Below are 71,917 nucleotides of genomic sequence, written 5' to 3'. Positions count from 1 at the left end.
CTCTCATATAAGGAGTCAAGTGATGGAGAGAGAGAGAGAGAGAGAGAGAGAGAGAGAGAGAGAGAGAGAGAGAGAGAGAGGGAGAGAGAGAGCTAGCGAGCTAAGAGAGGTAAAAGGCCCAGAAGGTCAGAGAAGCCAAGATCTTCCAAAAGGGGTCAAGTGCTTACATCAGGACCAAGAGGGCTCCCACAATGACTCAGGTCCATCATATGAATCAGACAGCCCATCAGAACGAGCCTGGTCATCAGGCTCAGGTGAGTACAGGAGTGACCTGATTGGCTCGTCCCTCAAGAGGCTGACTCAGGCAGGGCCAGCCCCTAGGGAAAAGCTGAGGCAGAAGCAGGAAGCTGTTGATGCTTATGACCGACTTGGATGAGACTGGATCAGACACAGGTTCTAGGCAAGGTGACATCCATGTTTCAGCGGGCCAGTCCCTAGCTAACTGCATACCAGAAAAAGAAAAAAAAAAAAAAAAAGAGAAAGAAATAGAAAAAAAGCAAAGATATCTTACTCCTAATCTGTACCATTAGCATCAGACTCCATAGGTGGAGTGCTCAGTGCCCACCCCACCCCCCCGACACTACCCGTCACTTCAGATGCCCATTGCAAGCGCAGGTCGTGGGGCCTGGGCTTCTGAAGGATGAATTATGAATCGGATTTCCATAGTCACCTGCCCGGCTTTGATTGTTTGCTGATGGCGCTTACATCTTTCAGGAACTCACGTTCACTGGCTGCTATGAAGACTGGGGTAAAGGATACCCAGAGACGTCAGACAGAGAGACAGACGGGGCAGGCAGAGGGACAGGGGCTCGGAGCATCTGCATGCGTCTCCCCCCAAGAAGCCTGAGTGGCCTCGGCTGTCTGGAAGCTCTCCAAGCCCCGTTCTTTTGGTTTTGATGGAGACTTCATTACGGAGCGTGATTGATGACACTGTTGGCCACTGATGATCAACTTTAGCGTCAATCTCTTTCTCTTCCCTGGAGGTTGGGGGGTGGAGACTGTGTGGCACTTTGAATGTAAGGTGTTGTGTCCTCCCCCCACCCCACAGCCTCATGTGTTTGTGATTAAGTCACATACTTGATTCCTAGCTGGTGACAATTTGAGAGGTGGAGCCTTGCTGGAGGAGGTGTGTCACTGGGGGAAGACCTTGAGGTTTATTAACCCAGCTCCAAGCCCAGTGCTTAGATTGATTCCTCTCTGTCTTAAAAAAAAAAAAATTAAAAATATATTGTATTTATTTATTTGAGAGAGAGAAATGGGTGCACCAGGGCCTCCAGCCTCCGCAAATGAACTCTAGATGTGTGCACCCCCTTGTGCATCTGGCTTACATGGTTCTTGGAGAGTCGAACCAGGATCCTTTGGTTTTGCAGCCTTAACCACTAAGCCATCTCTTCATCCCCTCCCTGTCTTTTAACATTCACTGAGGCTCACTCTGTTGTCAAGCACTTGGTAGGTCTGAAGGAAGGACAAGGCTCCTGGCTTCCTAGTTAGTAAGAAAGACGTGCCTCAAAGGGAAAGCCAGTCCTCTTCCATTCCGTTAGAAATCATCATGCTCGGCATTAGGACAGACACACTGGGTATTAAGCAGAGAGGGATTAATTAACAAAGGACTGTTAGAAGGCTCACAGATGGGTAGGCAGAATGAGCCTGGCTGGGAGCTGTCGCTGCCCTCAGAAGCCTGTGCCTGGCCGCATCTTGGCATCAGGGGGAGCCACGCTTCTGCTCGGGGCCCACTCCTTCCTAAACACCAGTGGTTCAGTGCAAGTGGAGAGAGTCTGAGTCACGTGTCTGTACTTCAGGGACAAAGGAGGCCAGGATAGCCCTGGAGGTGTTTGATATTTGCATTTGATTTAGGCAAGAGGGCTTCCCAACAGAGGGAATAATGAAATGCGAGAGAGCGCTCACCCGTTGGTGATTGAAAACTGCCGGCCAGGAAGGTAAGTGGCACAATAATCATAGCAAGAATAAATCCTGGAAGTCTTAACCCAGAAATGTGCAAAACAAACCGTTTAGCTTTATTTTTCCCCTAATAGCATGTTCCTTTTGTCTCATGAGACTACTGGCTTGAAGAAGGATGAATGGGATTTTTAATCCCTGACATTCTTTCAGTCACATTCTATTCAAGTTCAGGGTAAATATTCAAATAACCTTGAGAACCACCCTGGCAGGTACAGTTCTAATCTCCAGGTCAGCACTTCCTCCCAAAATGCACTGGGTTTTCACCCTCCCTTCCAGCTTTTTTTTTTTTTTAACACAAAAGAAAACAAAGGGTCATATAGAATTAAACAACAAAAAGATTTGCAAAGCCAAACCCAGTCAGTGTTTATGTTTAAACATTTTCTGCAAGCATTAATATTACCACAACTGATAATGTGCAATTCAATCCAAAAACTGAGAAAGTCATTTCAGATTAGCTGGAGACATTTAACCGTGTTGATAAGATATGGAGTAAACACTTTCAAATTAGCATGTCTACATAGAACAGAGCTTCACCAAACATCAACATCAAATAATGCGTGTGCAGGAAGAGCTTTACTGCTGAGCCATCTCCCCAGCCCTTAAATCATGTGACTTAAAAAATGTTTTATTAGCCGGGCATGGTGGCACACGCCTTTAATTCCAGCACTTGGGAGGCAGAGGTAAGAGGATCACCATGAGTTTGAGCCCAGCCTGAGACTACATAGTGAATTTCAGGTTAGCCTGGACTAGAGTGAAACCTTACCTCTAAAAACAAAAAACAAAAAACAAAGAACAAAAAACAAAAAACAAAAACCAAAAAAACGTTTTATTTATTTGAGAGAGAGACAGACAGACAGACAGAAAGAAAGAAAGAGAGAATGGCCACGCTAGGGCCTCCTGCCAGTGCAAACGAATTCCAGACACATGTGGCATTGTGCATCTAGTTTTATGTGGGCACTGGGGAATCAAACCTGGGCTGTCAGGCTTTGCAAGCATAAGCCTTTAACTGTTGAGCCATCTCTCCAGCCCTTATGTGACTTTTAAAGTAAATATTTATTAGCAATTGCTTACAACTATGTGCTAGATGCATGTAAAGATAGGCATTGTCTCACTTATATTTTCTCCATCTTTGTACTAATGGTCATTCTCATTTTCTCTTTCAGATGGGGAAGCTCAGGTGCAAACGAATAAGTAACAGCTTCCCAGAGATCTCTTAGGATCTGCAATGCAGCCAGAACCGGGATCTCAGGGTTCTGGGGTGCAGAAAGGAGAGTCTTCTTAGCCAAGGACCTGAGCCTTGATGCTTACATATTTGTGCTGTCCTTTTATCTTGGGGTCAAAAAAGGTTCTTGGCTTTGTAAACCATGATGCGCTGAACCTGACCACAGTGTCTGAGCAGTGGTTCAGAGTTCCCTGTTTTTGACAAGAAACAGGTAATGCTTTTTTATACTCTGCTTGTTTCTGTGGCCAACCCACTTGGTAGTTCTAAGTGTTCAAAATATAAGTTAGGATCTTCTAAGACCCAAGCTGGAACCTTGCTGGTGTGAAGACATGAAATTCCCATCACGCCCTCAGCCTTGCGCCTTGGAATGATTAACGATACTAACTGGTGAAGGGATTTCTCAGGAGACAGCTCAGAACCAGAACAAATGAGAGCTGTCTTAACTGCTAAGCATTTCTGACTGCTAGGTCCTCAGCGCCCAAAGCCAGGATTCAATAAGGCCAACTCCATTAGATGGCTGTTAAGTTGGGGAGGGGGAGAGTTTGTATAGATGGCATGATGGGTCTGCTGTTGCTCAGTGAAGCCAACCTATCTTCACGACACCCATTACCGTGAGGCACAAGCAAGGAATAACAAGGGTTCTAGAGTATCTTGGTGATGTAGGGCTTCATTGGAGTTTAGAAATTGTGCCCACTCTCTCCTGCCACATTGTAGGAAGTCAAAGTGGGTGTGACAGGTGGGCCAGGGGTTTTATAGTCCAAAATTGACCTCATTGTGAGAGATAGGGCTGCACCAAGGGAATGCCCCCAAGTACATCACTATTCTGATTTCAGTTTTACGTCCCATAAAAATGACACACAGTACATGCCTTCCCCTGTGTCTGAGAGATTCCTAAACTCAGAAGCTGTGACAGGCCTGGAATAGTTCAGTATTTGGGCACTTGCCTAGTATGGGTGAAACATTGGGTTTAATCTTCAGTAACACACACACACAAAGTTGTGACCACTGAGAATAGCGCATATTAAAAATAATTAGCTGAGCAATGGTTGATAAGTTATACTTCTGCACTTTGTAGGTTTTTAAAGAAGCATTTAAGCCAGGTGTGGTGGTGCATGCCTTTAATCCCAGCACTTGGGAGGCAGAGGTAGGAGGATCACCATGAGTTTGAGGCCACCCTGAGATTAACTGATGAATTCCAGGTCAGCCTGGGCTAGAGTGAGATCCTACCTCAAAGAACAAAAACAAACAAACAAAAAGAAGCATTAATTTTTTTTTTTTTTAAAGATTGCCACTGTTCCTTCTTTGGAGACTCCAGTTTTACTTATTTATTTTTCTTTCTTTCTTTGTCTCATACATATGAAAAGTTTGTGCTGATTGTGACTGATGAATAAAATGGCCCTGCCAGCAGGTGGCGCCCTGTTCACTGGCTGTGCCTAGACCCTAATATTTGCTCAAAAGAGCGCTTATGGGCTGGATAGATGGCTTAGAGGTTAAGGTGCTTGCTTGTGAAGCCTAAGGACTCAGATTAGACTCCCCAGAACCCTCGTAAGTAGATGCACAAGGTCACACATGCACACAAGGTGGCACATGTGTCTGGAGTTTGATTGCAGTGGCAAGAGGCCCTGGCACACCAATTCTCTCTCTCTCTCTCTCTCTCTCTGTCTCTCTTGCATCAAACAAAAGAGCGCTTATTTGCCTCATACAGATGTATAGCCAGCATGTGGCCATGGTTAGTTTAACTTGTCCAGCAGGGAACAAGCCAGATGGCAAAGCCTGTTCAAAGTCAGGCCTGAGCTGCCGGCACAGACCATCATTACAGATGGTGGTGACCGCTGGAGAGACTCAAACCATTAAAGTGCTGAGAAGAATTGACAATGGAGTGGTCAGCACTGAAGGAGACATCTCTATCACACCTTCGAAGACACACGAGAACCCTACAGAAGAGATGGTGGAAAGAATGTAAGAGCCTGAGGACGAGGAAGAGTGCTTTGCAGTACTTCTTTCAGGCACAAAGTGGCCATGGCGCTCATGACCTCACAGCAGCTGTCCTTACCTGCACAACACCATCAACATGTCATCATGGATATTGGAAGAGGGCAAAAAAAAGATATCAAAATATAAGAGGGGCTAGCTGAAAGGAAGAAGGGGTTCAGTGGTAGGGAGATGGGGAAGGAGGGATAAAAGAAAGTAATGGGAGGGGATAAAGACCACAATATATTGTGTACATATATGAAAATTGTAGTTAAAGCACTTGCCTACAAAACCTAACAACCCAAGTTCAATTCTCCCAGTTCCCATGTAAAGCCAAATGCACAGAGTGGTGCATGAATCTAGAGTTTATTTGCAGAGACTAAGGGCCCTGACATGCCCATTCTCAATCTCTCTCTTTCTGTTTGCAAATGTGTGTGTGTGTGTGTGTGTGTGTGTGTTTAAAATTCCTGGGGGCTGGAGAGATGGCTTAGTGGTTAAGGTGCTTGCCTGCAAAGCCAAAGGATCCTGGTTCGATTCCCCGGGACCCACGTAAGCCACATGCACAAGGGGGTGCATGCATCTGGAGTTTGTTTGCAATGATTGGAGGCCCTGGTGTGCCCATTCTTTCTCTTTCTCTCTCCCTGTCTATTTCTCTTATCTCTCTCTCCCTCTCAAACAAATAAATAAAAAAATTTAAAAGTTCCCCAAATACTGAGCAAAATGTTTCCTCCTTTTTGGTGGTTATTCTTAATATCTTAAGGTTTCCTTTGGGGTGTTTATTAGTCAGGGTTCTGCACAGAAGCAGAGCAAATACAGAGAATATATATTAGAAAGGAGATTTATTAGCTTGGCTTAGTAAGCATGGGCTGTGCGGTCCAGCAGTGGCTGTCTGCAGGCTGGAGAGCCCGGGAACCTGGTAGCTGCTCAGTCAACGAGGCTGAAGGCCTGGGCAGTCCCAGTCTGGCACTGGAGGCCTGGAGGATTTCTGAGAGCCGCTGGTCTTCAGTCCAGGTTAGAAGGCTGAAGAAACTGGGTTCTGATGTCTGTGAAGAAGGACAGCAACAGAATACACGCGCTCACCAGCAAGTGGCAAGGGTAGCTGGCCAAAGACACTCTTTTTTTCCTGCAACCTCTTTATATGTAGGCTGCCGCTGGAAGGGTGGCCCACTGCGGAAAAGGACTCCCCCGCCCCTCAGTTAATCTTTCCTGGTAATACCCTCACAGATCTATCCAAGATCTCTTACTTGATTTTGATCCAGTCAAGTTGACAGTGGAGATTAACTGTCACAGGCAGTATCCACATCAAACAACTTGGTGGGAAGCATAAAAATGAGGTTTGGGGCTGAAGAGATGGCTTAAGCCAGATACATAAGGTGGCATATGCACCTGGAGTTCATTTGCAATGGCTGAAGGCCCTGGCATGCCCATTCTCTCTCTCCCTGTTCTACCTCCCCCCCCCACTTTCTCTGTCTGAGTCTTTCTATTTCTCTCTTAAATAAATAAAAAAACACTTTTAAGCCTTGAGTTTTAATTTTAGAGGATGTCTTATTTATTTGTAAAGAAGCATGATGGCACACATTTCTGAGTTTCTGATTTCAGGTGATGGCACCAAAGATTCCAGTTTCATTCTCTTTTAAAAAATATTTATTTATTTATGAGAGAGAGAGAGATAATGGCATGCCAGGGCCTCCAACTGCTCCAGTCACTGCAAACAAACTCTAGACACATGTACCACTTTGTGCATTGGGCTTACGTGGGTACTGGGGAATCAAACCTGGGTCCTTAGACTTCCCAGGCAAGCACCTTAGCAGCTAAGCCATCACTTTAGCCCTCCAGTTTTTCTCTGATTACACATGTGTTCTGTGACACATGCCCAGAAGAGGCAAAAATGTATAGACAGAAAGGAGATGAGGGATTACCAGGGGCTGAGAGAATGCATGCTGATGCCTATGGAGATCAGAGAGCTAGTTAGCTGGGGGTTCAAAACAGCCATGGCCAGACTTCCCCTAGAGCCCTGGCCACAGAGATTGGAGGAAGAGCACCTGGAAGACCCTTTCTGAAGGTCAGAAAGCTCTATGGTTGTCTCTGTGGACAAACTCTGTTGAGGACAGAAGCACCCACATTGTATGTGAGGCTTTTCTCCTCTGTGGTCCACCACTCCTTCCAAAACACCCAGAGGGCCCATGGGAGGCAGGGGCACTGCAGTGCAGAGCAGCATGGAGGAGTCTTCTTAGCGTATCCCAACCCTCCCCCGCCCCTGGAGACTTTCTCAGTGTAACAGGACCAGTTATGCATCTGTAGCCAATACATGTGAGCCCTATGCACAGATGTGGCTTGGGAAAAGGCTTGGTTTAGTTGTACAGTTTTTTTTTAAATTGGTATTTTTCAGAAACATTGATATTGTCTATCTTTCCATAATCTATCTATCTTCCATCATTTGTCATCTGCTTCTCTCTGCCAATCTTCCTATTCCTCCCTCCACCCATTTCCTTTACCACTTCATTTACTTAATACTATATACTTTATACTATGCTGATAGCTTTACAAATGTGAACTCTAGGTTTTTATCCCCTCCTGAAATGTTTTGAATCTACCTTCCCACGTGGCCATGTCACTGCTTAGCAGTGTTTTGTGTCCCAGACCATGGTGCTATTAAGATATTGGCAGTGGGCACTGCAGAGACATAAATCACTAACAGGGGGTATTGATTGCCTGTGTGGCCTTTCTTTTCTGTCCTGTGCCAGGAACTTGGGTGGTCCCTGTAAGGTGTCTGAGTCTGGAACTGGGGTAGGATGCTCCAGTTTGCTGAGATCTGTGCGATGTGCCCTTGTGAATATGGAAGGATGCACAGAGGGTGGTGAAGTGATGCTCTATTTTGGGGACGGGAACAGGGACAATTTTGAAATGGAGGTGATACCCAAGCTGAGATTTGAACGATGACTAAGGGAAGAGACAGGTTGGAAAGAAAATTTTGCAGAGGAGTTGGCAGGAGAGTGGGAATATGTTGTGATGCCTGGGTCCTTGAACAGGGTGCAGGATGAAGCAAAGTGTGTGTGTGTGGGGGGGGGGGCATGAGCTGAGCCTGGACGCCTGGACCATTAGGCAGAGTGGAGTGTGTGTGGCTGGATGGATCACTGAATGCCCCACTTGTGGGCATGTTCTTTCACATCCTGCCATTTCCATAAGAACATGGGTGGACTGGAGGTCCCACAAGGCACACGGAGCAAAGTTGAACCATCCAAGCAAAGCCCATCTTAAGTTATCCAGCCCTATGGATTTATGAGCTAAATGGGTGTCACCACCACATGCTGGAGTTGAGGATGTTCATAGCATAGCACTGCGGTGACCATCACGACTTGATGCAGCCTGTGTTTTGGGCGGGGTTGGCTTTCTCTAGATTCAGGAGGAAGGCAGTACTTGATGAGGTTCATGGGAAGCTTTAGGCAAACCCAAAGACACCCCTGCGAATTTCTTTTCCTTAAATTTCCTTTACTAGCCTGGAAGTATGCTCTCTCTAGAATGACTATTCTAGCTTGCAGGGAATGAGAGAAGCCACAGGCCATAGTAAGAAAGTCATAGGTAGACTGAGGATGCTGTGGGGAGATAGGTATAAGGAAAAGCTAAAGAGAAAAGCAAAGGAAAACACCAGACTTGGTCTCATCAAGCTTATTGAAGCACAGCGAAGGGCTACAACCTTCTCACAGGATGGAGGCTGAAGCTCTGAGCTGGGCGGGGGTCCAAGCTTATAAGGAGTGTCCTAAGTAAAACAGACTAGACCAGGTGTAGGTACAAGGGAAATAAATGAGGAACTGGAATTATTTGTGCTTTTTTAGCAAGATTGCCTAGGGAGGATGCCCCATATGGTTTCTGTTCCTTCAAGGCTTTCTGGGTTAAGGAACATTTATTAATCAGGGGAGTGACCAGGCTTGTCTGGGACTGAATGCCTCTGATGTTTCTTCAAGGCTTTCTAGTCTTAGAGACAGTCATTAACCCTTTAATTTCCTCTGGTTTTCAGGGAGAGTCATTAACCCTTCAATGGGGCCTCCTACTGTTCATGGTGCCTTCAAAAGGGCTACACACATTCTCCATTCCCAGAATGTACTCCTTGCCTTGGGTGGTGTCACATGGAACTTCTTCCCCTGGACTTAGATAGCGTCACGTGAAACTTCTTCCCTGGGGAAATATGAACACATATCTATTCACTCCAGATAGGGTACAGATGATAGACCAAAGCACAATTCACAACCACTTTGGGTGGACCAGTGATTTATTGGGGTTCCTTACAGGGCAGAGTGAGGGCTTGCTTGCAGGAGCATGGGTGACTCAAAGGCAGCCGTGTCACCAAAGAGCCCGCCCCAGCTGCCTCTCTGAAGCTCACCACAGGACCTGCAGGCAGCTCAACCTGTAAGCAGCTTGGCTGGTGGAAGAGTCTTTCCCCAGCCCGAGCAGTTGTCTATACAGTATGTAGATCAATGGAGACGTGACGTTCTGAGACTCCTGAGTCTCCCTCCTCCCCTCAGGAAGGAATATTCCAATTCTGAGAAATTTGCTACACAAAAGATGGGGCTATTTTCCATAATGCATCGTAATTTGAAAATGCCAAGAGCATAGGGCACTGAACCCATCTAATCCATTGAATAGCCTTAAGTCAGCAACAAGGCACACGGCCATGCTGGCTGTCCACCCCCAGGTTCCTGCAGCTTCTGGGAGCTGCAGCTCATCCCTGCTAACCAGTTTTCAATTCAGTTTCAAAGTTGAAGCACTGTTCTAACTACGCTAAGTCAGGGGCTGTCTGTACATTGTGTATACCCCTCAACAAAAACCACACCCCTTGCCCACGTGCACAAGGGAACCAGCAGATCATTGTTTAAGTAGCAAAATAATTAGCAGTGACTCAAAGGTCCATGGCTGGGGAGACTTGGGGGGATTAGTTCTGGTGGTTACAAATAATGGAGACCTTATATCACATGCTTGAAGATATATAGTTGAATTCAGTTCTTTATGGACACTGTAACTTTAATGATAAAAGGAGAACAAATCAAATAGAATCAATCAGTCATTGTACAGCAAGATGAGGTTACAGTTTTCTGTGGGGGAATTGTTAGGGAGAAAGGATGCAAGTGGGGGCTGTTGGTCAGATGAACCCTAGTAATTAATTTTGTGTGTGTGTGTGTGGGTGGGTGGGTGGGTGTACTAGGGTCTCTTGTAGATGCATGTGTCACTTTAGGACCAGCTTTACGCGGGTGCTGGGGAGTTGCCTGGGTTGACAGCTTTGCAAGCAAGTGCCTCCAACTGCTGAGCCATCTCCCCGGCCCTCTGTAAGAAGACACTGTATCTCCATAGTCACTTATGGTCTCAGCTGGGCGTGGTGGTGCACACCTTTAACCCCAGCACTTGGGAGGCAGAAGTAGGAGGATCACTGTGAATTCAAGGCCACCCTGAGACTACATAGTGAATTCCAGGTTAGCCTGGGCTAGAGTGAGACCCTACCTCAAAAAAAAAAAAAAAAAATCCATTCAAATGAAAAGAAGAAAGACAAAAAAAACCTGGAGATTTGAGCTGAGACAACAGCTGTGCCACTGACTTGGGCTGGCATTGGTTATGTCATTATCTCTCCTGGCTCCACTTGGTGGGCAGTGGATTGACTGTCACCTCACAGGGATGGCCAGGAGAGGAGCAAGCCTAGGCCCAGGAAAGGGCTTGTTAAATGTCACTTGAAAATAGTGATCACGTTCATCTGGGAGCCAGACAACCCTGACTGCATGTCATTTGAGGCCCTGCTTCTCTGGGAATCCTGCCAGGTTTAATGAGCCCCGGGGAGTGAGCACCCTGCCGTAGCCAGACTAGAGCTCCGGCTAACTCAGAAGCATCACAGGGCGTGAAAAGCACACTGTGCTCTGGGACCTTGAGTGAGGAGGTTTGGGGACATGGTGTTGACATCTGCAATGACTTCCAAAATAATGAATTATAGATCCCTCGAGGCTGCTGATAGACATAAGCTCTGCTGGGAGGCATCAGACAGGGCTGCTAAATCTTTGCTGGAACACTTGAGATTCTGGGGTGGGACATATGTGTCCTCAGTGAGCATTTATTGCTTGAATGCTCTGGGAAAAGCCACGTAAATGTGCTGAGCTTCTGTTCCTTTGAGGATGAGAAACTGTTCCTGAAAAGCTTGTCCTGAGGACCACGGACTTGGCTGAGTGAATGTAAACTTTCAGGTACTTTGCAAGGTCTTCATTGCTATTGGTGAAAGTGCACATCCTATCTAATCCAGTGTGGTGGTTTGAATGTCAAATGTCCCCCATCGCCTCATGTGTTCGGGATTAAGCCTCAAACTCAAGCTCCAGCTCATGGAGACTTTGGGAGGTGGAGCCTTGCTGGAGGAGGTGTGTCACGGGGGACAGGCCTTGATGTTTTATCAGCCCAGTCCTCCTAGGGGTGCACTAGCTAGCTCACTCTGGCTGCTTCCTCCTGCTGCTATGTGATGAGGTGAGCCAGCTTCCTGCTCAGCCATGTTTCCCTGCCATTATAAAACTTCCCCCGGAAACTGTGAGCTGAAACAAACCCTTTCCTCCCATGAGTTGCTTTTGGTGAGGTATTTTGTCCTAGCCATGAAAAGGTAACTGCTACATCCAGTTCAGCCAAGATGGGGTTCTAAATGGGTTCTGTGGATCAGTGTACTAGGCAAGCCCCTAACATTCACCATGTGCCTAATCCACGTTTAAGCATTGCCAGTTCTGTGTGTTTCAGACTTTCCTTTAAAACTTCGCATCCTCCCCCTTGGTGTATTGCACTTGCCTCCTGCTCTTGGGGTGCTCCCTCACCCCCACGTCTACATGTCTCCTTCCCTAATTCCTTTGTAATGTTTAGGTTCAAGTTTATCTCTATAGATGGCAATGGGATCAAATGAGCTCTAGTGTTTTGGGTTCCCAGCACACAGTTGGAGATTTAATGTGAGTATACCCTCATACTGTTACTATCAAGCTGACTGTGGTGGCACATGCCATTACCCGAGAACGGAGGAGGCTATGACAGGAGGACCCGGAGTCTCAGGTTCAGCTTGGGCTACAGAGTGTGTACCAGGCTCACCTGGAGGATAATATTGTGAATCCCTGTCTCAAAAGAAAAAAAAAGTTACTACTGGTCCTGTGTCCTCCTCCTGTTCTTTCCACTGTTCCCAGGTTTCCTAATCTTGTTTCCAAGCTGGACTCTGAATGCTCCAGTTATATTATTTCAGCACCCTCTTGCATAGCACCTGTCAAAGGTTTCCCATTGGTTTCAGCGTGAGGCACAGTTCCTAAGCCAGCTGCAAGCCACCAGCCTGCACAGGGGTCCACTGTGGGATTGAGGTGCTTCCAGTATCTGAATGGGGAAGGTTGCTTACCAATAATGGTCTTTACTTCTCATCCAATTCCCACTGGTGGAATATGCGCCTGCCAGAACCAGGTTCCAGAAGTTACACTTCCCAGACTGATTGCCCATAAAGTGTCCCAACATTCATCACACCAGTGGCTATAGCCCAGGAGTTAGCTGTTCAAGTAAGAAGAACTACTTAACATCTGATATTGGCTCAGCTTCCTCCCTCCACCTGTGCAAGCCTTTCACACAACTTTTCTCTCCTTATATATATGAGAAGCCGTTTGGAGCAGAGCGGTTCCTGTAAACTTTGAATTCATTACTCACCATCTTTTCTCTGGCTCTTGTAAAAATTCACCAGGGTGTGTCTTAATGGTTTCCTCCAGAGGGTCCAACGTTCAGAATCTACAACCTCCTCCCTCCCCATCCCAGGGAGTCTCTGCCCAGGCCGATACTGTGGTTATGTAATGATGTTCTTGACTCTAGCCACCTCCATGTCTTCCTTCTCAAAAGCATTCTACCTCGATTGGCTTTTCATCCCATATAATAGGAGCCTTTTTGCCCCTGACAGTTTTGGAAATACCCTACTTCATAAACACCAAGCATCTACCACACACTTGGCTCACCAGGTGAGTAGCAGATTGTGATCTTGCACAAATCAGCTCTAGATGAAGATATCAGATTATCCGATGGATTGAATGCAATCTCTTCAGACATGCATGCCCACCCAGAATTTCACAACAGGGCCTTACCATCACTCCCCTCGATAGACGGTTTTTCTTTCCATGGCGTCCCATGTGATCCTCTAAGATGAAATGTAGCTACTGGGAAACTTCCTTACTTTTTAGGGAAACTTTTATTTTTGGCCTTTATCCCAGAATTTTATCATGACTTTTCTTCTTTAAATCAAGGCACTGTATGATAAGATTTGGGAGTATTTCCTTGCAAGGAAGTGAAACGCTAAGACATCAAGGCAGCGTCTGTTTTGATAGCTTTATTGGAACATGATGATAACAAGGAACATGGATTTGAAGTCCCACTGCTCGCGTTACTCCTCCAGGCAGCAAGTGCCCCACTTCTGCAACCATTAGATGCTTCGGAAAGACAAGGGCAGCATATAGGCAGCCTTGCATGAGCCCTTTCCCTCTTCCTCTCCCTCTCCATGGCAGGAGGGCACCGTGGCCTTGGACACGGATTGGCTGTCTCTGCAATCAGGAAGGTCCATTGTACTGGAGGTTCATGCCTCCAGTTTGTTGGCCATGCCTCAGACACCTGCTCACCTTAGCTTCCTGCGTGGTTTGAGTCAGAGGTTCCCCTGTAAACTCATCAGTTCTGAATGCTTGGTCCCCAGCTGATGGCAGTTAGGAAGGTGGAGCCTTGCTGGAAGAGGTGTGTTGCTAGGGGTTGGGGGATAGACCTTGGTGGTTTGTCAGTTCAGCTCACTCGCCTGCTGCTGTTTTCTAACCTACTGTGCAGAGGTAATGCCCAGCCTCTGCTCATGCCATGCTTTCTGCTGCCAAAATAAACTCCTTCCTTCCCCAGACTGCTTGTAGTCAGGTTCTCTGTGTGCCCGCAACACAAAAGTAACTACAGCACCTCCTGAGAAAACTTCCAAAGTGGGAATTCCAGGGATTCTAGAGGGAAGTCAGAAGAGACTCAGTATCCCTGGGGCCATCAGACCAAATGATGCCTTCGGGTTTATTGATAGGTTAGTTGAATAAGTGTAGGCTTTCTCTACCCATCATCTTGACAACTTTTCTCTAGGCAGAGAACCCTCTTCTAGGAGTTAGCAAAGACTTGGTGCACCAGGGCCTCAGCCACTGCAATCGCACTCCAGACGTGCGCCCCCTAGTGGGCATGTCACACGAGTGACTGCAGCATTACAACTGTGACAATGGCTTAAGGTGTCAATAGCAGGGGCCTGACGTAGGATAATTAGGAGGGACAAGGAAGACTTTCTCAAATAAGTGATATTTTAGCTGAGATCTCATGGAGTCAAAGGGACAATGGTATTTGTTTCATCGTGGAAATAACACTATGCACACCCTGGTTGCTGGAAGTAGCAGAGTGAGATAAAAACAATGAAAAAAAAAAGCAAACAGAGCTGGGGTATGGACAAGGGGAGGATGGTGCGAGGGGAGGCTCGAGGGTCATGTAGGCTCTAATGGTGGAGGGCCTGCAGACCATTCTCAAGATGGTTTTAGACTAGGTGCCTGATGCCTTGTGCATAGTACACTGTAACTGCTGGGTGGGGAGCTGACTGGAGGATGTGCAGAAGAGGCACAGGAATTTGTTCCACTTGTCCTGATGGAGACCATGGCATTGGATCAAGCTGATATTAGGGTAGGGAGAATGAATCAGCTGGATGGTGGGTATATGGGCAGAGGCTATAGCAGCGCTGCCCACCCTTTTGATAGGACACGACACTATCCTCTACAAACTTCACACTCAAAAACCACGCAATCAGGTTACAAAACAAATGCCCCAGTGGGCTGGAGAGATGGCCTAGAAGCTAAGGTGCTTGCCTGCAAATCCAAAGGACCTACGTTCAATTCCCCAGTACTCATGTAAGCCTGATGTACAAGGTGGCACATGCATCTGGAGTTTGTTTGCAGCAGCTGGAGGTCCTGGTGAGTCTATTCTCTATCTATCTATCTATCTATCTATCTATCTATCTGCCTCCTTCTCTCTGTCTGTTGCTCTCAAATAAATAAATAAAAATAAACAACGAAAAAATTCAAAAATCATATACACAATTTTGACATACATTATGAGAGAGAAGGAGGCATAGATGATAGATAGAGAGAGAGAGAGAGAGAGAGAGAGAGAGAGAGAGAGAGAGAGAGAATGGGCGCACCAGAGCTTCCAGCCACTGCAAACGAACACCAGACGTGTGTACCCCCTGTGCATCTGGCTAACATGGGTCCTGGGGAATCGAGCCTCGAACCGGGGTCCTTAGGCTTCATAGGCAAGTGCTTAACCGCTAAGCCATCTCTCCAGCCCTAAGTATATGATTTTATATTGGGCTACATTCATCGCTATCCTCAGTCACATGTAGCCCACAGGCCACAGGTTAGACAAATCTCTTAGAGGGTAGACAAGCAAGGCAAAGGGAGGGACGGAGGTTGACCTTATGTTCCTTTCCTTTTCTTTTTTTTTTTTAAGGTAGGGTCTCGCTATAGCCCAGGAATTCACTATGAAGTGATGGGGGATTCACTATGCAGTCTCAGACTGGCTTAAAACTCATAGCAATCCTCCTATCTCTGCCTCCTGAGTACTGAGGTTAAAGGTGTGCACCATCATGCCTGCTTGACCTTCTGCTTTTGAAGCCAAGGGTGGAGCAAATTTTGCCTGAGAAGGGAGACCCTAGGAGAGGAACAGGTAAGGAGATGTTTGGAGCATGTATGTGTGGACATGTTAAGATGAGGTACCTTTGAAATATCCAGGCGGAGGTGAAGTAGTGGTGGTTGGGCCTGCCACCCCTTGAAACCTTGCCTGTAGTTATTAACCTATAAGTAATCCGTGTGTCTCATAGCTGAAGTCATGGAAGCAGATGGGGTCCTAGAGAAAGTGCTATTACAGAAGAGAAAGCTCAGGACTGAGCCCTGGGCTATAGAGAGGATAAGCTTTTCAAAGAGAATTGAAAAGTTGAGGGTGGGGCTGGAGAGATGGCTTAGCAGTTAAGGCGCTAGCTTGCCAAGCCCAAGAACGCTTGTTGGAATCTACCGGACCTATGTAGCCAGATGCACAGTGACCCAGGTGTGCAATGTCGCCCATGCACACAAGGGGGCGCACGAATCTGGAGTTTGTTCACAGCAGCTGAAAGGTCCTGGTGTGCCCATTCTCTCTCTCTCTGTCTCTCAAAAATTAAAAAAAGAAAGAAAGAAAAGTTGAAGGGGAAGTAGAGGACAGGAGAGGGTCCTGGAAGCTAAGGGAACAATGGGTGCCAAGGAGGGGCAGTGGTTGAGAAAGAGAGATACAATGAGCGGACCTCTGGAAGAGACCCTCATCTCTCTGGGACTTACACCAACACCATTATCTTGGGTCTCTTCAGAAAGTCTATAAATAGGAAAGGGGAGCTTACTCACAGAGAGGAGCAAAGAGAACTCAGAGGGGTCAGGTGAGGTGCTTAAGGATTACGCAGCCAGCAGAGGGAGCGGACCCGGCCCCCCATTTGTAACTTGTGCATTTCCCCAACCCCATCTGCCTTTCTCTGGGGTCCAACAGGTACACTCTCCCCAACAAATCTGCAGACCACCACTTCTTGTTGATGACAAACACCAGCGAAGGGCTATGTCTTAGCATGAAAGGCTCTCGGGAGGTCTGAATTGCTAGAGGAGGGTAGGCAGAGTCAGAGAACTATCTTGACTTTCTTCTGCGTGGCAATGTGCTGTGGTTTCAAGATTACAGGTGTGAGTTCCATCTTCCCCTCCATCCACCCCTCCTTCCATCCATCCATGCACCCATTCATCCATCCTTCCTCCCACCCAACATTTTATTATTGTGTGTGCATGTGCACATGTGTGTATGTGTATGTAAAAGCCAGAAGATAACCTTGGGTGTCATTCCTCAAGTTACATGTTTTGTTTTTCTGAGGTAGAGTCTCGCTCTAACCCAAGCTGGCCTTGAACTCACAGTAATCCTCCTGCCTCTGTCTCCTGAGGGCCAGGATTAAAGGCGTGTACCACCACGCCCAGTCCTACATCAACCTCTTTGAAATGGGGTCGCTCACTGGCCTGGAACTTGCTAAGTAGGCTAGAATGGTTAACCAGTCATTCCTGGAGATCCACTTGTCTCCACCTCCCCAGCTTTTTTTTTTTTTTAATGCCTTGCAAGACATGCTTTCTAGCTGGGTGGCCTTAGTTGGGTTCCATACTTCTCTGAGCTCAGTTTCCATCTCTACAAAGTTGGGAGGGAGATGCTTACCCCTCTGCACATGTTATATAGATCATGGTATAGTAGGGGTGTTCATGAAAGGCAATTCCCTTCCCTTCCCTTCTCTTTTCTTCCCATTCCGGGACTTCATTCTGTAGCTCTCACGAGGGAGTAAAAAGCCAGTGCTTTATAACAGTATCTTCAGAGGATATGCATGTCCCTATAACTGCACATCCATGCACACGTGTGCATATATCGGTTTGTCCCACTGTCTCTGCTCATGAATCCTAGGGCCAGCACCAACGTGAGCTTTGAACCCAGGGAATTCAGCCCAAAGGTGGCCCGAACACTTGTCTGGAATGTTGAGCACATACAGAACAGGCTGGTCTGCCCTGTGTGGGTGGCCCACAGAACCCGGGTGTGTGTTCAGAGAACCCCCAAGCTCAGGCTAAGATTTTTTCTTAGTGGCTGTAGGACCTGGGTTCCAAGGGGCTTCTGGAGTGAAATCCAGGGGACCAGGAGCAGTATCTTTAGCGTCCCAAGGCAGGATCTACACAGCCTCACAGGCCCTCACTGTTTCCTCTGATGGCGTTCTCACGTTTTCCTCCGAGAGTGGCTCTCCTGACTGCTCCCCTGAAGGGCTTTGCTGGAGGAACTGAAGCCCCCACAGGCTCTTGCAACAGCTCAGGAGGTTGCCGGAGCACCTGGTGCAGGACCGTGCAGGCTTCCTGTGGAGACACAAACATAGGTCAGGACTGGGGCCGCCTCTGAACACAGTGCATGGAGCCGAAGATGAGCATCTCTGCTTCTCCTGAACTTGGCCCCTGGGAAGGATGGTGTGGGGTGTGCCCGGAGGCCTTTCTTTGCTGCCCAGAGCAGCCCATGGGCAGAGATTTCTTCCTTCAACCAACAAAGAGGGGCACTCAGGAGCCTTGCTTTCAAATCCCAACTCTGCTTCCAACGTGCTATGTGTCCTTGGTCAGACTACTTGGTGCCTCTGAATCTCAAGCAGAGCTACACATAGCCACCCTCCAACTCTGAAAAGACTTCAGCAGAATAAATACACATAAATGTATGCCTTACATAATAGCATAGGAGCTCAAATAATGTTTGCTATTTCTGAGTCTTTTTCTTTTCTTTTTTTTCAATGCCAGGGCTGCCTGGTGCATACTAGGCGAACACTTTACCATTGTGCCCCACCCTTAGCTCATGTTTAGAATCTCAACGAAATGATTCCTGGGTATCTACAGCATGTCTTGCATGCTCCGAGGAAGGTCAGGAGAGACTGCATAAAAGTTATGCTGCCTTGCGTTCAAAACAGCTGTGAGCAGAGGCTACAGGAAGCCCAGCTCACTGCTCTATCTTCCCCAGGGAGAGAGGGAAGCACACAAGGCTTTTCTACAGTCTGCCTTTTCAAGGCTTTGTGGACAAGGACACAACTAATCCCCAGCTTCCTTCAGTGCTGGGCACATTCCAGCCGAGCCGCTGCGGAGCTCTGAAGTGGCCGCAGCCATCCCTGCGAGCTGATTGCCCTGCTTCTCAGCACACCCCACCTTCATCTGGACCTCAAGGTCATGTATCTAGCATTTCAGAGGCTCCCAACACCCTTCCCCATGTGAGCAGTGTACATATTTGACCAAGAAGGCTGGCAGGTATCTGCCCTTGGAATAACATTCCAGATGGTTCTGAAAAAAAAAAAAAAATCTCTAACTGAAATTTAGGGAAATTTCCAATGAAAAGCTACCTTGAGGCTGGGAAATAACAAACTTCAGTCCTCTAAGGGGCTAAGTTACCACCTCAGGTAATACCCCCTTTTATTTCAAGCAAATATATCTTGTTTTAACGTGCATTAAAAAAATACCGGGGTAATCACCGCTCTGATTGAGAAACTAAACTTCACCAGTACATGGCTTGTTTTAGCAAATATTTCTGTTTTCCTACTCAATACATTGTATTCTGCCTGTATTTTATAGATTTATGTATTTATAATCAGTGTGATCACATTTTATGAGTTTTTTTCCCTAAAGTTGACTTTATGTTCTGTTAGACTAAACCATCTTGATTAATGAATATGTAGCCTGCTTTCTCTGCTGTGAAGTAATCCATTTCCAAAACAATAAAATAAAATAAAGTGCTGCTACTGCTGAACCAGGGAGATTGCTCAGTGGTTAAAGGCACTTACTTGCAAAACCTGACAGCCCAGGTAAAGCCAAATGAACAAACTTGTACATGTTTCTGCAGTTCATTTGCACTGGCAAGAGGCCCTGGCACACACTCTCTCTTTCTCCTTGCAAATAAATATATATATATTTTTCCAGGTAGTATCTCTCTAGCCCAGGCTGACCTGAACTCACTCTGCAGTTTTAGGCTAGCCTTGAACTCATAGTAATCCTCCTACCTCTGCCTCCTAAGTACTGGGATTAAAGGCATGTACCACTATACTTGGCTTAAATAATTAAAAAAATATTTTTTTATTTATTTGAGATAGAGACAGAGGCAGATGGAGAGCGAGAGAGAGGAAACGAGAAAGAGAGAATGGGGGTACCAGGGTCTCTAGCCATTGCGAATGAACTCCAGATGCATGTGCCACCTTGTGCACCTGGCTTACGTGGGTCCTGGGGAATCGGACCTGAGTTCTTTGGCTTAGTAGGCAAGTGCCTTAACTGCTAAGCCATCTCTGCAGCCTAAATACTTTTTTTAAAAAAGTAATCCATTATGTGAATGTAGATTAATTTATCTATTTACTTATTTATGTAATCAGAGTTGTTCTGAAGTTTTTACCATTACAACAAAAATTGCTGCTCAAGATATCCTGAACCTATTTCTGGTACATACCTTTAAGAGCTTCATAAGGGTCAATTCTGGGAATTGTATTGCTGAGTCATGAGTGTGGATGTATGTAGCTTTGGCCAAATTGCCTTCCAATTTGATGCTGCACCAATTGTGTTCCTATCAGCAGGGCAGCTATTACATCTTCCCCAACATCTAGTTTCCTTAAACCTGTGAAAGGAATCATTGTTTCTATTCGTGCACATTGTGCAAGCAGGTGTGTGCGTACATATGTGTGGGGGCCAGAGACTGACAATCAGGTGTTTCCCTCAAGTGCTTTCTGCTTTATTATTTTTTTTTTCCAAGGTAGGGTCTCACTCTAGCCCAGGCTGACCTAGAATTCACTCTGTAGTCTCAGGGTGGACTTGAACTCACAGCAATACTCCTATCTCTGCCTTCAGAATGCTGGGATTAAAGGCGTGCGCTACCATGCTTGGATTTCTGGCTTTTTTTTTTTTTTCAAGGTAGGGTCTCACTCTAGCACAGGCTGACCTGGAATTCACTATGAAGTCTCAGGGTGGCCTTGAACTCACGGCGATCCTCCTACCTCTGCCTCCCAAGTGCAGGGATTAAAGGCATGCGCCACCACGCCTGGCTTATATGTGACAAGCACTTTATTCAATGAGCCATCTCCCCAGCACCATTCCTTTTCTTTGAGACAGGCTCTGCCTATGTGGGGCAGGTAGGTCCTTCCTGATTCAGCCTCCCAACTTCTGGTATTATAGAAGTGTACCGCCATGCCCTGCTCTTCATATTTCTTAACTGCTTAAATTATTATATTTACAGACAATGAAGTTAGCAATACATTTCCATTTGTTTCTTCCATCTTTTAAAAAGTATTCGTTCATTTATTTGACAGAGATAGAGGGATGCATGCATACACATACACACATGCACACACACACAGACGTGGGGGAGGGAGAGAATGGGCATGCTAGGGCCTCTAGCCACTGCAAACAAACTCCAGATGCAAGTGTTACCTTGTGTATCTGGCTTCCATGGGCACCAGACAATCAAACCTGGGTCCTTAGTTTTCACAGGCAAATGCCTTAATCACTATGCCATAGCTCCAGCCCCTATCTTTTTTATATTTTTCCCACCTTTCCTAAATTTCTCCACCTATCTTTTTTTAAATTTTGTTTCAATTTGCCTTTTTCACTCTTTTCATTACTTTCTTCTGTACCACATGGAATTTCATGCCTTCTATTTTTTTTTTTTTTAATAAAAGGTTAGTTACATGTGGTGGTTTGAATTAGGTGTCTCCCATAAATTTACATGTTCTAAATGCTTTGTTCCCAGCTGATGGAAATTTGGGAAGTGGAGCCTTGCTAGAGGAGGTGTGTTATTGAGAGTGGTCTTATGGGTGTTACAGCCAGTTCCTTCTTGCCAGTGTTCAGGTCACTATCATGCTGCTATTGTCCACCTGCTGTGGTAGAGAGGATGTCCAGCCTCTGATCATGCCATGCTTTCCCCTGGCATCATGGAGCTTCCCCTCAAGACTGTAAACTAAAATAAACATCTTTCCTCCTATCAGCTGCTTTTGGTCAAGAGATTTGTCCCAGTAACCAAAAGGTAACTATAACAGAAAATGGTCCCAGGTAGTGGGGTTGTTACTGATAGAAACCTGACTGTGTGGCTTTAGGCCTTTTGGAACTAATTTTCAGAAGGAATGTGGAAGGATTTGAAACCTTGGCCTAACCTTGCAGTGCTAAAGACAGTTTGATGGATTATTCTTGTCGGAGTTGAAAGGCCTAAGTGTAGAAAGAACTAAGGACTGTATAGGTTTGGCTTATGAGGGGAGGAAAGAGCTTTGTCTAGATTGGGCTGGAGGCTAGAGGCTTACTTCCTCTTCCCATAGCCTGAAACATTGTGCAGGTTTGTGTTGCATAGAAATGGACTGGTGTGTGCAGAAGGCTATGGCACAGAAAGAAATGAAAGTTTCAGGCTGGAGACAGCACCTGTTCATCTGTAGTTATTTGAGGGATTTATAACCACTGAGATAGGGCCAACTGTCTTGCATTGGGACAGCAGAAAGAATACAGACTCTTTTTGAAAGAGAGGGGCTGAAATGCTGAAGGAGTGTCCTGCTCTTCAAAGTTGGCTTTATATTCCTCTGGACTAACAAGTTGATAGCCCACCTGGTACTATAGAGTATAACAAGTGCAAGATAGAGAGGGTCATTGGACCAGAAATGTGGTTTTATTTTTATTTTTTGCAAATATCCATAGGCATTGTGAAAGAGTTTGTTGGAAGTTCTTGTGTGGAGGCCTGATGGAGCCATGAAGCTGAACCACCGTTTGCAGTGGAGACTCCAATCAGGGCTATGGGACTGCTGCCAAGGAGAGCTGTCAGCTTGGGTTAGATTATTCCATGGGCTGTGAGCAGCTCAGCTGGAGGGACAGAATTGGAAACCCATAGACTTTGCCACTGGTTAGAGATGTCAGGCTTGAAGCCACAGGATTTGTTTGCCCTGCTTGTTTTATATTTTGCATTGGTTCAATCTTTCCTTGCTATGCCCAGTGCCTTCCTTTGCAGTGTGAATGTTTATTCTGTGCCATTATGTTTTTTTGGTTTTACAGCCTGCAGGTAAGAGACTTTGGACTATCAGGATGTTTGAGCAGTATTAGGATTGAAAGGAAAAAAAAAAAAAACAACAACAACAAAACTATGGAGACTTTTAAAGCTTTCTCCATGCACAATAATCAAGTTCAAATGGATCAGGGACCTTAATATCAGACCTGAAACAATGAAACTGATAGAGGAAAAGGTAGGGGGACCCTTCAACATATTGGCATAGGCAATAACTTTCTGAATATAACCCCAATTGCTCAGGAAATAAAACTATTAATCAACTACTGGGATCTCACGAAATTACAAAGCTTTTGTACAGCAAAGGACACTGTGAATAGGGCAAAGAGACAACTTACAGACTGGGAGAAAATCTTTGTCAGCTATATATCTGACAGAGGATTAATATCTAGAATATACAAAGAAGTTAAAAAATAAAACAATAAGAAATTAAACAACCCAATTCAAAAAATGGGTTATGTAACTAAATAGAGAGTTCTCAATGTAAGAAATACAAATGGTATATAAGCATCTACATAAGTGTTCTACATCCATAGCCATCAGAAAAATGCAAATTAAAACTACTTTGAGATTCCATCTCATTCCTGTAAGAATGGCTATTATCAAGAAAACAAATGTTGGCAGGGATATGGTGGGAATGTAGTCTGGTACAGCCATTGTGGAAATTAGTGTGGAGATTCTTGAGATAGCTAAAAATAGATTTACCATATAATCCAGCTATAGCACTCCTAGGCATATATCCTAATGACTCTTCTCACTACCATAGAGATACTTGCACAATGACGTTTATTGCTGCTCTATTCACAATACCTAGGAAATGGAACCAGCCTAGATGTCCCTCAGCAGGTGAATGGATAATAAAGGTGTGGTACATTTACACAGTGCAGTTCTATTCAGTGGTAAAGAAAAATGAAATTATGAAATTTGCAGGGAAATGGATGGATATGGAAAGGATTATACTATGTGAGGTAACCCAGGCCCAGAAAGCCAAATGTCACATGTTCTCTCTCTTATGTGGATCCTAGCTACAAAATTTTAGACTTGCATGTGAGCTGGAACCAAAAAATCAATAGCAGAGGCCAGCAAGCTATAAAAGGGCTATTACTGAGGGAGGAGAGGGAAGGACTTTAAGGGATGATATTGTATATATGTAAGTAGAAGAACAGATTACAGGGAGTGGAATGTCCTAAGTGAGGCCAGGGGAAGAGACTGATTAAGAGAAGGGTAGGGGGAGGGTCAATCAAAATTCAAGATATTCTGAATAAGACAAATGAAAGTCTACTTTTTTGGATAATGGCACATCCAGAAGCCATAGATTGCTACTAGAAAAATTTCAGTGCCAGTGGTTGGATACCTTCCAGTGAGTTTTTGACTAGGGAGGTCCCTGTTGCCTCTAAAATATTATAGGCTATTGCCAAGGTCCTTAGTTTCCCACAAGTAACATATGGTAAGACCCTATTGCTGAAGACTTCACATGTCTGGGTGGCAAGATCACTGAGAAATCAAGCTGATACTGAGCTGTAAACCTTCTCCCTATAGACCAGCCAACCGAAAGCTGGAAAAAACTGCACTGTATGAAGCCCTGTGAGAGACAGAAGTCATCAGTGGTGAAAACAGTGGACACTGGGAGCTTCAAGTTTGGCAAGACAGGCCAAATGACTGCACAGATGCAATAGTGGCATGTCTACACTGGAGGTAACCAACTGCTTTCTAATTGGACTGGAAGACTGCTCTATGGGAGGTAACACATGCCTGGTACTGACAACCTAATCAAAAGCCTATGGCAGGGGAGGTCATGAGCCTTAGGGGTATAAAGCCTGCTCTGGTCTGGCTAAATGAATATATTATTGTCACCAAACTGCCCTAAAAGCACTATATTTAATGTTCATATTCATATATTAATGCTACTCTCAGTTTTTGTTAGAGAATCTTCTTTTTTTAGATGGCAGTGACCACTGGGATGATCCAAAAGGCACCATAGAGCTGAGAAGTGATGGAGGAGTGCTCAGCACTGAAACATCTCTATCTCACCCTCTAAGGCTCAGGGTCCATTGTGGAAGAGGTGATGGAAAGAATGTAAGAGCCAAAGGAAGGGTACCATTCCTGAAAATGCAACTGTCCAGACAGAAATTGGCCTCGATATCCACGACCTCGCAGTGCCTAGCAATACCTTCACAAGACCCTCATAATAGGAGAAAAAGATGATGACATCAAAAAAAAAAAAAGACAGCCTAATGGAGAGAGGGAGGACATATGATGGAGAATGGAGTTGTGAAGGGGAAAGTGGGAGAGGGAATTATCATTGTTTATTGTCTATAAGTACACAAGTTGTCAATAAAAAATTTTAAAAAACTGGACTTAATACATTACATTTTTACATCATGGATAGTCATCATTTTATGGAGTCCAGGGTGGAATGTGGTGGTTTGGATTAGACATCTCCCATAAACTCATGTGTTCTGAGTACTTGGTCCCCAGCTGATGGCAATTTGGGAGGTGGACCCTTGCTGGAGGAAGTGTGTTACTGGGGGTGGACACTGGGGATTTTTAGCTGTAGCTTGCCAACATTAGCTTGGCTTACTCTCCTGCTGCTCTTTGCCCTGTGCTGTGGCAGAGGTGATGTCCATGCTCATGCCATCCTTTACCCTGCTGTCCTGGAGCTTCCCCTCAAGTCTATAAGCCAAAGATAAACCCTTTCCTTCCACGACCTGCCTTTGGCTGGGTGTTTTGTGCCAGCAATGAGAAGGTGACTGCAACACCAAGGCATTTTGACATGCATACTGAACTGTAGTAAGTCTAGGGCACACAGCACTTCCCTTCTTTATTAATGCCAATCCCAGAGGAATTCCCACCCTGTGTAGATTCTATCATACATGTGCAAAGATGCTAGTAAGGTTTAGTCGTCAAGCCCATTCATAGTCCAATGGCCCAATCCCCTCCCCCCACCACCCTGAGCCAGAACACTTGGAGATGTTAACTGCTGTTCGTCCTGGGCTCTAGGAAAGCACACATTAGGTGGGTATCTATCACCCAGTGTGGTAGTTTGAATGTATGACCCCTCATAGACTTAGATGCTTTATTAAAGCTTGTAATGTGTGTCTCCAGCCACCTGGCTGGAGGCCAATCTTGGTGTCTAGCCCTAAGATGTGTTTGGAGGTAGATCTGATTTCTAGCCCAAAGGTATGCAGAGAGGTCTGAGCTCTATTGGGGGTCTTGGCTGCTTGCTGCCCATTGGTGCTTGCTGCTTGCACTGTTCACAGGCTGTTTGATTGTTTCTCTCTGCTTGGATGCATATAAGCAGCTTCTTCCGCCACCAATGGAAATACCCCCGCCCCCACCCCGTGTATCTGTAAGCCTGAAATAAACCCCTTCCTCCCCTAAGCTGTGCCTGGTTTGGGTGTTCATCCCAGCAATGTGGAGCTGTCTATAACACCCTGCTAAGTGCTCATTGTGACACCTGTCATTGTCACCTGTCCATCGTGTCCTTCTCCTGACAACAGAACCTAGATTCTTCTTCACCCACCTTTTGCTCATGTCAGTAATGTGAACCTGGTCTCTTCGTCTTCTCTTCTGGCTTTTGCACTGGGTTCCTGACAATTGGTTCAGTCCCAGTTCAGTCGGTGAGACTTAAACCTGAGACATTTTGTTGGAATGGGAGGAAAGGTACTCACTTTCCCACTGGGTCTGATGTGAGCTTGGGCTAGGTGTGATCTTGAGTAAGCTGTGAGTTTGGACCTGCAGGCGTCCGTGCGGGAAGAATGTGAGAATGAAATCAACAGAGCAGGAATGAATCCAAGCTGAAAGATGATGAGAGGCAGATTCCCGGTGACCTTTGAGCATGAGAGCCCAGCCCCGCTTGAAGCTACTCTTGGTCTCTGCGTTCTATGCGTCCAGCATCTCCTATCATGTCACTTTCTTTTAACTTAATTTCTGCTATCCAGATTAATAAGTATTTCTAGACAAATCTGTTTTCACAATGAAATCATTAAATTATCTTCAACCACTGGAGGACAGGTTCCAGCGTATACACTACTCTGGCGGAGTGAGAAGTCTCACCCAGGTCCTCTCGGAACCTGTTTCCTTTCTTTCTTTAAACTGAGAATTGTGGAACATGAACGTATGCAATTTGCTCAGATGACTCATTCCATTACCCTCTTTTGCCACCCTCCTCCATCCCTTTGACACTAAGCTCCCCCCTCTTTCCAAGTAGTCTTTCTCCTGTCTTGGAGTCTCATCCTTTGTTGTCCTCCTCCGTTCTCTATGTCAAAATGCCGAGGGGACATCTTGTGAGGTAATGACTTTCACTGTGAGGCTATAGGAGCACCGGCCAGTTCATGACTGGAGGACATTGCCCCCAAATACTCTTTCCCACATTGTGGCTCTTACATTCTTCCTGCCCCCTTGTTGCAGTTACCTTATGGGAGGAGGTTTATTTCAGGCTCACAGATGCTGGGGGAAGCTTCATCATGGCAGTAGCTGGCTTACTTCATCACATGTCCATAGCAGAGAGAGAATAGCCAGCAATAGCAAACAGAAGCTATCTCCGAATATCTCCTTAGGGCTGGACTCGAGATCCATCCCTCTCCCCAATGACACACCTCTTTCAGTAGGGCCTAATGGCATTGGTTTGATTCTCTAGGACCCATGCAAAACAAGATGCATAAAGTGGCACATGTGTCTGAAGTTCATTTGCAATAGCCCTGGCATGTCCATACTCAATCTCTCTCTCTCTCTCTGTCTATCTGCCTCTTTTTCTCTGTCTGTCTCTCTCTCCCAAATAAATGTATAAATAAAAAAATTTTTAAAAAGAAAAATTAGGATAAAAGTAGAGTACTTACATATGTCACAGAAGGTCAATGTGAGTTGCTTAACATTTGTGAAATATGAGTGCTACATATAGATTCTTTTAGAGAAATAAAAACAAAGACAGCGGGTCCAAAATGGGAAAGAAGTCCTTAAGAAAAAACAGTAAATGTTAAGCACTAGATAAACTGACAAAAGGTACTGCAGCTGAGAGAAGTCCTTAGACTGAGAGCGGTCAATAAGACTTGGGTACCAATTTAGAAAAGAGAAAAATAGAATACACGGTGGCAACAGACTCTCAGTAAGCAAGTCAATGAGACACCTGCTGTGGCAGTTTGATTCAGGTGTCCCTCATAAACTTACATGTTCTGAATGCTAGGCTCCCAGCTGATAGAGCTTTGGGAATTAATGCCTCCTGGAGGCAGTGTATTGTTGGGAGTGGGTTTACGGGTGTTATAGCCAGCTTCCTCTTGCCAGTGTTTGGCACATTCTCCTGTTGCTATTGTCCACCTTATGTTGGCCAGGGGGTGATGTCCACCCTCTGCTCATGCCATCATTTTCCCCTGCCATTATGGAGCTTCCCCTCGAGCCGGTAAGCCAAAATAAAACTACCCCCCCCCAAAAGCTGCTCTTGGTCAGGTGATTTCTGCCAGCAATGTGAACCTGACTGCAACACCTGGTATAAATACCAAAGCAGTTGGGGTTCAGCAGCTTTATTGGGGGGATACAAAGAAATATATGAGGATTCCAAGTTAGACACAAGTAACTCCAATAAACCTTGTCACTTTGTGGTGCCACAGGGTCCAAAGCACAGGTAAGATAACATACTGTCCATTCAGAATTTCATCTCCTTTGCCTGCGGCCACATTTGAGAGGAAAATGTATTCTCCTAGGAAATCTGGAATGTTCCTACCAATTTAGCTTTTTTTTCCTCTCCTTTGAGTGAGTAATTTTGAGATAAGCTATTTCTCCATGAGTTGAATTATCATCTCTTGAGGCATTATAGTTATTCTGTGGCCAAATATTATGTGAGGTATCCCAGGCAGATAAATCATAGGGTACTGGCTTCGACAATGACAAAGGATGTTTCAGGGCAAAGGAGAGCGATGTCAAATACAGTGAGCCCGGATGCTCCAGTTCAATTTTCTTCCTCGGTTACTGATTATTGGCAGGGATGTTTGAATTGATTGGGCTTCAGAGGATATTCCAAAGGATGGTTGAGAGCAGGGACTAACAGAGATGTCTCTTGTCACCTCCCTTCCCTTTCCACAGACACATGTATGCCTCTAGAGTGCAACCTGACAAATCAAAGCACCTTTGACCCCCAAAGTCTAAAACAAACAAACAAACAAACAAACAAACAAAAAACCACATTTAATCTTACTCTACTGCTTGGCTGGTTTACAAACTGTATGATGGGACTACAAGCTAAAAAAGTAACCATTTTCCATCTTTTTTATTTTTATTTTTTTGGTTTTTTGAGGTAGGATCTCACTCTGGCCCAGGCTGACCTGGAATTCACTATGTAGTCTCAGCGTGGCCTTGAACTCACGGCGATCCTCCTACCTCTGCTTCTCGAGTGCTGGGATTAAAGGCGTGAGCCACCAAGCCCGGCTCCATTTTCCATCTTGTTTAGTTCTTTGGGATAACAAATACCTTTTATATTCAAGACTGAAATTACAGGTTAACATGAGATTTTTCACTGTCTGTATGTTTTCTCTCACTTTAAAAATGTTTTTATTAATTTACAAGGGTGGGGGGAGAGAGAAGGAGAATGGGCATGCCAGGGTACTCTGGATGCGTGCGCCACCTTGTGCATGTGGCTTTATGTGGGAACAGGGTCATTAGGCTTTGTAGGCGAGCACCTTAACTGCTGAACCATCCCCTCAGCCCTCTCGCTTTTTCTGACTCACTGTAGTGTAAATTATATTAACAAATAGTTGTGTGCTGTTTATAGTAGTTGAGAGCTGGCTCTGAGCATGGGTAGGTGTTCCTTTAGTTCACATCCAAGCAGTTTTATTGCATTTGTCTGCCAAGACCCTTGTTCTGGGTCAGGCTGGCCACCCAACTCTGTGACAGGAAAAGAAGCATAACAAGTGCTCAATGGGTACGACCAATGTGCCTTCAAAGAGAGGCAAATGGTAAATCATTCCTCAGACTGTCTAGCGACAGAGAATACCATTGTTCATCAATAATATAAACATGCTGATAAGAGTTACTCCAGGAAGAGTTTGGGTTCTTTATATATTTTCTCTCTTGCCCTTAATTGATTGTAAGATATTCCACCATCCAAGGTCCTTGGTAGACACTAATCTTTGCAAGCTCTTACTAGAACGTCATCCTCAGACTTTTGTGAGGCAGAAAAAAGAAGCATAAAAGAGCCAATGTCCTCCTTAAAAGATGCTTCAATAAACTCCCTCAATAAACTTGTCTTCCATGGGTGAATTTACTACCCACTGCATTAATAAGGCTTCAAAACACTTTTCATAAGACAAGTTTAAGTCTCTTTGAAATAGTACATGGAAGGCTTTGTCTTAACAGTAAGTTTTTACCTGATTCAAAGACTTCAGCCCTTGTACAGCATGTAATCTCATTTGCAAAATTCCAAGGGACCCCCTTTATTTGAACCAGGAAAATATGTGCTCTTTTATTCCTTCCCTAAAGGAGTCATAGGAAGGTCTATACACTGTAATGCTCTCTACCCCCGACTGTTGCTGAAGTCTCACGACCTGACTAGTGGAGCCAGCCACCTGGAGCCAGAAGTACTCCCCAACACTTGGAATCACCAACACCCCACCAGAAGACTCAAACGTCCAACGGGAAACTTCCTATTTGGTGGAGTCCATAGATGACCTACAATTCATTTTCAGATGGACAGAGAAGTTATTCATATTCTCCACCTCCGTTACCTACAAGAACCTCTGCTTGTGGGGCCTCCCATACTAGGGTTAAAAGCTTCCTTCTTTCCTTTTTTGCTTTTAGACAGCTGTTGTCTGCCTCCTGGGTAGAATAATCTTAGCATCTATCCACGAAACAATAATGTGTCCATTTTCCATTTTTAAAATTCATTTGTTTTGATTTATTTATTAGAGAGAGAGAGAGAGAGAGAGAGAGAGAAGAGAATGGGCACACCAGGCCCTCCAGCCATTGCAAATGAACTTCAGATCCATGCGCCACCTTGTACATCTGGCTTACATGGGTCCTGGGGAGTCAAACCTGAGTCCTCAGGCTTTCCAGGAAATTTCCCATTTTTATGTTACTTTGGCTCTCTTTTGGGCCCCTTCGATGTCAACTATTTATGGATAAACATTCTCCTATACCCAATGCCTGATAGTGTCAAGTCTGCCCTCCCTATATATCCAGCAAATGAACCTCATGTCTTAGATCCGATGTCCAGCAATAGAAGTTTATCGCAAGATTGCAGGTTGCCCAAATCAAGCATGCCAACATCTCTCCTGATTCTCTAGCTGGAGAACTGGTAATCAATGACTCATTTTTAACTCAGTCAACTCCAGACATCAGGAGAAAATTACGACGAATGACTAATGGGCTTGAGCCTACGCTGGATAATTTCATTAAGGTTGCCACTGTAGTCTTTTGTAATAGAGATGTGGAGGCTGAGCAGATGGGAAGAGAAAAGCCCAGGCTTAGACTCGGACTCTAAGAGCAGCTTTATGACAAAGTCAGCCAGGAAACCCAAGAGACAAAGCTCCCAGAGTTTGTCATAATTGTTGGCAGCTGGGACGTTTTCAGACTATCCTCAGAGAGAGCATCCACCTGGCTCTGTGAGTTATGCCAAGAAAACCTTTGGAGAGCGGTCTGTCCTTGAAGGCAGAGAACTCTAAGACCAGAAGCCATTCCATAGATGGACCAAGTTTACTGAAGAGACCTGGATCTCCAGCTCCCATGGCTCAATTCCCCATCACTTTCCAAGAGTCCTGAGTAATTTTAATTATAGAGTGAGAACTCATCCATCCTCTTCTATATATTCTATATTCTATATCCTCAATATTGGTCTTAATCTCTAACCCTGGCCTGCTCTCCTCCATAACTGAGACTGTGGTAGTCATTTCTGGCAAGACTGTGACCAGGAATTTTTCTATTCCTCTCAGTTGTAACTGGGGAGAATGGCTTTCCCTCTTTTTGATTATGCCAGCTTCCTTCCCCATTTTATTGGGATAAAATCTCCTTGATAAATTGGGAACTTCAATATGGCCTTTGAGTCCACAGTGTGTCTGCCCTTAATGGAAGTAGATGATAGCCTGACCTGTACAGATTCATCTCCTTCCGACATAAGGGACAATACCTATTAAGACCCGAAGCTCAAAAAAGGGCTGCTTCCAGTAGTAGACAATTTAAAGTCTCAAAGTCTCTTAATATAGTGCAATAGTCTATGTAATATCCACATATTGGGAGTTCAGAAATCCAATGAAGAATGGAAGTTCATGTAGAATCTCTGTATTATTCATGAGGTTGTGGTCCCCACTCACCCTGTTTATCCCAGATCCCAGAGGGGACCCAGTTCTTGATTTAAAAGATGACTTTTCTGCTTTCCTTCAGAGGAAGACTCATAATATCTGTTTGACTCCCCCCCCCCCCCCACCACGCCAATCTACCCAATTAACCTGGACCATATTACCAAAGAGTTCAGGGACAGTTCCCATCTAGTTGGTCAAACCCAGATACAGGACTTTGTTTACTATGTCTACTCAGAATTCCATGTTTTCTACAATATGTAGATGACATCCTGGGCCCAGACTGAATGAGGCTCATAGAATAGAACTCAGGCTCTTAACTTCCTTGATGATCCAAGACCCAAGGTTTCAAGATAAAGTCCAACTCTGCAAGCCCTCTGGTAGTAGTTAGGTCTGGTCCGGGCTGAGGGAACTGGGAAGTTAAGAGAGGAAAGGATAGGGCCCATTTGATCCTATTCCTTGCCTAGAACCCTCAGGCAGCTAAGACGAGTCTTGGGCATAACCAGTCTTTGCTGGCTGTGGATAGCTGGTTATGGAAAAATTGACAGACCCTTATGTCAGCTAATAGAAGAAACCCAAGGTTCAGGAAGTAACTTTCTCATCAGGGACCTGAACACAAATTAGCTTTCAGTCAACTAAAACAGGTACTTTTAGCAGTGCCAGCTCTGAGCCTGCCCACAGAGAAGGAATTTAATTGATTTGTGCTTGAAAGGAAAGGAATGGCTCCAGAAGCGTTAACACAACTGGAGACCTGCCCAAGCAGCTGGTGGGACACGTCGGTAAAGAGTTCTACTTGGTCGCTAAGGGGTGGCCATTGTGCCTTAGAGCCACAGCTGCTGTGTCCTGCTTAATTCCTGAGGCCCTAACACTTCCTCTGGGGAATGACTTGACTGCTTATACTCCCCACAAAGTGGCCAGGCTGTTCTTTTCTAAGGGAAATGTTTGGCTGACGGCCGCTTTAGAAGATATTTAGGCAGTCTTGCTAGAAGGGCTGATTAGCTATACAACTTAAAACTCAGTCCACCTTAAATCCTGCTGCTTTCTTACCTGAGGCGACTGACAAGGTAGACAGTCAATGTGAACAGGTAGCAGCAGCAGCTAAGGAAGATCTTAAGGAAGTTCCTCCAGAAAACCTGGACTGGACTCTCTTTGCGGATGGGGATTCCTTCATGGAACATGGGATTTGAAAAGCACGCTATATGATGATAGTCACTTTGCGGGAGACTGTTGAGAGAAAGGCTCTCGGCTCTAGCAGGAGTGCCCAGTTGGGTGAACTATCTTTTCTAACCAAAGCATTAGAATTAAACACCCCCCACCAAGCTTGAAATTGAAATTATGGAAGCAAGTTGGCCAACAGAACAATTAAACTTAGCAGACAATGAACTAATTCATATACTTGACAAAACTAGCAAGACATTTCGTCAAGTACAGATAACTGCAGATAAAGGGAAAACCATGTCCTTAGCCTGACTAGAAAGTATGCTGACAAAGGTTTCTTGACATGAATGTTTCCTTCATCTGATAACCTCATTTCTGGGGGCATATTCTGTCTCTGTACTGTGTGCTAACAATCATAATGTTCTTACTGTTTTATCTCTTGTAAATGTTACCTTAGTTTCAAGAAAAAGAACCCCTCCCCCAAAAAAGTCTACACACACTGATAGACATCAGAGCAGCTCACAGGCTGAAACAAAGACATTCTATCCCAGGCATTTAGCTATTCCTCTGCTGGAGGACCTCTAACTGCCATTCCACCCCAATGAAGCAGCTACAGCATTAATTGTCCTTTTATCCCTAACCACAGGGTTACTTCCGGGACAGGTGAGTGATGAGAATCAGGAGTAAGGTAGCCTCTGTGTTGTAGGCAGCTAGTCAGGGGCTAAAGGCCCAAAGATAACCTGTTTGTCATGACGGAGCTGAAGAAGACAGAGGTTAAACCAGAGGTTTTAGGCTGGGGAGATGGCTTAGCAGTTAAGGTGCTTGTCTGCGAAGTCTAAGGACCCAGGTTCGACTCCTCAGAACCCATGTAAGCCAGCTGCACAAGGTGACGCATGCATACAAGGTGGCACACAGATCTGGAGTTCAGCTGCAGGAGCTAGAGGCCTTGGGTGTGCCAATTCTCTCTAGCATGCACGTGCACACTCACTCTCTTGCTCAAATATATATTTTTTAACTGATTTGAGAAAAAGAGAGACAGAGAGAGAGAGAAGGGGCATGCCAGGGCCTTCAGCTGCTACAAATGAACTCCAGATGCATGCGCCTCCTTATGCATCTGCATCTGGCTAATTCGGGTCCTGGAGAATCAAACCTGGGTCCTTTGGCCTTGCAGGTGAGCACCTTAACTACTAAGCCAACTAAATATATAATAAATATATTTATTTATTAATAATAATAATAAATATATATATATTTATTTATATTATATATATTATTATAGACATTATTTATTTATTTATTTATTTTTAAGCAACCCAGAGGTTTTAAGAGAATAGAGCCTGGGAAACTGAAATCCAAAAAGCCTTGACTCATGTTGACTGGTCAGGAGGCCAGCTGGCCCACACCAATTATTTGTCTAACTAATCAGTCCATTCAGAATAAGCAATCCAACCCATCCCAAGTTGATACTTCATTTATATCCCCAAGGGTATAACCTCCCCGTACCACCCACAACCAAGTCACCACGTGGCTAGTCTTGGGGCTTCTCAGCTACAGAGCTTTTCTGCTCTACTCTTCCTTTCTGTGCTCATATACCATAGTTCAACTTGGGTCTGCAGTCACCATCCATGCCCAGCTCTCCTCATTCATGTGGGTATCAAGGCAACAAACTCGAGAGCCACCGGCTTGGGGAGGTTTAGTGTTTGCTGAGTGTCTGGCCCTGTGACCCTAAGCGAAGCCTGATTCGAGCAGAGCAGAGAAAGGCTGTGCTGCTCTCAACACCTTCAGCAGAAGGACCTTTTAAGGGAGATGCAGAAGGGGAGGAAATAGAAAGAGATTCAGTTGCCAGAACAGGTTGGTCCAGACTCAGGAGTCTGGGCACGATCAGGTAGGCACTGGGGGAGCCACTGAAGGCTTTGGAGCAGAGGAATGCCAGAAATTCACTAACACACCTCGGACCAGCTTATGGCCGTGTCACCTCAGGCGAGTTTCCTGTGGCCTTACCCCAAAACTATGACTGTAGGGGACCATGAAGGCCACAGCAGAAAGGAACCTGCTCTCTGTTCCAGCTTGCATCTTGACCATCCCCCAGAAACCTATGTGCTAAAGGCCGGGTGGCCAGCACACCTGGAAACTTTAGGAAGTGGAGCCTAGTAGAAGGAAGTTATGTCCCTGGGGATTTATCCTTGAAGAAGACACTGGGACCCAGCCCCTTCTCTAGCTTGGCCTTCTAGCTGTGATGTGCTGTGCTGACATGGGCCCAAAGCAATGGAGCCCCCTGACCATGCACTGAAACCTCTGAAACGCAGCCAAAAGAAATCTTTCCTCCTCTTAAACTGGTTACCTCAGCTGTTTAATCTCAGAGACAGCAGGCTAACCAATGCATACTCTGTCAAGAAGGGATCCTTCTCCACCATGGGAGGCTGCAAGGGAAGAGGTCTGGCCAATTTTCATGGGTATCCTCTTAAAAATTTTTTTTTTGTTCATTTTATTTATTTATTTGAGAGTGACAGAGAGAGAAAGAGGCAGAGAGAGAGAGAGAGGGAGAGAATGGGCGCGCCAGGACTTCCAGCCACTGCTAAACGAACTCCAGATGCGTGCACCCCCTTGTGCATCTGGCTAACGTGGGACCTGGGGAATGGAGCCTTGAACCGGGGTCCTTAGGCTTCACAGGGAAGCGCTTAACCGCTAAGCCATCTCTCCAGGCCCTGGGTATCCTCTTAAAGGTAAAGTGTGTGATTCCACACTCATGTTGAACAGTATGCATTGTGTGCTTGGCCTGGGGCCTGTTAGGTGGGTGGCAGCCGTGGCATCTTTACAGATGAGGGCTAGCCAAGGGCAGAGAGGAATGGGGCTCTGCGCCACACCTGCTAGGTCCAAACTCTGGGCTCTGAGCCAAGAGCAACCTCAGAAAAGTCAACATCCACCCAGCTCTTACAGTGCCCCAGGAATGGCCCCAAGCATTTCCTGTGCAGTAGCCCCGTGAGCTCTCACACCAACCCCACAGTGGTAGAAACCATCATCCTCTTCCTTTTATAGAGGACGATACAAGGGCCCCAGACAAGTTGGGAATTTGCCTGAGGTGACAGCCAGTAAGCCAGGGCTACATAGCGCTGTGGGCCTGTGGCAGGAAGGAGATCTGGGGGTGTGGGGAGCTCCACTTCCTGCTCAGGCCCTCCCTTGCCTCTGCGTCATTTACTTCCTGCAGCTCATTGGGGACGACTGAATAACTGAACCATGAGACTGCTCGTGAACAGGCACTCAGCACCCTAGATCTCACTTCCCATTTACAGCCCCCATGGGATGTTGGTGGTATGCTGATATATTGTCCCAGCAGATGAGGAACAGAGGCCCACTAACTTCAGTCACTTTGCCAAAGACATGCAACAAACAGGGAAGCCGTGCAGCCTCCTGAAAGCCCGGGAGTGACTTACTGTGAAGGTGGAGGCTCCCTGTCATCCTCTCCTTAGGATGTATGAAGCAGAGCTCAAAGGGGTCCCATGTGGTTCAACTTCACTCTGGATTGTGGGTACCACTTGGGTCTCCATACACACCTAGTCTTTTGCTCACCCTATTCTGTTACTCAAACTCTCTCACAAGCATTGCATTGTGGGTGACTTGACCAATCCTCTCTTGAAACTGTTTTTTTTTTTTTTTTGTTCGTTTTTATTCATTTATTTGAGAGTGACAGAGAGAGACAGAAAGAGGGAGGGAGAGAATGGGCACACTAGGGCCTCCAGCCACTGAAAATGAACTCCAGACACGTGCACCCCCTTGTGTATTTGGGTACCGTGGGTCCTGAGGAATTGAGCCTCAACCTGGGGTCCTTAGGCTTCACAGGCAAATGCTTAACTGCTAAGCCATCTCTCCAGCCCAAAACTGTTTTTTTAAAAATATTTTTATTTACTTATTTGACAGAGAACGAGGGAGGGAGAGAGAGAGAGAGAGAGAATGGGCAGGCCAGGGCCTCCAGCCACTGCAAATGAACTCCAGATGCATTGCCCCCTTGTGCATCTGGCTAATTTGGTTCATGGGGAATTGAATCAGGATACTTTGGCTTTTCAGGCAATGCCTTAACTGCTAACACTAAGCCATCTCTCCAGCCTGAAACTTTTTTTTTTTTTTTAAGATGAAGTAAATCCTGAATCCTTGCCCAGTGGGTGCTTACAGAAAAAGACCTCAAGGTATTTGTGGTAATTATCCAAGTCCATTCCCATCACTCATTTTTACTCCATCCCTGTGAGGCAGGCAAAGGACACATCTGTTTCATCAATGGGGAACCTGAGGCTTGACGAGACCTGCCTTTGATCCAGGCCTGTGGATCTCTGGGCTCAGTTTCTACGTTTCCGTGCTTGTCTCTGCTCTGAGACCCTAACTGGCTCTCCAGTGTCTCAGTGGTTCCAGTCTTGAGTGTGGGACAGAGTTTCCCTCAGATAGCTCTTTCTCAACTACTTTCTTCTCCTTGTGGTCTGTATCCTGTGCCCCAGTCAGCCAGCCACATCTCACTGCTGATGAGGTTTGGAGGAAGTGATACCTTCAGATGTGGCTAGCTGCAGGGACACCCACAGAGCCTGCCCTGACAACAAGTAAAGTGGAACAGAGAGCTTAAAATAGCCCTTCCTCGAAGTGACAGAGGAGCGCTCAGCACTGCAATATCTCCATCACACCTTCTGAGGCTCGGTGTCCTTTGCGGAAGAGGTGACAGAAAGAATGTAAGAACCAAAGGAAGGGTAGGACTGCTTACAATGCACTCTTCCAGACACAAAATGGGTTTGGTATTCATGCTGTGCCTGACACTACCTACACAAGACCATAATAATAGGAGGAAAAGATCATGACATCAAAATAAGAAAGAGACTGATTGAGAGGGAGAGGGGACAGGATGGAGAATGGAGTTTCAAAGGGGAAAGTGGGGAGAGGGAGGGCATTACCATGGGATATTGTTTACAATCATGGACATTGTTAATAAAATAAATAATCACATTTTAAAAATCCCTTCCTCTGGTCAGTACGTATGTTTCTGGAAACTCAGTTTCTAGGAAGACCATCTGAAAGAGATCTCAATGTTCTCTGCACGAAGACGGTCACCTTCGAGTTACTTATTGTTGCGGTCAGCTCTGCATTGCTTGACAAACACCCAACCAAAAGCAGCTTGTAGGAGCAAAGGGCTTATTTCAGGTTTACAAATTCCAGAGGGACACTGTCAATGGCGGAAGAAGCTGGCTCATTTCCATAGAGCCAAGCAGACAGACGCCATCAGATAGACAACGCCAACAAGCACAGACAGACAGAGCTCCACACTGCTCTCCACATGCCTCAGGGCTAGACCAGGGACCCGCCCCCAAACACACCTTAGGGCTGGACTCCAAGGTCCACCCCCGGTGACATGCCCCCTGTAGCAAGGTTTTGCCTGCTAGGGGCTCAAGTGGCAAGCTCAATGTTAGTGGAACGTCTGAGTCTATGGGGCCATACATTCAAACGACCACACTTACACTAGCAAAATGGATGCAAAGACGATGATAGCAAGAGACAGAGGCGAGAACATGTTTTGGCCCACCATAGGTCTCCTCATGGTCTCCTCTCCCAGCCCAGCCCTGAGCTGACAGTTACTGGTGGCTCCCCTATGCTGAACACTGTTCCCAGGCCTATTCTTCCCTTCAAAGCTTAGAACAACCTTTTGAAATGGGTACCATCCCATTTTACAGATAAGAAACTGAGGCGTGGGAAAGGTAAGTCATGTGCTCAAGGTCAGACTGCTCCCAGGCGGTCTTGCTCCATGGACTCAACTGTTATCAGCTCAGCAGTGGCCCTAATCACCATCAGTGCAGCTCCCTACTTGAGCAGAGAGGAAGTGGCAGGACCACTGGGGAAATGTGGACGTTGGTGGGGGAGGAGGGGAGAGTTAGGCTCACTCCTTTAGGGTCAAGAGCTGGTTGTATGTGAGCTCAGCTTACCAATGAATGAGGTTTTTATATTTAAAATTTATCTTATTTTATTTATTTGAGAGATAGGAGAAGAGAGAGAGAGAGAGAGAGAGAGAGAGAGACAGCAAGAAATGGGGGAGGGGAGAGAATGGGTGTGCCATGGTCTTCAGCCACTGTAAACAAACTCCAGATGCATGCACCACCTTGTGCATCTGGCTTACATGGGTCCTGGGGAATCGAACCTGGGTCTTTTGGCTTCACAGGCAAATACCTTAACTGCTAAGCCATCTCCCCTGCTCCCATGAATGAATTTTTTAGTGGCGGGGTGTCTGAGAGCAAGAGGCGTGTGCCCCACTTCCTGTTGGGAAGTCCAGGACAAAACTGCTTCAGATGGGTCTTACAGTGATAGGGATTAGAAGGCAGCTCATTTGGTAGTCAGGGTTATAGGCTCAAAGGTCATTAACAGAGATTTTTAAAAAATTAGTCTAGCATTTATTTGCATATTTTATCCACACATTATAAAAGGGGAAATTGATACTTACAAGCAATTTTTAAGTTTAAAATTTTATATTTCATATAAAATCTCAAGAAATTTTATCACAGTGTAGACTTTCAGATATGTTCAGGACAGTACAGTGATTAACATCAAAAGAATGGTCACTGCTACTCTGAGGCAGTTCTTTATGGCCTGGATTTCTTTTCTTTCCTTTTAAAAACCCAAATGTCACCTAATTTGTGGATATCCCTGTGTTGCAGACCTCAGTACCTGTTTGAATTAAATTGTCTTTTTATTTCTTATTAGATATGGACATAATTTGTATGTAAACATCACATGCTGGTACCATCCTTTCCCTCCTCCCTGCCCCTTTTCTGAAGAAGCCCTCTTCATTGGAGATGCAGGTCAACCCAATGGAGATTGTGAGTCATGCATTATGGGGGCAGCAGTCAGTTATGGGGGACAGGCAATGTTTCTGTGCAAAATGTCCCAACTTGTACCTCTAATAATCTTTCCACCCCATCTTCCGCAATATTCCCTGAGCCATGCTGAGAGCATTTTAAGTCTACTTCAGTGATGGACACTCAGGAGCATCTAGATTCTGGTTTGGTAGCTGTTGGGTGTCCTCAGTATCTTTCTCCTCACCCTTGTGCTGATATCAGCTTAATTAAGAGAGCAGCATTCTTGCTCATTCCCCCAATTCTATGAACAGAGATTTTTTTTAAAAAAATAATAAGTCACAAACTAGAGCCTGGGAACTAAAATCCAAAAAGTCCTGACTCACGTGCATTTACCATCAGGCTAGCTGGCCCACACATTCTCAGTTAATTAACCCTTCATCTAACTCATCAGCCTATCAGGAGCCCTCCCCCTACCTGCATTCAAAGTAACCAATCTAGTCTACCCTCACTTGATGCCTGATTGGCACCCCAAGGGTATAAAAACCTGACCCAAGTCATTATGGGGTCACCCACTTGGGACTCATCTCAGCTCAGGGCTTTTCTTTACACTCACTTTGATTTCTAATGAATCCTTCCTGAACCTGCCCTTCCGTCCTGTCTGCACCTGTCATTCTCTGCAAATAAACTCCAGACACGTGTGCCCCCCTTGTGCATATGGCTCACATGGATCCTGGGGAACTGAACCTGGGTCCTTTGGTTTTGCAAGCAAGTGCCTTAACTGCTAAGCCATTCCTCCAGCCCCTCTGTGACTTTCAATTGTACATTTTATTCAATAAGCATTAAGTTTGCCAAACAAGTTCCCAATTAAATTTGGAGGTGGGGAGAAAAGGATTCTCTGAATGGTTACTGGTATTCAGTAACTGTTTCCTAAGATTGAAACATTTCCTCCTGAAGCAGGGAGGCTCCGGAGCATGGTGAAACTCCCATAGAATTCAGATTCAGGAAGCTGAAAAACTCCGGAGGTTATATAAAAAGTAAATAACTGGGGGCTGGAATGATGGCTTAGCAATTAAGTGCTTGCCTGTGAAGCCTAAGGACCCCAGTTTGAGGCTCAATTCCCCAGATGCACAAGGTGGCACATGCATCTGAAGTATTTTTTGTAGAGGTTGGAGGCCCTGGTGCGTCCATTCTCTCCCTCCCTCCCTCCCTCCCTCCCTCTCTCTCTCTCCCTCTTTGTCTGTCACTCTCAAATAAATAAATAAAAATAAAAAAATTTAAAAAAAGTAAACAACTGCTGGAGGAGGGGAAGGAGTTTCTGAAATTGTACAGGCAACTCTGATAATGAAATTTTCATGGGTGTTCAAGCTGGGGTGGGAGATTTTTGCGGGGGGGGTGGAGCTCCCTGAGTTACCCTTGCTCCCATAAGCAACCTCAGTAAATTCATTGATTCAACAAGTTAGACTTGGATAGAATTGATACTTGGGTCTGTTTTTGTTCCTTGTGTTTAGGGTGAATAAAAATACTGTTCCCTTCCCTGACCCCCAGGAAAAGTAACACAGTTGGGGGGCTTCCCTGCCACCCACCCTGAATGCCAGTCCTTGGGTGATGATGGCATGTGGCTAGTCCTTGAATTAGGAAAGATGGAGTCTTATCCATAAATTATAATGCCTGCAGGGCCCTCCCTGTGTCTTGCAAGGTCACATAGAAAACAAGCACACCTATTGATGGCCTTGTGGTACTACCTGCCACTCATTGGTACTTGGACAGCCTTCCCTCCATCCTCTCTATTTATCTCCATGTAGGAAGGGAGTGGTCCTTCCAGGTCAGGAGAGCCTGAGGAGGTACAGAGATCCTATAATGCCCACTGGGCCTCTACACCCCATTTGGGCCCCTACCACTGTGCTCTGGACACATGCAAATGTTAAGCTGTTAGTGGTTATGTACTAATAAAAACACCAGTGTCACACCAAAGCAGAAAGCCCGGTGACTCACTGATGTTTCTGCAGGGGCAGGAACAGCTATCAGAAATTTTAATCCCTTTTTTTTTTTTTTTTTAGCAGATGAAGAAATGGGATCTCAGAGACAGATGCAACAGTCTTCTTGGAATCACACAGCCAGATATCCCTCCAGAAAAGGGGATGGCTTGTGAAAGCCAGGGCTTCCTGTCCTTAGGGATGGGTTCTTGTTCAGATCTACCGTGTGCATGACCTTGCTTCACTATCTACAACTGTTTGTGACAAGGACACACTTCACTGAATCGGTCTCCGAGTGATTCATGAGTATGAAAAACACGTTCCTCCGTTGCCCTTGCCAGAGATTCTTGACACAACACACAGTTGGTATTGTGGGCGTAATTTCACACCCGTGTTAAGCATTTGGATATGCATGTTGTTGGGATGGTCCCTTGAAGCTAATCCAAGTCCCCAGCTTTCAGATGAGGGACGCGAGGCTCAGGGTCGGGACCCAGCTTGAGTAATTCACCAGCAGAGTAGAGACACAAATCTATTAAAGCCCATTCCAAATGTTACAGCTGCTCCTTTGCAAAAAAGCCATGGGTGGGAGGGATGGAATTGACTACTTACCAAGAGCGTACTTGCCGTGCCAGACACTTTCATGTAAATTGGTAGCAAATCGCCTCATAACCCTCCAGGGGGAACGTTTTTATCCCCGCTTTGGAGATAAGCAAGCTGGGCCTCAGAGAGTGCAAGGCATATATTCTCAAGATCACAAAGTAGAATTAGTAGCCATTTCTTTCTTCTACACCAGCATTGGCAAACGATAATCCATGGGCCCAAACTAGCCCACGACCTTTTCTAATTGACTCAATCGAAAAATACAGTGAAGGACTGGAGAGATGGCTTAGCGGTTAAGGCCCTTGCCTGTGAAGCCTAAGGACCCAGGTTCGATTCCCCAGTATCCATGTAAGGCAGATGCACAAGGTGGCGCATGCATCTGGAGTTTGTTTGCAGGGGCTGGAGGCCCTGGTGTGCTGCCCATTCTCTTTCTCTGCCTCTTCCTCTCTCTCTTTTTTAAAATAAATAAATAGAAAGATAAAACATATATATAGTTTTAAATACCATGAAATTTTATTTCATGACTTATGAAAATGTTAAGCAACTGAAACTTTAGTCTCTACCAGTAATATTTTATGAGAACACAGCCACCCTCAAGCATTCAGTTTGTGCTCTGATGGCAGACTTGAGTACAACCATGTATCATTCAGTGCCAGAGACACAATCTGACGAAAGCATCATCCAGCCATATGAACGTTGTGCCAATGTCATAGTGTCCCACAACGCCAGCTGGTGCTGTGTCGTGTACCCTGGGCTGTAGAGCATAGCCTGTCCCTCCGGGTTACAAACCTGTGCAGCATACTACAGGCATTTCTGACACAGTGGTACGTGCGTACCTCTTCGGATGTGTAGGCATTGGGTGTGCATGCATGTGTGTATGCATATGTGTATGGGCAGGTGTGTGTGTGTGTCTGTGTGTGTGTGTTCCTCTATTGATGTTCACCTTATTCTTTGGGGAGAGGTCTGTCACTGAACCTAGAGCTCACCAATGTGGGGACGGGGCCGCGGGGAAGGCATAGTCGGGAGAAGAAAAACCTAACAGATTGCATGCCGATGCCTCGGTCTGGCTTCAAAGGTGCCATCCCCAGACCTGTATATGGGAAGTTCTCTACCTTGCCAATGACTCCACGGGAGCCATGATTCATTCCCCTGGACTTTCGAGGCTCTGAAGGGCTTCCCACCTCCTCTTCATTGTCTCCTTCCCCTGACTTCCTCTGCAGACAAGAGGGCTCTCCTCAAACTCTGCAGAGACTGAAGATCAAGGGATTGACTTCTGGTCGTGGCTGCCTGCAGCTGCAGCTATCTGCTCTGCTGGGCAGCTGTGGAGAAGGGCTGGCCTTGGGCATTCTGAACCCACCTGGACAACAAGAAGAAACAGAAGAAAGAAGAAAGAAAAAGAAGACCTAGGTGATCCCCGACATAGCTTCATACCCGGAGTTCCCTGTCCAGTGCCTACGAAGGACCAACGGTTCTCTGAAGCCCATACAATGCCACATGCCTACTGCACCCTTGCCTGCCCCTGGTGGAGGAATAGGACATTGGAAGGCAGGAAGAGGCAGAAACAAAAACAGAAAGGTGGAAAAAAAATAAGAAAGATAAGACAGACAATGTGGATGGAATTTTCTAATTTTATTTATTTGTTTATTTATTTATTGGAGAGGGCAAGAACACACTAGTACCCCTTGCTGTTGCAAACAAACTCCAGATGCTTGCTCCCCTTTTTGCATCTGACTTTGCATGAGTGTTAGGGAATGGAGCCTGGGCCATCTGGTTTTGCAAGTGTCTTTGACCACTGATCAAACTTCGTGGCCCAAGATGGTACTTTCACAACACCATGGTGCCTGAAAGAAGCCAGGTGCAGAATGTCCAGGATAGACAACCTGCAGAAAGCAGTTGAGTGATTGCCTCAAGTTGGGGTGGGTGGGGGGAGAGGCTGCAGTAATGGGGATGAATCCATTAGCAGGTAACAGCTAAAGGGGACAGAATTCTTTTGGTGATGAAAACATCCCCAAACTGACTGTCATGGTGACACGATTCTATTGATGAACCAGTCAGCAATGACTTGTAAACTTTATGTGAGTGGGTTGTGTAGTATATGAACTGGCTGGGAGAAAGAAAAAGAAAGATGGCAAAGACGAAGAAATGGATGGCGGGAAACAGAAATCCCCATTTCTTACAGTACCTCTCACATGCCAACAATGCTGTGCCGCCTGCATCTTTCATTCTAACTCTGCACAAGAAGCCAGAATTATTATCACTTTCTAGGTCAGGAAACTGCACCTCAGACTGTCAAATGCCAGCCACCAGTCAGTGGAGGAACCATAATTCATACTGGGTCTACCCAACTTCCAGAATCCCAGGAGAACTCCAGGCAGCCGGGAGGGGTAGATAACTAGCGTATGGCTGAAGATCTGCCCCACACAAGGCAGCCAGCGGGACTCCAGAGGCACCACCGCTGTTCCTTAGTGTACAATGAGAAGCTGTTCAGAAAGGCTGAAATCAATAGAGCCACATGATTTAAACAAACACATCCCCGGCTCTTGAACAGGTCAAGTTTAGCCTGGGGAAGGGAACTTCCTTCCTGAGCAATAGCTCTGCTGGAGAACGGTATCTATCAGATGTGGCTCTGCCCCACCCACAGATGTTGCGGTCTCGGCTCTCCACACTGGACGTGGAGCAGAAACTAAGAACGTGCAGCTTTTTCCAGTTCCCCGCCCCAGCTGAGGTGGCATAGCTCTGGATGCCAGTCCACTTAGGAAGCTTGTGTCCTGTGCTGTTTGGCACATGTGGCTTCACTTTGTCAAGCTCACCTGTGGCAGGCAGAGCTGGGGTGAGGAGGGGTTGGGCTGTGTGACTCAGAGGTGGCTCTGGAGGTTGCTGTGAGGTCACCCCCGACAGCAGGGTCTGCTGGAAGAGGACTCCAAGAAAAGGGAACAAATGATTTCTGAGCTCTTCCTAGGTTACTGGAACATCCTCTTTCAGCCTTGGTTTCCTGATGCTCATAGTGGGGGTGGCGATACCCACTTCTCTGGAACCTAGAACAGCACGGTCATTCAACAGTGTGCCAGGAACAGGGCAGGGTGTCAACGACCCAGCAGTGGATAACACAGGCAGGGCCTGCCCTCCAGGAGCGTATGGTCTAGGGAAGCAAATGTAAGATGAGTGGAGGCCATAGAGTAGGCCAATGTGAGGTCTGGGGGGTTGCTGACCTGTGGGCATGAAGGAGTGCAAGGCAGTGCAGAGCCTTGGTGACTGGGTAGAGGATTTGAATTTGATCCCAAGAGGAACAGACGGGGTGAAGCACAAACAAGCCCCTTCTGAAAAGCTCCTGTGGGACTACAGAAGAAACAAAACGAGGCAGAGGCAGAGAGGAGGAGGAGGAGGAGGTACCTGGCTGGGGCTCTCACCCTCCAGGCGCCTGGTTGTGGCCAAGCCAGGGCCATAGATCTAGGGCTCTGCTGGAATGAGGAAGTGTCATACCAAGGTGAGATGCCGCTTGACCACGTGCTTGTATTTTGTCTCCCCAGAGATTATGTGAAGCAAGTGAGTGGAGGGGACTAGGACCCAGAGGACACCGGGTAAGGGTTCTCTGAAGCTGAGTCACTGTGTCCCTGTGCCTTGGTTCCCTCCCCCCCCCCCCCCACAGGACTAGAACTGAGCTGTTGATCAAAGCAGGGCAGGTTCAAGTGCAGGCCTTTCTTGGTGAAAAGAGTCCAGGCTTGGAGGGTTAAGGCAGGCTTGGTCTGGGCTCCTAGTTAGCTCTGCCATGTCTGAGAGTGTGGGGACCTGACACCAGCTGCTTTGTTTCTGGCAGGCCACTGCTGGTGCAGGGTCACCCGTGAGAACCTGGGCTTTTCTGTGAGAGAGCCTGTGCTCTGCTCACTGATAGATGGCGAGCAGCAATGGGATCAAGCAAGGTCTTGGCAAATGCTTCTGAGTGAGTAAATGCTGAGTGGATTATTTTAGTGAGGAGGGCCCAGAAGGTGATGGGAGGAGGCTCGACCTGGGAAGGTGACAGGAAGTGAAACAGGAAGCTTGTCAGTGTCTGAATGATGAAGGGCCTCTAATGCCAAGTAGCAAGTTGGGCTTTGGAGCAGACCAAAAAACAGGTTCACTGCACAATCACCTACGAATGCTACCTCATGTGACAAAATGGACTTTGTCGATGGGACCAACTAAGGACTCTGAGATGGGAAGAATCTCCTAGGTTGTCCTGTGGGTGCCCAATGTGTCCCAATCTAAGACAGAAGGCAATTCAGCAATAGAAGAGACACCATGCACACGGAAGTGGAAGGTTGGTCACAACAAGCATGAGTAAGGGCTTGGGAGCCATGGGCTACAGGTAAAGCTGGGAAAGACAAAGTGGAAGGGGATGGTCCTTGGAAGTTGCTAGAAGGAGCCAGCCCTGCCAACATCTGAGCTATAATGGAATACATATATGCTGGTAATGAGTGGTAATTTGTTATAGCAGCCATAAGAAACAACTCTGTCAGCAGTTAGGATGCAGTGGAGTTTCTGAGCAGGGCTGGGACGAAAGATTCCTCATTCAGAAAGCTCACGTGGAGTGACGGAGCACAGATGGGGGTTGGTAGCGGCGAGGCGTCACCCCTGATCGAGCTACAGAAGGGGCAAACTTTGGGAGGCTGCCTGCTGGGCACGGGGAAGTTAGGACCAGGAGTTTCTGCTGTTCTCTATGTTGGAATCTCCACTTGGCTGGCTGCATTTCCTGTCCCCAACTCTACTCAGGGTAGCCTGGGTCTATCCCCTCTGGCATTCTTGGGGTATAAGGACTTTGGATGAGCACTGGTTCTTGCCTCAGAGAGCAGGAATGAAATGCTGAGTCAGTGGGAAAGCCAGAAACCGACCTGACTGAGGGATACTCAGGTCCTGAGTGCCATAGCAACTCAGTGGCCAAAAAGACCTCTGCCCCACCTCCTGCAGCTCCCATGCCCTGGTGCCACAGGGTCCTTTGATGGGCTCCTTGACCTTCTGCATTAAACCTGTCTGTCTGCTGGTTCCAGGGGCTGAAGACAGATTACTGCGGGGGTCTCTGGGAACTGTGCTCTGTGGCTGCTATGTCTGAACCAGGTGGACACTGCCTTGGCGTTTTCATAGTCTGCACCCCAACTGACCGTGAGGAGAAGGTGGCCACTTAGGCCCTGCAGTGTGCTTGGCACTCAGGGGTCACGTAGTAAGTGGAGCTACTCTACCATTCAGACAGAGCTCAGCTTCGGTGGATCTGCCCATCTTGTTTCGCTTGGAGGCGACTCGCATCACTTTAGAGAGTCTCAATTTCCCGTCTATGAAGCGGAGATTCAAACAAGGCTCAGCTTCACAGGTAGTGCTGAGAAAGAAATGAGTTCCCTCGACCCCAGGGTCCAGCCCCATCCTGGGTAATCAGGACTCTTCTGTTTGCATTTAAGGCTTGGCTACAAGGGTCTCCCCAAGGACAAGCTCCCAGGGATATGCACCGCCCATCCACTCTGGGGTCCTGAGTTTCAGTCCTTTCACATGCTGCTCTGAGCCGTTATCGGACTGTTCTGTGACTAGACTGTGAAAGTGAAGGCGTGGGGTGACAGAGACAGTGTGTGGGTGAGGGGATTGCTCTTCCTTGTTTGGCAGTGCGGGAGTGGCAGTGGAGTCCCCTCCAGGACGACTGTTGAAAGGAACAATGTCAAATGGTAGGTGATCAATGAATATTAGCCACCTTTTTAAAGTGCTTATGTTGAGCTAATGTTTTTCTAAGGCATAGGGTTAAAAGGCAGCTTGTTCACCTGGGATTTGGGCATGGATGAACAACACAAGGTAATATAATACAAGAGCATCTGAACATGTCAGCCTCCTGTCAAGTCTATCACCCTATTGTTGAGGCAGGGTCTCACTAGCTCATGTTGACCTGGAACTTACTTTATTGCTCCTGGCTGGCCTCGAACTTGCTGTGAGCCTCTTTCCTCAGCTTCCTAAGTGCTGGGCTTCAAGGGTTATGCCACTACGCTCAGCCATCTGGCAGGGAGATTGTGGTGCTGTTCACATCCCTAAGCTCAAGCGAGCTTCAGGAAGCGCTAGGGGCAAACCAATCAGGCCCCACGAGGATAGATTCAACCCTCTGAGATGAGGAAGCTCAGATGGAAGAGGGACAGGAGCCAGCTCAAGCCATAGAGTGAGCGAGGGCAGGGTGGAGAACAGATATTTATAGTGATTTTTTTTTTCTGTAATTCCTCATCACAACCAACAGGCCAGCTGTCGTTCCCAAATCCCTGTCATTTCTACATCCCCGGAAGTCTAAATAGTTCCTGGAACGTGGTGGGACTCTGACAAGGGCTTGCAAATAAATGAATGAGTAAACGAATGAATGAATGAGTCAGTTCCACAGACCAGCATGGGGGCAGAGAGCAAAGGCATGGTCTGTGGAGAGAGAAAGGAGAGTAGCATTAATTGAGCAACTGCTCCGCGTTAGGTATTCCCCACGCATCCATTCGTGACTTTTCTTGGCAGCTACAGCAGATGTTGGCTCTGTCCACCGTCCTCAGAACCGCTTGGGTCTGTGCTGTGGGTTCCCTCAAGACAGTGACTTTCTCAACAGTGCATTTATCAAAATCTCATTCTGTTTTGTTTTTTTCTTTTTTTCCTGAAGTAAGGTCTCACTCTAGCCCAGGCTGACCTAGAATTTATTATGTAGTCTCAGGGTGGCCTCAAGCTCATGGTGATCCTCCTATCTCTAACTCCCCAGTGCTGGGATGAAAGGCGTGTGCCACTATATCTGGCTTTTTTTTTTTTTCCTGTTTATCTATCTGCCTAGTCTGAACACTTCTTGGAGATTTTTCATTCTTCTCCTTCTCATAGGCCAATACCACTGCCTCTTCCCTGTCTGCAGATCCACCCTGAGGTCTACACGAAAGCCCAGCTGTGCTAATGCTCACCCTCCCCCCCCCCCCCCCGCCCACATACATCTACCCTTCCCTAAGATCTATAACACCGTGCCCACACTCCTGGCCTGGCTTTCAAGGCTCCACCTTTGCAGCTCTGCCATTATCTTTCCCTGCTGACTCCAGCCTTCCCCCAGGAAGAGCTGATTAGCGCATGGTTCTGTCAAGTGCCTCACCACAGGGGATAGTCCACGGGCCTGTGAATTCTGGAGTCATGAGCACTCCGTCCAGGTCCCAGCTGAGGGGCCCTTGATAAGATCTTTGTAATCTTTAAATCGGTCCTTTCAAAATACAGGTAAATGTTCTACTTTCAGGAGCCATCAGGAGGATAAGAGGAGAAAAGCATTCCCAGTATCTAAACCAACACCATCCATACAACTGCCTTAACCCTTATCATTCGGAGGGCAGGATGCCTCGCTGCCTACATGGTGCACGCAAATGGTTACCTGTCTGAGGCTCGCTGGGTGGCTGTGACGTCCGTTCCACTCCACACCTGGAGCTTCAGGGGTCTCTCCTCCTGCCACTTGGCCTCTGGGCTTTGACTCCTGGACAGCAGGGAGTTATTTAACCTCAGTGAAGTTTTGTGCGAACGGTGGCTGGCCAGCCTGCAGCAGAAGAGCTGCTGGTACGCAGTGCGGAAGTCTCTGTTGAGGGCAGCGTACAGGATGGGGTTCAGGGCTGAGTTGGCATATCCCAGCCACAGAACGATGGCTTCAAACACCTCGTTGATGGCATCATCCCCTTTCAGGCCACGGTAGACAAATGCGGTGAAGTACGGAAACCAGCAGATGATGAAGGTCCCCATGACGGCAGCCAGGGTCACGGTGGCTTTGTGCTCCCTGATGGTGGCTGCTTTCCAGGAGCTGATGTGGTTGATCTTTCTGGCCTGCTCCCGGGCGATCTTAAAGATGCGGTAGTAGGTGATGCACATGATCAGGAGAGGCAGGTAGAAGGTGACCAGCCCGTCCACCAGTCCATACACTTCGTTCACCTGCACCTTGCACTTGTCCTCGCTCCTGCGGGTCTCATTCCTGCTGTTCCACCCCAGGTGAATGGACAGGAAGGACAGGGTGATGGATATGACCCAGATGAAGATCAAAGAGACTGTGACGCGAACTGGGGTGACCAGCACAGGGTACCGCAGCGGGTCTGTGACGGCGCAGTACCGGTCCAGGCTGATCATGAATAGGTTGAGGATGGAGGCTGTGCAGAGCATCACATCCAGGCTGGTGTAGATGTTACAGAAGACCTGGCCGAAACTCCACTTGAAGGAAAGCTGGTAGATGGCTGAGAAGGGAAGCACCAGGAGGCCAAGGAGAAGGTCAGTGACTGCCAAGGACACAATGAAGCAATTGGTCAGACTGCGGAGTCGGCGGTTCAGGCTGACAGCCAGGCAGACAACCACGTTGCCAGCGATGGTGATGAGGATGAGGAGGGTGAGGATCACACTGAGGGAGACCTTGAACACAGCTGAGTTTAGGCAACAGGAAGCGGTTGTGCCATTGGATTCCATCCTGGGAACCTCTGGCACCTACGCCTACCTACCTGTCCTTTGACCCTGGTCACTTCTTTTCCAGCTCCACTCCCTGGGTTCAAGGTTCCCCACAGAGCCAAAGGTGAACAATTCAAGTGGGGGCAGGTGCCTGGGACTGGCCTGGTGCTGTTCTTCTAGAACTAGATCAAGCAGTCCTCTGTGCGGTGCAGGGCATAGGTAGGACTGACGGAGTAAGGGAAAGCCTTGACGTTGTGTTCATGGCTCAAACTCCAGTTCTCAACTGGTCCCCTAAAGAGCCAACTTTCTTCCAGGCCTGTAGCAGGTATCCACCCTCCAGGTTTTGCATGGAAACTGAGGTCCTGGTACATGTATCTGGAGGTGGCTTTGGTTTGATGTAGAAGGGACCAGACACAGACACTGTCATGGCCTTCTCCATGGCTCGTGCCCGCTCCCATCCATGTGACAGAGTCAAGAACTCTTGGCCTCCCTCTCTGGGGGTCACTGGAAAGCACGAGCTGAAAATGCAAAGGTTGAGTGTTGAGCACTTTGGAATCAGACCAGCAGCGTGACCTGTTTCAAGGTGAGTCCTTCTAGACCTGGCACGAGACCAGGAGGCATGGAGGCTATTCTAAGAAACCCTCCTTTGGAAAGACTGAGGCGGTCATGATACACTCTGGCTGGGAAGGGAAAGGGAGCCAGGGCGTAAGGGTTAGGACACCACATTCTGCTAGAAAAAGCTGGAATTGCAGATTTAGACACAGAATTATGCCCCAGGAGAACATAGTTTGTATTCATTCATCCCCTGCTGGTTCCTGGTGCCTGACCAGGCATTAAGTACCTGACGACTGAATGATAAAAATGAATGGATGGGTTTTAAAATGCGATGAATTTACTCATTAACCGTTGAGAACAGTATCTGGAGCTGCAGTTTTTAGAAAATGTCATACTCGAAACCAGGGACTGACAAATGCTTTCAGCTGTTACAGTGACTCAGCTAGGCCCATACAGCACCAAAACAGTCATATGCAAATGAATGCTATGTGGCAGTACTCCAGTAAAACTTGATGACCGACACAGGCTTGTGGGTTTCATGTAATTTTCATCTGTTAGAAAATCTCATTTTTCCAATGTTTTCCAAAACATTTTGGGGGGGGCTGGAGAGATGGCTCAGAAGTTAAGTACACTTCCTGGGCAAGCGTGAGGGCCCAATGGGGGTCTGAAAACCACCCAAGTGAAATCTCCAGAACCCACATGAAAACCTGGGCATGGTCACGCACACCTGTACCCTGGCTGCTGAAAAAGGGTTCAGAGACCAGGGAACCACAAAGGCTTGTGAATGAAACAAACAAACAAACAAACAAACAACAACAACAACAAAAAAACCCAGCAAGCTTGGGTATTACTAAGAGACTCTGGTTCAAAATGAAGATGAGAAGAAGAGCAACGGAGTGGGACACCAGACATTCTGCTCTGACCATCACAGCAAGCACATGGCTCTTTGTAGGGCACGTATATGTGCGTAAGTCCCCCCGCCGCACACACACACCACATTATACACAAGCAAAAAGAAAACAGCAGGCAAACAACACAACCCGTTCTTAGGTCCTCTGCTATACAAAAGTTGGTCAAGGGCCACATGTAGCCCAGCCTACAGTTTGTCACTATTACCCCCATGTTTTGCTCAATACTCTCTAATTCTTACTGGTCTTTATTAGCAGCATACGGGGTTCCCACTGGTTCCTCTGGTACAGAACTCACTCAGTTGTGATGGTTGGATGGCTGTCCTCGGTGGGTGTGGCTGTACCAGTGTGTGCTACCTCAGGTATTTCAATGGCATCTCCACCCTCCTTCCCTTCTTCCCTCCCTCTCCCCTTTCCTCCAACGACAGCTGCCTACACAATGCCACTTGGTTAAATACGAGCACCTGATCACCTCCCCTTCTCTGTGGCGATTCTCTTATGTTCCCTGCTGGAGAGATACAAGCTTGACTGTTGGCTTTTTCACACAAGCCCCTCCCGGCTTTGCAGAGAGCAGCAGCCTGCGGGCTCTCCTGAGGTCTGAGATTGTGTGGAAATCTAATGAATGGCGAAACCCTCTTAGAAGCAAGCTGATTGCTGTGGGACATACACACAGTCTCTCCCAGGCTTTTGCCTGGAGGAGTTTTGCAACCTGAATACAGACGCACCATTTAATCATAATGACTGTGTTGGAGCAGGGATCAGGGTTCCCCATCACCTTCTGCTGCTCCAGCTGGCTCTGCCATCCAGCCCTGAGAAGCAGGGCCTCTGGGTGCTATTTTTAGAAGATCTTTTCATCACATAAATAGCTCAAGCAGCATGGATCTTGCCACCACATTTAATTAACTTTGGAGGAGGTAGCAATGAGGTTATACTTTTTTTTGAGTCTCCTTTTTTTGATCAAAATTTTGTCTGCATTTCCTTAACAGCTGGATATAGGCATTTTGGCATCGGGCTGATATTATAATGTCTGGGAGAGTCTTTGAATCTAAGTGAACCAGCTCTCATTATAATTCTTCAGCCGATGACACCTTCCTGAGGACACATTGGTGTATCAGAGCTGTCCCAGGCCCTGAGGCTGCACAGCCAGGGCAGCAGTGTTTCTTTCTCCTCTGTGGAGTGTTCAGAGGAAGCTCTTACGCTGAGTTTCTATCTAAAGTCATCTCCCCAGGTTCCTGTAAGCACTCCGAAGGCAGGGGCTCTTGTGTGGAGCTCACTTCATCCCTAGATCACCCTCGAGGACTATATCACCAATATATGGCCCAATTTTCATGCTTCCCCTTTTTCCCACACAGACAAAAAAATCTTGGGCTGGAGAGATGGCTTAGCAGTTAAGGCGCTTGTGTGCAAAGCCTAAGGACCCATGTTCAATCTCTCTCTGCAGATCCCGCGTAAGCCAGATGCACAAAGGTGAGACAAGCGCAAGGTCGTGCGAGCCCACTAGGTGGCGCAAGTGTCAGGAGTTCAATTACAGTGGCTGGGGACCTGGTATGCCAATTCTCTCTCTCTCTTGCTCATTCTCAAATAAAAATAAAAATAAAATAAAATAAAATAAAAAGAATCTTCAGGGTCACCATTACAGCTAATATAAAATACACTCTCTTAAATTTCCAAACTTCCAAAGTGATGATATGGTCATTGCAGAAAAGCAGGAAGGGCCAAGTATCTGGCCTGTCACAGGGCTGCTGCCAAGCCCCGGTACCCAGGAGGTGATGACTGCTGATACTGGTGTGTGTTGGGGGGGGGGTGGAGCTTCCACACTCTGAAGCTATGGGTTCACAGGCAGGATGCTATTCCATATACACTTTCACATTGCTGGATATCTTTCTTTCCTTACTTTCTTTTCATATCCGCAATATATACCAACATTGTGCGTTCTCTCTGACATGGGGGTCTTAGCTGGTCCTACCTCTACGTGTACACATACAGGGGGCAAATGTGGGTTTTATGTAAGCATAAAACTGCAACCAAAAGCAAATATAAAGAGTTGAGCTGTAAGAGCATGGCGGGGAGGGAGAGTCAAAGGACGCTTGTGACATGTAAATAGAAGGAAGAAAAATATGGGGGGGGGGAGGGAATAGGGAGAAAAGGGGAAGGAGTAGGAGGAAGGATGAGAATCAACTGAACCAAATTGTATTTGAAAATACCATAAATAAATGCTGACAAATAGCCCCAATATGTAATGGATGTCCTTTGGGGAACTTAGATTTAACCAATTCTTTTAGTTATTGCATAGACCATGGACAATGACATCTGTGCTGAAAAGCTTATATGTGTCAAAAAACGCTGGAAAGAACATGTGCTTCCACCATCAAGGGAATGATGAGAAATGAGTTGTGGTGCACCTGTAATGTATGTCAGTACTGGACAAAGTAGTAGTATATATATCAGATAAAGTATTACTGAATCTTCAAAACCACCTCAGAAATGAAAATTGGCCAGGCGTGGTAGCACACACCTTCAATCCCAGCACTTGGGAGGCAGAAGAAAGAGGATTGCCTTGAGTCCGAGGCCATCCTGAGATTACATAGTGAATTCCAGGTCAGCCTGGGCCAGAGTGAGACCCTACTTCGAAAAAACAACAAAAACAAAAAACAAAAACAAGAAAAGAAAGAAAGAAAAAAAAAATAACTATTGTCTCCATTTAACAGGGAAAAGTGTGGCTCAGACCATGTGATGTTACTCCCCTGATAAGTGGCAGAGCCTGGGTTCAAACTCAGTGCTATGGTTAGATGGATAAATGTCCTTTAAAGGCCCATGTGTTAAAGGCTTGGTCACCAGACTGTGGTGCTGAGGGGCTGAGAGATGAAGACGGGGGACCTAGTGAAAAGAAGTTATGTCCATTGGAGCCTTGACCCCTCATTGTCTCTCTTTTTTCCCCTGGAGGCTATGAGGTGAACAGACTTCCTATGCCATGTGCTACCATGCACATGGTGTGCTGTGCCACACAAGCCCAGGGCGTCAGGGCCAGGAGACTATGGACTGAGACCTCTGGAACAGTAAGCCAAAATCAGTTCATGTAGTTCCTTATTAAAAGTGCCGTGGTGGTTTGAATCAGATTCCCCCCGCCCCCCCCACCGCCCATTAACTCATGTGTTCTGAATGCTTGGCCCCAAGCTGGTGGCAATACAGGAGGTGGAGCCTTGCTAGAGGAGGTGTGTTGTGGAGGCCAGGCTTAGGGTTGTTCTAGCCAGCTTTCTCTTGCCAGACTTCAGCTCACTCTCCTGCTGCTGTTTTCCACCTGCCATGGCAGAGGTGATGCTCACCCTCTGCTCATGCCATGCTTTCCCCTGTTGTCATGAAGCTTCTCCTTGAGACTGTAAGCCAAAATCAACTTTCCTCCCATCAGCTGCTTTGGCTCTTGTGCCTTATCCCAGCAACATGAAGGGAACTATAACAATGGTTTATCTCAGATATTTTTTCATAGTGCTGGAAAGCTGACTGATATTCTCAGTCCAAACGTCTTTACCATCCTTAATGTCCATTCTCTGATCAGAGTTCAGCTAGTCTTGCCAAGCAGACCTCACCATTTATCTGCCTTCCATCATCCATCCATCCATCCATCCATCTACCCACCCATCCACCCATCTCATCCATCCAATATTCATCCATCATTTCCCATTATCCATAATAGGAGAAGTACAGGTTATTGGGAGCATGTGTGTGTGTGTGTGTGTGAGTGTGTGTGTGTGTGTGTGTGTGTGTGTGTGTGTGTGTCCATGCACTCATATGGTTTCCCCACCTTAGACTCCTAAGGTGTGCTCACCATGGGCCTGGTGAATATTTCTGAATGGACAGATGAGAGCAGGTTTATTGTTTTATATTGAACATTTCCAAGCACTCATGGAAAGTTGAACAAACAGTAAAATGTCCATGACATCTATTCCATTTTTCATGCAGAATCAACAAAGCTCTACTGTTAGTCTCTATCCCTTTCTTTCAGTATTTGTGCGTGTGTGTGTGTGTGTGTGTGTGTGTGTGTGTGTGTGTGTGCGTGTGTACATGAGAAAGATGAAATTCATTCAGCCACTTCCCTTCTCATCTGGAAGGCTGCCCATAAATATTTCAGTTGTGCATTTTCACTACTTCTTTTAACATCTCCTCAGCTTTGTTTTGAGGCACATTCTGATGGATTTACTCCTGCAGAAAATGCCTCTCTTCCTTCCTCCTGGGGAAGATTTTGATTTTTACTGATGGGCATCCCGTCAACTCCACCCGCCCCCATGCAGAGCTCACTGCGTGAGTGTCACCCCAAGTGGCCTCCAGGAGCAGTCCTTGGGAGCAGCCGTGGCTGCGCCTTTGTTCATCTTACAGATGGGCATTAAGCCCACCTGGCCATGCTGGGCTCTGTGTGTGGAAGCCTGCTCTAGTCACATCCTACCTTCGGTTGTCTCTTAACACAAACTCTTGTCCTGGCATTCCAGGCGCTTGGTAACCTCATCCTATCTTCCCTTTTCGGTCTTAGCTCCAGCCTCCTGAATACCCCCGCCCTGTAGGACAACACTCTGAGAAACCTAGCTGCATTGGTTCCAGACAGTGCCAGGGCCATTTTGACTCTGTGCCTCTGCGTGTACAGGTCCCACTGCCTGGCAGGTCTTCCCTCTGCCCCTTGCCAGGTGGGCTCTGGAGCTTCTTGCAAGCTCTGGCCTCCTGGAGAAGTCTTCCAGAGATGGTTATCCTGGCTCACCTCACAAGCCTCACCTCTGCCTAATGCTTTCTTTCTAGGGAGAGTAGGAAGGTTGGTGCTTTAACTACCGCTTAGAGTGCTGAGTTTTCAGGACCTCACAAGAACGTTCTTCCTCGTAGGGTCCTGAGCGATCCCCTAGGTAAACTGTCTCCCTAGGAACTGAGATCGGTTTGAGATGTGGAATACCATTTCTTTCTGCCTGTTTGTGAAGAGAGATGGGGGCTTGGATGGTGGAGGGAAAACTTGGGTCCACCAGATACCCGGTCTTCCACCTCACTGCTCCCTCCCCTTCAGCTGTCAGGGGAAATGCCCAGCCGTCCATTCTGCTTGGCAACCAGAGGGGGCAGCATCTCCCTGGAGGCTAGGGTGGCCCCTGTCCCATAGGATCAACTTGGACCCAGTGTAAGAAGAAATGCAGTTTTTTTGTTCCCCGCCCCAGAAGAAATGTTTCTATACTCTAGGCATGATCACACAGGAATGTGGCATTCACTGGGAACACTTTCGGTTAAATGCTACAGTAGAAAAATTACTCTTGGAGGGGAGCCCTGGGGCTGATGGCATGGACTGTGACATGGGACAGATCTGAATTCTATAATTCCAATGGCCATTTCAGAACTCTCTGGCCTTGGGTGACAATGATGTTCCGGGATGACATTATTTCCTCCTTTACTTGGTGGTTGTGAAAAATGAAAAATGTGGCTCTGTGCTGTCTGATCTCTCCTGAACTTCCAGCTGCTGGTGAGTTCCTCCTTGGCTTGGCCCAACTGGGTCCAGCTGAGGGGAGAGCACGCCATCCCGAACCCTTACTCTCCACACCCCCTTCAGCTCCCCACATGGCAGGAGCTCTTTGAACCTTGTTTTCGTTCTTTTATTATTTTTTTTCTCAAAAGCACTTTCAAGCCACATGGGTGTCTTTCCTTGGTTCTATACGTCCCTCAATAAATATAATAATTTAATAATTTAAAAAAGAATGAGAAAAAAGTAAAGGAGACAATCGCTCGTGTCAGGCCAGCCAGATGGCATTTTTATTGTGGCTCAGGGTGCTCCATGAGGGCATCCATGCATTTCCCGAGTGCCTTCCAGATGCAGACCCTGTGCTGGGGTCTTGGGACAGAGCAGCAAGTGTCACAGACACATTCTGAGCACAGGAGCAGGAATGGGATGGAACCCAAGAAGCGAGTATAGAGTTGCTTACTCAATGACTGTTTTGCTGAGCAATCTTCTGGAAAGTAGAGGTAGCCACATAGGCACACAGTGGTCTGGGGGGACACTGAAGGCTTCCCCAGGGAAGATGAGATCTGTTGGGATCAAGGCATGAAGTAAATGAGTAAAATAAGGGGCAAGCAGGTCCCACCTGGAGAGGATAGTCCCCACAGGAGCTTGAAGAGGGAGATGGTGGCTTATAACCTCAAGCATGTGAAACTTCTGGCAGGAGATGGTGTGTGAGCAGGGCACGTTATGGTGGAAAGGTAGGAATGGGACTCTTGGGTCCCTCCCTGCGCCCCTGCTGCCCATCAGTGGCATCTGCAGATCTACATGGACAAACTGTCCATCAGATACTGAAGTCACTCAGCCCAAGGAACATAGTTCCTCATTTCCACAAGCCATAAACTCCCAGAACTTTCCCTCTGCATTTGGCCACTTCCGATGTTCCACGTGCCAGTGTGGTGGACATTAGAAGCCACCACAGAACCAGCCCCTAATAAATGGCCCAAAATAGACCCAAAAAGCAGGGAATTATTGAGTTATTATGATTTTTCAGTCTTTAAGGAAAGAATGAATACAAAACGTCCCAAACCCCAGAGTCACCACTGCAGACATGGGTTAACTGACCAATGGGATGTAAGCTCAGGAAGTCACAAGTGAAGATGACCTTGGGTCTTCCCAGAAAGTCCTTACTTCCCACTTCTATCACCAGGACACACTCACTGATGAAATGTTGGTTTCCTACAGAAAAGCTGGAGGAAGGACGTAGAGGTACAAATGAAGGTGGCATGCAGGATCCCAATTCCCCCACCAACTCAGCACAGCCAAGGAATCAGATGACAATGAGGGGCGAGGGGACTCAGAGGAGCGAGAGCCCTGAGTGTGTATGTGTTGACATGTCCCCATGTGTGAAGTACAGTTGATGAAGATAGCATTTAAATGCATCAGGAAACCCTCATCTACATTGTTACCGTTGTGATTACTAATAATATATTCACATATTTATTTTGAGGTGAGAGCCTTGCTATGTTGCCCTGGTTGTCCCAGACCTCCTGGCTCAAGTCAGCCTCTAGCTATAGCCTCCAGCATAGGTGGGTTTACCAGCAGGAGAAATGCACCTGGCTCCCACCAAGATTAAGCACTCAAGCCAAGCGTGGTGGCGCATGTCTTTAATCCCAGCACTTGGGAGGCAGAGGTAGGAGGATCGCTGTGAGTTCGAGGCCACCTTGAGATGATATAGAAAACACCAGGTCAGCCTGGGCTAGAGTGAAACCCTACCTCGGGGTGGGGTGGGGAGAGACTAAACACTGAGACTACTGATAGAGCAAGTGTGTTTCTAAAACTTTGTCCATTGAGCATGTTTGCAAAGTCTAGAAAGAGTATAAAAGTGTACACAATAGGCCACAAAGGAGTCATAAAGAAAAGACTGGTTTAGGGCTGGAGAGATTACTCAGCAGTTAAGGAAGGTGCTTGTCTACAAAACCTAAGGACCCAGGTTTGATTCCCCAGTACTCATGTGAACCCGCTGTACAAGGTGGCACATGCATCTGGAGTTCATTTGCAGTGGCTGAAGGCCCTACATGCCCATTCTCTTTCTCTCTCAAATAAGTAATAAAATTTTTTAAAAGAATTAGTATATACAAGAATGTTTACTTCAGGGACTGGAGAGATGGCTCAGTGGCTAAACGTGCTTGCTTGCTTGCTTGCAAAGCCTGGTGGCCCAGGTTCAAATCCTCAGTACCCACATAAAGCCAGATACACAAAGTGGTACATGCATCTAGAGTTTGTTTTCAGTGGCCACAGGTCCTGGTGTGTCCATCCCCCCCATCTCTCTCTTTCTCCCCTTGCAAATAAAAAAAACATTAAATATTTTACTTATTTATTTGCAAGCAGAGAGAGATAGAAGAGAGAGAGAGAGAGAGGGAGGGAGAGAGAGAGGGAGAGAGAGAGAGAGGGAGGGAGGGAGAGAGAGAGAGAGAGAGAGAGAGAGAGAGAGAGAGAATAGGTACATCTGGCTATATGTGGGTACTGAGAAATCAAACCCAGTTCTTAGGTTTTTTAGGCAGGTACCTTAATTGCTGAGCCATTTCTTCAGTCCCCAAAAGAATATTTTTTAAAAAAGAATGCTCATTTCATGTTAGACCTATATAACTATTTTCATTTAATCTGTGCCATGTTTTTGCCAGGCAAGGGACATTTATTTTCCCCATTTTACAAATGCAGAAACAAAGCTTCAAAATATTTGGGCATTTGTCCAAAGTCCCAAAACCAGGAAGAGGAAAAGTCTGGATTTGAACCTAGGCACGTGTCCCTCCAGAGTCCCTGTTCTCGGTTACTCTGCTTTGACTTTTCCATGCGGACGAATGCCCTTGGCTTTCAGAAGACTCGGCCTGACTGACCGTGCGATTGCAGCTCAAGGTGCTTCCTCCTTGATAGTCCCATTCCAGGACATCTCTCCTTTCTGTGGTGGGATTTCCTGCTCCTTCCTCTTATGTACTGGGCTGAACACTTGGTCACAGTCCTTGCATACGAAGCTCTTTGGTGGAGACTACATTAGCAAGAAAGCCTAGCCTCAGAGTAGGTCTGTCTTTGCATCTCTCCTGGGCCCAGGGGCTCAAGGCCACAACTAGCTTTTGCCTGTCAAATGCACTTTGCATTAAGCTCTAAGCACTGTCATAGTCTTGAAGGGCCCCCCTCAGCACAGGCTGAAAGATGAGTGTATCTGAATGCCATCTTGAACTGGAGACAAAGGCCTGTAACTGCTGCTCTTGGGCCAGGTAAAGAGCCCTTCTACCCCTTAGGTAGGGATCCACCAGCCCAGAGCTGGGCACAGAAGAGTGGTCAAAGCAGTCACTCTTCTAGACGGGGGCATCCTAGTGTGAGAGAAGGGGACCTGGACTTGAAGCCAGGACACTGACCACTCCCTTGTGCCAGGCACTTACGGGAGGTGGTAATAGCTGTGTGGTACAGATGATTATCATCACTTATCACGTGGTGAAACCAAAACTCTGACAGGGCGAGTCACCTGCCTAAAGCCGTAAGCTGGTAAAGAGGCGGGCAGGGCTTGGAGCAAGGTCTAGATAAGAGGCCAGAAGCATCCCTTTTCCCACAGGGATCGAGTCTAGAATCTGTTCAGCTCAATCTGTGATTATCATGTTATTGGCTCTTGCTGTGGTGTGTTTTTATCAGTGAGAGGCCGTACAGCTTGCTCGGTATCTGATAAAGGTGCTTGTAGGAAGTCCCAAACCACCTCTGTTGACAGTCCTTTGGTTTTTATTGGTCTGAGAAAATCTGTATTTCTACTGTCATCCCCTCTTACTAATTTAGTGGAAACTCACATGAAGTGAGACATGTTAAAGAGTAGAATTCATTAGCCATCACCATGTACCACAGCACCATTAGTCCCATCACCATGTCATATGACCATCACTACTGAGTTCTGAAAACCTTAGATCAACTTTCAGGAAGCAGACACTCCCCATTGCCTGCCCACTTTCTGCCTATAGATTTGTCTAGTCTGCATATTTTGGGCATAAAGGACTCTAAAATCAGCACAGATATCAAGTCTACAGAGGGGTCTTTCTTATGTACCCCAAAGGCAGTTCAGTTCACTGCTATCAGACCCACCCACCTGGCCTTTATATATACATATATGTACGTATGTTTATATACAACACATGTATATACAATGTATGTATGTATGTGTGTGTATGTATGTATCTACCATGTATCTATCTATCTGCCTATGTATCTGACCCATCCGGGCTGGCCATGAAATCACTATGTAGGGGAAGATGACCTTGAACTCTTGCTTTTCCTGTGTGTTGGCATGTGCCACCATGCCTGGCTTATGTCCCTACTTGTTTACAATTTGCCTCTAATCACTGGATTCTGATTTTGAGTCTCTGGCGTGACTCAGACTGTTGCTTCTACCCAGGAAGTTTCGTGCCCTCAGTTTCCTTGGTAGAAGGGTGAGGAGACAGCATGTGAATGGAAGGAGAGGAAGGAAGGAGTTATGAGTCTCTCACATAGTCATATCTGAGAGCTGTAGGTAGAAAATATTCAAGAGCCCCTTGTGCAAAATCCCTGCGAGTTATCCCAGCTCTGCTTGCATTCCATTGTTGGGGAGATTACCTTTTTACAATGAGTTTGATTTGCCAATTAAACAGTCACTTAAAGATATGTATAAGGCCCTGTGCACTCTTTCTGTTGGAAGCCAGACCCTGCTGACGAATAAAGACAATGTGGCTTATGCCCTTTCCTCAGAAGGCGCAATTTATAGACGAGTGGCTCGCAATTGTACCGTGTTTGCTCAGCTACACGCTTCTGGCCGCAATTTGTGGTTTTCTTTGTGTCCTTTAGATCTGGAACTTCCTATGTACGGATGTGAGTTTGAAAACATTTTGTAGGTCTGGGAAAGGCTCTGAAGCCTGGAGGACAAATTGAAGTCCTCTATTTCAGGACACCCTGCAGGGATCCACTTGTCTACGCCAAGCAGCCCAGGCGCACCGCCATCACCATCACCATCACGCCATCATCACCCTCCCAATTACCGCGGCTATCACCTTCGCCATCACATACCTGGGCACCAGATTTCTCTTTGATCTCCCAACATCCTCCCCGAACCCCCGCCTCAACCAACCTCATTCCTTGTAGGCTTTTTGCCCTTCCAGCAATGTACAGATTAGTCTTGTAGGCAAAAGTCCTGCCGCCAGCTGGGTCACCTTAAAGATAGCAGCAGCGGACTCTTGCCAGGAACGTTTTACACGGCTGGTTTTTCTTATGCAATCCTCTCCACCCTCTCCCCATTCCCTGGCCTTTCCACATCTGTTTTACATACCTCAGTTTGTAGTCTGCGGAACTGGGTGTAGCAGATGGGATTGCAAAATAGGGGTTACCCCATTTTGCAGGTATGGCATAGGGGCTTAGTACCTTGGGAGAGGCTGCACAGGTGGCCAAGAGCCATCAGGAGCCCAGTCCTCTTGGCGGTCAATACCTTACGCTTTCACCAAACCTCATTCACTCCTCTTCCACCACCACGATCTTTGTCAAATTCACATATAATACCACTTCTATTTTTTTTTTTCCTTTCACTCAACATTTCCCCTTTGAAGTGGTTGAATTTATTGCAAATGGAATTGCTTGATCATTACAGAAATCACCAGGATCACTTTCCCTCAAGTAGGTCACCCTAACAAGAAACACAGTCAAAGCATAACCAAAGGCGTTCAAGTCCGCAGTGACTGCCACTGGCAGACGTGCCAGTCCAAAGGGAGCCTGGAGGCGGAGGAGTGAGCAGTTAGCACATATTCTCTCTGCCCACAGGCGAAGGCTTGCAGGAGATGGGGAAAGGGTGTGCTCACTGTGTGAATAAGGGCCTGTTGTGGGTCGCATCTTGAGCGGGACCCCAGGGACTTCCTGCTGCACAAAGAAGCACTTTGTTCACCCTCGGAAGCCAACACTGTTGTGAGCAGATGGCATCCTAACCCAGGTTGAGATCAGAAGCATCTTCACGTGTGGCCGGGAAAAATCGTGGAACCTCTCTGAGTGTGCGCTCCCATCTGGGAATGGCTGTTCTATCATAGCACACAGTGCTGGAGAAGAAACGTGAGAATCGCTGGGTGTGTGAAGAACACTGTGGTACCTCAATGGAGGTCACTCCTGCCCCCGAGGGCCTCTGTCCAGTTCTGTCTTAGAAAAGGTGGTTTTGGGATTGGAGAGATGGATTCATGGTTAAGGCATTTACATGCAAAGCAAAGGACTCAGGTTTGATTCCCCAGCACCCACCTAAAGCCAGATGCACAAGGTGGCACAAATGTCTGGAGTTCATTTGCAGTGGCTACAGGCTCTATCTATCTGCCTCTTTCTTTCTCTTGCAAATAAATAAATAAACTATTTTAAAAACTTCTAAAAAAAGAAATGATGGCTTTACTTATGTCTATGCACAAATATTAAAGAAACTCTCACTTTCAGTTGAAGAAGTTTCTCTTTTCTGATGACAGTGACCACTGATGTTACTCAAAACTGGCCAAAGAGCTGAGAAGAAGGGGCAGTGAAGTGTTCAACACTGAGACAACTCTATCACACCTTCCAAGACTCAGGGACCACTGTGAAAGAGGTGACAGAAAGAAAGAGCCAAGGGAAGGCAGATATCACCCATCCAAGAGCACCTTGTGGGAAAAAGGGTAATTTTGTGTTACAGGCTCAAAGGGGAAGCTCCATGATGGCAGGGGAAAATGATGGCATGAACAGAGGGTGGACATCACCCCCTGGCCAGCATCAGGTGGATAATAACAACAGGAGAGTGTGCCAGACACTGGCATGGGGAAACTAGCTACAACACCCATAAGCTTGCCCCCCAACAATACACTCCCTCTAGGAGGCATTAATTCCCAAATCTCCATCAGCTGGAAACCTAGCATTCAGAATGCCTAAGTTTATGGTGGACACCTGAATCAAACCACCACATTGTGCCCCTGACCCCCAAAACTGATAACCATCCATGATGTAAAATGCAATATATTCAGTCCATCTTTAAAAGTCCCCATAGTATTTTTCAATCCTAATGATGTTCAAACATTCCCATAGTCTAAGATTTTTTAACTGCGCCATAATACCATCCCCCCCAAAAAAGCCATAATGGCATAAAATACATAATCACACTGCAAAGATGGCACTGGGCATAGCAAGGCAATATTAACCAATACAAGATTTTAAAAAATCCAGAGCAAACATTGACTCTGTAGCTCCAAGTCCAACAACTCTAGTCAGTGGCAAATCTCCAAGTCTGATAATTCTAGTCAGCAACAAGCCTCTGGAGTTCCAATTCTGCCCCTCCAGCTAGGCTACTCACAGTCCTGGAAAACTTCATCCAGGACCGGCAGCTCTTTTTAGCAGCCACCTCATGGTCCCAGCATCTCCACTGGGTCTTTATTGCAACCCATGGTCTATCCTCACAGGTCTATTGGGTCTCCATCCAGGCATCTAGCAAGCCTGCTTCACATTGCCCATATCCATTTCCGGAACACAAGACCATGTTGCAAACATAATGACCCTCTCTTTCCTGCTTTTCTTATACTCCATAGTACCAGGTAGGGTGCCAATTTATTAATCCAAGGGGGAAATAAAGCAGGCTTTGAAGAACAGGACACTCCTTGAGAATTCAGGCCCCTTCAAAAGACCCTACATTGTTCCTGTTGCCCCATTGCAGGTCAGCTGGCTCAATCTCAAAGGTTGTAACTCATACAATTACAGCTGAACAGGCAGAAGTTTCAGCCCAAAGATTTCATTTCTGTGCCGCATCCTTCTGCAAATACCAGTCCATTTCAATACACTGCAACATTGCACAACTTCTCAGGACATGGACATAACAGAAAGCTTCTCACACAAACTGCTTTTATTCCAGTCCAGGCAAAGCTCTTTCTCACCCTCATAAGCCAAACCTCACAGTCCTTAGTTCTTACTGCATTCAGGTCTTTCAACTCTGACCAGAATAGCCCTTCAAGCTGTACTTACAGCACTGCAAGGCATCTCTCAGGCCAAGGTTTCAAATCCTTCCACATTCCTCTTGAAAATCAGCTCCAAAAAGCCAAAGCCACACAATCAGGTGTCTAGCAGCAATCCCACTCCTTTGTACCACTTTGCTGTTGCAGTCAGGTTCACACTGCTGGTAGATATCACCCAGCCAAGAGAAGCTTGTGGGAAAAAAAAAGGTTTATTTTGGCTTACAGACTTGAGGGGAAGCTCCATGATGGCAGGGAAAATGATGGCATGAGCAGAGGGTGGACATCATCCCCTCACCAACATCAGGTGGACAATAGCAACAAGAGAGTGTGCCAAACACTGGCAAGGGGAAACTGGCTATAATACCCATAAGTCTGCCTTCGACAACACACTGCCTCTAAGGAGGTGTTAATTCCCAAATCTCCATCAGCTGGGAACCTAGCATTCAAAACACCTAAGTTTATGGGAGACACTTGAATCAAGCCACCACAGGCATCCTTGGATGTCCCTGGGCCACTTCCAGGCAAGGATAAATTCCACAGGTGTGAGGTCCATGTCTGCCTGTCCACTGTCACAGAGGAGGTCAGAAGCACTGGCAAATGAGACAGCAGTTCACAGGATGGGGGATTTTGTGGTCCTGATATGACAGATCTTTTGTCAGTGGCAGGGAAGGATTAATTTATAGACTTTCAAAGGGTCCTTTGGTATTTGGTAGGCTCTTAGCCCCAGGAGTTCTTTTTTAAGCAGGTGGATGTATTTTTAGGTTAGCTGTTGTATTCTGAAAGCACATTGCTGGTCTGAGAGGAAGGTGTGTGAATGTGTGTGTGTGTGTGTGTGTGTGTGTGTGTGTGTGTATGAGAGAGAGAGAGAGAGAGAGAGAGAGAGAGAGAGAGAAACCGAGACAGAGAGGAGGATATTGTGGCATCCCTGAATCAAGACTGAGGACAGAAATAACTCAGTGGCCCTAAGTGAGCAGGAATCTCTGCCCAGCCTTCCAGATAAATGACCAGATTGCCTCTCTTTGATTACCTCCGAAGACAGGTAAATCATTCTTTTTTCATATCTCTCCTAGTTCGCAAATTTGTGGGTACAACAATGAAACTAGTAGCTATCGCCTGAATTCAGTTCATTGGAGTGTTATTAGGCTCAATCTTTATAAAAGTGCTAACTTTTAAAACTCAGGATATTTCCTGGATAATCCAGAGTTATCATGGCTTGTCCTAATGGCATTTTCACTTTACATCGTGCAAAGGTGTGTGTGTGAGCACATGTGTGCAATTACTCTGCTTTTAAAAAATATTTCATTTTTACTTATTCGTTTGAGAGAGAAGCAGAGGGAAAGAGAGGGGGAGATGGGCATACCAGGGCCTCGAGCCATCACAAACAAACTCCAGACGCATGCACCACCATGTGCAACTGGTTTATGTGGGTACTGGTGAATTGAATCTGGGTCCTTGGGCTTCGCAGGCAAGCACCTTAACCACTAAGCCATCTTCCCAGCCTTATTATTCTTTTTTTTTCTGTATAATAAGTTCCATGAGGTGTGTACCACCTTTTTTTTGAGGTAGGGTATCACTCTAGTCCAGGCTGACCTGGAATTCACCATGTAGTCTCAGGGTAGCCTCGAACCCATGGTGATCCTCCTACCTCTGCCTCCCAAGTGCTGGGATTAAAGGCGTGTGCCACCATGGCCAGCTGCGTAACACTTTTTGATAAAACAAGCTCTGTGCCAAAGTGTTGGTTTATTAACCTAAATGTGCTGTACAGTGATGGGGGTCTGGGCTCAGCTATGATGTTCACTAGGTGAGGGTATTAATTACAGTTTTCTTCCACTAACAGTGTTTTCAGTTAATGTTTGGTTAATTGGAGCACACAGTCAGCACAGGGCAAATCCCTACCAAATGACAGAATCCTGGAGTCTTCATGGCTCTCCTGTTCAGGCCATGAATAGAAAAGGCCAATTCCTTCAGTGGCGCTGAATGGGTTCTTGACAGTGTTACAAGGGTACAGTCAGGGCCACTGCATTCCAGTGGGGTGCATGGGTTTGTTTACACCCCAATATGAGCACAGCCATGGCACAGAGACAGGGGACATAATCACAAGCTGTGGTACTAAATTGAAATTAGTAAGAAATTATATAATAAGAATTATAATAAGCAATTCTGTATTGCAGATAGCCTCTGGTTGCTGGAACAAAATACCCAACCCGAAGCAGCTTATGGGACGAAAGGGTTTGCTTCAGGCTCACAGTCCTTCTCGAGGGGTCACTTCATCATGGGTTAGAGAAAGCATGGCAGAGCCGAGGCTGGACATCACATCTTGCCACAGCAGCTGACAGGAAGCAGCAAGAGAGCGAGCTAGCTCTGGCAAGGGGGAGCCTGGGTGAGGCACACCTCCTCCAGCAAGGCTCCACCTCCCAAACTGCCACCAGCTGGGGGTTGAGTATGAGGCTCCATCACAAATAAACAAGGCTACAGGGACACTTATGTTCAAACCACCACACTTGTTGCCAGGAGTGGTGGCACATACCTTTAATCCCAGCACTCGGCAGGCAGAGGTAGGAGGATCACCATGAGTTTGAGGCCAGCCTGGGACTATGTAGTGAATTTCAGGTCAGCCTGGGCTAGAATGAGACCCTACCTCAAAACCAACCAACCAACCAAACAAACAAACAAACCCTACCACACTTCTGTAACTCAGTTTGCTGGAGTAATGGAGAGGTAGTATTCACATGCTCACTACTTAGAAACAACCTTGAAATCATTATTAGTAAAGTGCTCTGTGTCATTTTTGTTTTCTTTTTGCAGTGCTGGGGAAGGAACCTGAGGTCTACCCAGTTCCTATCCCAGGGGACTGAAGCATGGCTCTCCTGCTTTTGGCTTAGACACCTGGCCTTCGGGACACACTCACTTAGCCCCCTGTTCCAAGTATATAAAATGCCACAGAGTGATGTTGTGTGCTTGACAATGATTGAATGTTAAAATGCCTTTTGGCATTCAGAGCTAGAGGAATGGTTGTCTAAACTGTGTCATAAAGGAAATGCTAAAGCTGGTGCTTTGAAATTTGGGACACCATAAGTAATGCTCATGCTTTATTCAAGCAAAAAAAAAAAAAAATTAGCAGGATTCAAATAACATGCAGAGAATGACTATATTTTTATAAAGAAAATCTTGGAAGATATTCCACAACAAACTAACAAAAGCAACCACCTCTTCTTTGTTTGTTTGTTTGTTTGTTTAGGTTTTGTGAGAAGAGAAGTGCTGGCAAGATGGGGGCCAGGGTGTAGGAAAGTTTTTCTCTGTATGCCTTTGTTCATTGAACTTTCAGACCACACGGAGGTGTTAACCTGCTCAAAACGTGAGAAAGTGCAAGCATAACCACCCAGTGAAGTTCTAGTGGAAGGAGTATTTCTCACAATGGGCTTTGTTAAAGGGAACACTTCACAGGAAAAGAGCCCTTGTGGGGAGCTCCGTAGGGAACCCCATCTGCTGGAATCTCCACCTTGACTGTGCCTGGGCCCATGGGCACGTGCTGAGGTCAGGGCTGTGGATGTCAGCGATTCCAAAGAGCCACACCCACCCTGTCTCCTGGTGCTCCATGGAACAATTTGGGGACTGCAGAATGAAAGCTCAGCGTGATACAAGTCCAGATACCAGTAGGAAGACAAGGATGACTCTGGCAATGGGGTCGTAGCCCAAGGCTTGGAGCCCAAGCACACCAGCTTGTGACAGGATGTGCTTTCACTATGTACCTCCACACTCTCTGGCTGGGGCTAGTGTCACACGCAGTGGCCACTAGACAGTATCATCACTGTGGCCACAGAGCCACCAATTAACATTCTTCAATAGAAGCTAGAAATCAGATGGTTAAATGAAATACATAGGCTTTAAGACAAAATATCCTAACTTGCCAATGAAATCTCTCTAGAAAAAGGGTGGATCATGGGGCAGGATAGATGGCTCAGCAGTTCAAAGACACTTGCTTGCAAAGCCTGCTGGCCTGGGTTTGATTCCCCAGTACCCATGTAAAGCCAGATGCAGTGTGCCACATGCATCTATGGTCACAAGGCATCTGCCACAATGCCAGGTAGAGCCAGGAGAATCTGCAGCTCGTGGGCCAGCTAGTCTGGCAGTTCATTTGTAACAGCAAAAGACTCTGTCTCAGAGAAAGTGGAGCATAGATGCCTCAAAGTTAGCCTCTGGTCTCCATGGGTACACCATAGCATGTACACCCCTCCCTTATAAATAAATATAATGTTGGAGAATTAAAAAAAAAAAACAACCAACATCTTAGATACTGAGAAATAGTCATCCTATAAGATCTCTGCATCCTTCCTCTGTCCCGCAGAGACTGTAGGCTCCCAGGATTGACTTTTTCCTTTTCTTTTATTAAAATATTTTATTTATTTATTTATATTATTTATTTTATTTTATTTGAGAAAGATAAAGAGGCAGATAGGAGCTAGATAGAGTTAGCTAGATATATAGATACATGGATAGATAGCTAGATAGATACATAGAAAGATAGAGAGAGAGAGAGAGAGGATGGGCATGCCAGGGCCTTGAGCCACTGCAAACTCCCAGGGTTCATTATTGCTTTGAGATTTTTGCTCCAGATTGGCATCAAATTCAATGGGAAATAGTGTAGTGGACACTGACAACCTCCTGTTGGCACAGCAGGCTGGCACACGCCTGTCTGGCCCTGGGGTGGGGGGCATACATAGGCATACATAGGCTGTGGTGAGGCTACTCTGGGGCTTGCTCCTAGGTACTAAGCACTCGGCCAGGACTTCTGCTATAAGCTGTAATAAGGCTGCCGTCTTCACACTCTGCAGCCTCAGTTTCTCCTCTCATCTTCTCAACTCACTCCATCCTCCAGGTTCCTACAAAGCTTCATCTTTCCTGTATGTTCCATAGTCTCATTTATCTGTTTCTTTGCCATCTAGATCCTTCGATCAAGACCATCCTACCTTGCATCCTCCAATCCCTCATGATTAACTATCTGGAAAAATACTCTACTTAGATACCAGCTTCTGTAGCCTTGGTACTTCCCCTTGTGGTAGCAGGGACCCCAAAAGGCTGGCATCAGCCTGTCAGCCTCTACTTATACTCCCTAACTATTTAGTCTCCCAGGAAGCTCTTGGCTCTTCTCTGTTCTCTGGTTGTACCACTCTGGCCCACCCGCAGCTCTGCTCATAATGAAGGACAAGGGCCAGGGTGTCCCAAATCAGCATGTGGTCTTCTCTTGCTGCTGGCTCACCTTCCTCACTGCCTGGGAAAAAGGGCATTTTGGGAAATGCAAACTTGATTGCCTCTAGAATCTTCCTTTGCCCCTACAAGCTTACACAATAAAGTCCAAACATCAACTTAGCAGTGAGGGCTTTTCAAGACCTTGGACTTCTCTGGTGCTTCTCCCCACTGTGAGGGGCCTCAGATCGTGGTTGCCCCGAACACTCCCGGAGGTATTGTAGCTCTGTGTCTCTGCACAGCCTTGATCTACACCTGGAATATCCCGACCCCTCTTTGTCCTCTGTGGCACTCTCATTCACCTGCACACCTAGCTCTGAGAGTCTCTGGGTGGTGCCTTCCTCACAGCAGTGGGTGCTCGAGGCACTGGGATCTGTACACAGTTGAAGGACTGTACTGCCTCACACAGTGTACTGTGTTGGTCATATGTCTGATTTCCCTATTAAACCAGAATCTTTGATGGGTGTCAAATTTATCCATCTCTGTGTCTCCTTTTATTTTATTTAAAATGTTTTACTTGGGCTGGAGAGATGGCTTAGCGGTTAAGCGCTTGCCTGTGAAGCCTAAGGACCCCGGTATGTGGCTTGGTTCCCCAGGTCCCATGTTAGCCAGATGCACAAGGGGGCGCTCGCGTCTGGAGTTCGTTTGCAGAGGCTGGAAGCCCTGGCGCGCCCATTCTCTCTCTCCCTCTATCTGTCTTTCTCTCTGT

At 46.6% G+C, this 71,917-nt stretch overlaps 1 protein-coding gene across 1 annotated transcript; it reads right to left on the bottom strand.

Moving 5' to 3' along the window:
* Positions 1–17,117: 17,117 nt before the first annotated feature.
* Hrh2 (histamine receptor H2) lies at positions 17,118–51,561 on the bottom strand. Its single transcript, XM_004665023.2, has 2 exons — positions 50,001–51,561; positions 17,118–18,111 (listed from the first exon to the last, which is right to left on the bottom strand). The coding sequence occupies exons 1-2, from the start codon at positions 51,065–51,067 to the stop codon at positions 17,934–17,936; spliced, it is 1,245 nt and encodes a 414-aa protein (XP_004665080.2). The 5' UTR covers positions 51,068–51,561; the 3' UTR covers positions 17,118–17,933.
* Positions 51,562–71,917: the final 20,356 nt, after the last annotated feature.

Source organism: Jaculus jaculus, chromosome 6 (assembly GCF_020740685.1).
Source record: "Jaculus jaculus isolate mJacJac1 chromosome 6, mJacJac1.mat.Y.cur, whole genome shotgun sequence".
NCBI classification, from domain to species: Eukaryota; Metazoa; Chordata; class Mammalia; order Rodentia; family Dipodidae; genus Jaculus; species Jaculus jaculus.
Note: the sequence above shows the minus strand (reverse complement) of the source record. Positions and strands in the feature narration are given on the sequence as shown.

Coding starts and splice junctions, on each gene's coding strand:
- Hrh2 (XM_004665023.2), bottom strand. CDS start 51,067: ATGGAATCCAATGGCACAACCGCTTCCTGTTGCCTAAACTCAGCTGTG. Junction 18,112..50,000: donor ACCCAGCGAGCCTCAGACAG/GTAACCATTTGC, acceptor GTGTCTCCACAG/GAAGCCTGCACGGTCCTGCA.